Source organism: Bombina bombina, chromosome 10 (genome assembly GCF_027579735.1).
Source record: "Bombina bombina isolate aBomBom1 chromosome 10, aBomBom1.pri, whole genome shotgun sequence".
Lineage (NCBI taxonomy): Eukaryota > Metazoa > Chordata > Amphibia > Anura > Bombinatoridae > Bombina > Bombina bombina.
Window position 1 is genome coordinate 184335045 of NC_069508.1, and position 72089 is coordinate 184407133.

Consider the following 72089-nt stretch of genomic DNA (forward strand, 5'->3'; position numbering starts at 1 on the left):
AGTGCAAGTCATATCTACTAAAACAGTAGTGTACATACATTTTAAAAAAAAAACAACCTTTTTTTTACTGTGAAATAATAGCAGTCAGTTTCCCTCACACGTGTGCGTTCCAGGTCCTGCCAGGGCACAGTGTCACACCAGTGCAAATCATATCTGCTAAAACAGTAGTGTACATTTAAAAAAAAAAAAACCCTTACACTACCTGAACGATACAACATCATACCTGATGTTTTAAAGCACGTTATTCCAAACAATTTAAGAATGTTAGGTGATTTATGCCCTTTATGGATTAAAACCAGACTCTGCATCAACTATGTAATTTTCCATGATAGTTTGCCATGGATCCCCCTCCGGCATACCACAGTCCAGGTGTTAGTCCCCTTGAAACAACTTTTCCATCACTTTTGTGGCCAGAAAGAGTCCCTGTGGGTTTTAAAATTTGCCTGCCTATTAAAGTCTATGGCCGGTTCGCCCGGTTCGCCAGTTCGCGAACTTTTGCGGAAGTTCGCGTTCGCAGTTCGCGAATGCAAAATTTTAGGTTTGCGACATCACTACCCACCACCCACATACCCCTAATCTAACCCAAACCCCCCTTAAAAAACCTAACACTAAGTCCCTGAAGATCTCCCTACCTTATCTTCACCATGCCGGGTATCACCGATCCGTCCAGAAGAGGCTCAGAAGTTTTCATCCTATCCGGGAAGAAGAGGTCTAGAAGAGGCTCCGAAGTCTTCATCCTATCCGGCAAGAAGAGGACATCCGGACCGGCAAACATCTTCATCCAAGCGGCATCTTCTATCTTCATCCATCCGATGAGGAGCGGCTCCATCTTCAAGACTTCCGGCACGTAACATCCTCTTCTCCCGACGACTAGACGATGAATGAAGGTTCCTTTAAGGGACGTCATCCAAGATGGCGTCCCTCGAATTCCGATTGGCTGATAGAATCCTATCAGCCAATCGGAATTCGAGGGATGCCATCTTGGATGACGTCCCTTAAAGGAACCTTCATTCATCGTCTAGTCATCGGGAGAAGAGGATGTTCCGCGCCGGAGGTCTTGAAGATGGAGCCACTCCTCGTCAGATGGATGAAGATAGATGCCGCTTGGATGAAGATGTTTGCCGGTCCGGATGTCCTCTTCTTGCCAGATAGGATGAAGACTTTGGAGCCTCTTCTGGACCTCTTCTTGCCGGATAGGATGAAGACTTTGGAGCCTCTTCTGGACGGATCGGTGATACCCGGCGTGGTGAAGATAAGGTAGGGAGATCTTCAGGGGCTTAGTGTTAGGTTTTTTAAGGGGGGTTTGGGTTAGATTAGGGTTATGTGGGTTGTAATGTTGGGGGGGTATTGTATGTTTTTTTACAGGCAAAAGAGCTGAATTCTTTGGGGCATGCCCCGCAAAAGGCCCTTTTAAGGGATGGTAAGGTAAAAGAGCTGTAAACTTTTTATTTTAGAATAGGGTAGGGCATTTTTTTTATTTTGGAGGGCTTTGTTATTTTTTTAGGGGGCTTAGAGTAGGTGTAATTAGTTTAAAATTCTTGTAATCTTTTTTTATTTTTTGTAATTTAGTGTTTGTTTTTTTGTAATTTAGTTTAGTTGATTTAATTGTAGATAATTGTAGGTAGTTTATTTAATTAATTTATTGATAGTGTAGTGTTAGGTTTAATTGTAACTTAGGTTAGGATTTATTTTACTGGTAATTTTGTAATTATTTTAACTAGGTAGCTATTAAATAGTTATTAACTATTTAATAGCTATTGTAACTGGTTTAAATAAATACAAAGTTGCCTGTAAAATAAATATTAATCCTAAAATAGCTACAATGTAATTATTATTTATATTGTAGCTATATTAGGGTTTATTTTACAGGTAAGTATTTAGCTTTAAATAGGAATAATTTATTTAATAAGATTTATTTTATTTCGTTAGATTTAAATTATATTTAATTTAGGGGGGTGTTAGGGTTAGGGTTAGACTTAGCTTTAGGGGTTAATACATTTATTATAGTAGCGGGGAGGTCCGGTCGGCAGATTAGGGGTTAATACTTGAAGTTAGGTGTCAGCGATGTTAGGGAGGGCAGATTAGGGGTTAATACTATTTATTATAGGGTTTTTGAGGCGGGAGTGAGGCGGTTTAGGGGTTAATACATTTATTATAGTGGCGGTGAGGTCCGGTCGGCAGATAAGGGGTTAATAAGTGTAGGTAGGTAGCGGCGACGTTGGGGGGGGGGCAGATTAGGGGATAATAAATATTATGTAGGTGTCGGCGATGTTAGGGGCAGCAGATTAGGGGTACATAGGGATAATGTAGGTTGTGGCGGTGTGCAGTCGGCAGATTAGGAGTTAAAAAAATGTAATTATAGTGGCGGAGATGTGGGGGACCTCGGTTTAGGGGTATATAGGTAGTTTATGGGTGTTAGTGTACTTTAGAGCACAGTAGTTAAGAGCTTTATGAACCGGCGTTAGCCCATAAAGCTCTTAACTCCTGACTTTTTTCTGCGGCTGGAGTTTTGTCGTTAGAGTTCTAACGCTCACTTCAGCCAAGACTATAAATACCGGCGTTAGAAAGATCCCATTGAAAAGATAGGATACGCAATTGACGTAAGGGGATCTGCGGTATGGAAAAGTCGCGGCTGGAAAGTGAGCGTTAGACCCTTTCCTGACTGACTCTAATTACCAGCGGGTGGCCAAAACCAGCGTTAGGACCCCTAACGCTATTTTGGACGGCTAACGCAGAACTCTAAATCTAGGCGATAGTGATTAAACAATAATATAAAAACTATTGAATTCATTTCTCTTTCCAGTCTTACTAATTCTAATGATTGACCCTCCACCTCATCCTGTTCAATATTGTCACTCGTTTCTGAAGACATAATTATTATTCTACAAAAAAAAATTGATTACCCAATAAACATAAAAAATAGATTCATATAAAATATATTTCAAAAAAATCGACATTTTTAAAAAAAATTGTATTAAAAAATATGCGTATTAATTTTCATGCTCCATATGTAGGTTGATTAGGAGTGTTTATTTTGAGCCTTTAGTCTTTTATGTAAACAGCAGGAAACATATGTTATTAAAGGGCCATGATAGCCAAATATTGAAACACTTGAAAGTGATGCAGCATAGCTGTAAAAAATTGTCTATAAAATATCACATGAACATCTCTATGTAAACCAGAAAGATATTCTTAATAAAAATTCCATCAGTAGCCACATCCCATTGTAAAGGACTTCTAAGCAGCAAATCAGTATGTCTGTCTCGGGACAGCTAAGGGAGTGAGCTTTCGTGCACACTCATCTTATTTCCCTATTCATTTTAAGGAAGTTTACTATGAAATCTCATGGTAGTTATGTGAAATCTCATGAGATCACAGTAAAAGAGTTCATGACCTCAGGACTGTTGAAACCGATTGGCTGCTGTTCATGTCTTAATTTATTTTATTTTTTTATACCCCAAAGGCACTTTTTAGAGCCATTTATTTAATTTAAATATTGTGTTAATTTATTAATTATTTTTTGAAAAATGACAGATAAAAATAAAAAATTGTGTCGTAGAGAACATATAGTGATGATGAGGCATATGCCTTCCTTACACCTCTATGTATGATGCATACCTCAATTTTGATCATGACATATGCTCAGATACATCATTAGATACTGTCTTAACTGATAGTGATGTATCTGTGACTGTTTACCACCCTGCAAGCTACCCTGCCAGAAGGAGACGTGTTGCTCAAGCTGACATTGCTGCTGGAGAGTGGTTAACGCCTCATCACCAAAGTACAGATATCCCACCCTTCACAGCAAATTATGTAATTCATTTCCATGTTGCATGATTTAGCCACAAATAGTTAATTGCAAGTTTTTTTTTACGATTATATATTGTGGAACATTTTTAAAAAAAATAATTTATATGACCATCAGTTCCGTGCTGCAAATTAATTTTTTTTTTAAAAGCAGCAATTATACACAATCATTGTTCATTATTTAAAAAAAGTATGGGCATTGACTATGCTAATGGGCATCATAAATAAAATCTACATCCGCTGCTACTGGAGAAGTAGCACCATTTGCTATACCCCCATTTTCACACAGAGTATGTTGAGGAAGAGTTATGAAATGATTCTGCATTTCATGCACTTCAGCAACAACAGCCTGTGCCCCCCTTTGGAGGATCAACATTGTGACAGTATGTATAAAATACACACAATGATTATCCACTTTACTGCCAGGTTTGCAGAGACTTATACAACTGGAAGGAATATATGCGTGTATGAATCACTGATGAAATGTAAGTGAAGGCTTGGATTCAATCAGTATATTCCTTCAAAGGGCTCCAGGTATGGAGTTTAGGTGTATAAGCTCTGTGAGAGCAAGAGTGGGTATACTCAGGCCTTTCCGGTGTACGAGGGAAAGGATATCCACCTTGACCCTCCAGGCTGCACAGAACATATGGGAACTCCTGTAAATATTGTCTGGGACATGATATTCACCATAATGATCAAAGGGTACCTTTTGTATGTAAACAATTTTTATAAAATATTACTTTTGTTAAAGCTACTCTATTGTTTGATACATTATATATATTTTTTCAATTTGAAAGAACCACACAGGTTCATCAAGACAACTTTCACGCACCCGGCTACGAAAGGGGTAGACCTCATCTATGCGCCAAGAGGAGATTTTGGCAGTTAAGTACAAAGACAAAAAAGATGTACACCTTATTACCACTATCCACACAGAGAGGACTGTGGAGGTCTCTATACATGGCAGAGCCGAGAGCACAATGAAGCCAGTGTGCATAAAGGCCTATTACAGGAATATGGGTGAGGTTGATATAGCAGATTATCTAATGCAGCCCTCCCTACAGGGCCGTCTTTAACACAGGACAAAAGGGGCAGCTGCCCAGGGCCCATTCTCTGTTGAGGGGCCAAAGAGTACTAAAAAAAATATATATATATAATTATTTTTTATTTTTTTATGGTTCATAACAGACTGCTGATGTGACATGGGGAACACACACATTCAATCATAATACTGTCACAGTCAAAAGTACTCTGCTTCTTTTTAAAAAAATAAAAATTGTGCCAGACCGTTCCAGTGTCATGTGACATGCCAAGCTATTGCCATATGCTGTTTTAGATGTGCATTGTGCAGCACTGAATGCAAGGCCCTAACTTGGCATCCAGCCATTCCCACTGCATCAGAAAAGGTCCTACTGAGGTTACCACTGTTACCAGGTAACTGCTCTGGTGGTGGGGATTGTTTCTGGGTAGGGCTGACTGTAGGCGCATGCAGCAGAAAGCTGGAGCGGCAGGCAGATGAGGATTTGAGGATATGTGCAGCTACATACACTGCTCTCTTCAGTCTTGAGGCTGTATGACACATCTCACACTGTATCCATGCAGCCTTGGGCAGACAGCATCCAGTCTTCTAGTCCCCTTAGCCCTGCTCTTTCTGCTGTGGCCCTAGGATCAACAACTAACTGAAGTTTGTTAGGGGAACAGTGCTTTGTAGAAAGGTGTCAGTGGGAATAATAAGTGAGTGCACACATGACCCTCCCCATGCAGCATTGTCTAGTGCAGGGTGAGAGGGAACTTGTTCCTAGCAAAGAAGTGACATGTGCTGCTGTTGCTGATGTATAGTGTCATGCAGATACTTCACACATTAATGTAAGGTTTATTTTTATAGTTATTTTTCTCTTGCAAGGTGTATCCAGTCCACGGATTCATCCTTACTTGTGGGATATTCTCATTCCCTACAGGAAGTGGCAAAGAGAGCACACAGCAGAGCTGTCCATATAGCTCCCCCTCTGGCTCCGCCCCCCAGTCATTCTCTTTGCCGCTCTAACAAGTAGCATCTCCACGGGAGGGTAAAGTGAATGTGGTGTTAGATTTGTAGTTTTTATATCTTCAATCAAAAGTTTGTTATTTTTAAATAGTACCGGTTTGTGCTATTTACTCTCTGGCAGAAATGTGATGAAGAATTCTGCTGAGAGGAAAATGATTTTAGCATGTTGTAACTAAAATCCACTGCTGTTCCCACACAGGACTGAGGAGTACCAGAAAACTTCAGTTGGGGGGAACAGTTTGCAGGCTTAACTGCTTTGAGGTATGTTTCAGTCATCTTTTTTCTAGTCAAGACAAGATAATGCTAGAAGACTGACAAGATTCCCCATGTGGGAAGGGCAAGCCATGTTCTGAAACTTAGTATAGAACTAGAGGCTTATTTAAGTGGGCTCAATAGACTGGTTATCACTTTAGCAGGGCAATCGATTATTTTATTTAGAAAAATACTCTTTATTGACACTTTTAAGCACTTTTGGTGTGTTTATTGGGGTTTTATTCCACATGGCATTATTTTTAGTCACCTAAATGGGGTTCTGAAGGCCCCACAGCTCCGGAGTGGAGTGGGAGGGGCCTAATTTCGCGCCTCAGTTGCGCAGTTTATTCTGACAGATTTCCTTGCATGCTGCTTCACATGGGTCCAGAGACTGCTTGAGGACTTCAGGAGGCTTGATTTTCTCAAATCCAATCCTTAAGGGAAGGTAGGGCCAAAGCAGGCTGCTGTGGCAAGGTGCTGTAGTTTATTAACCGGTTGTTTTCTTTAGGCGGCTCCGGTTTAGGCATTAAAGGGTTAATCAGGCTGAAACTTGCTGTGCAATCATATCGAAGCATTAGGCACATAGTGTAAAAATTTCAAGAGATTTGGTTAATTTTTCACCGTTTTGTAAAATTGTGTGCGCTTTTATTATCTTAAAGGCACAGTACCATTTATTGCAAATTGTATTTTTTATTGGATAAAGTATTTTTTTTCCAAGCCTGCTTGTGTATAATACTAATCTGTTAAACATGTCTGACACTCAGACTTTTCACCCGGGGGAGTGGGAACTCCACCCGGAGGTATTTGCTCAGCTGACTCAGCTATGGGGCATTCCAGAGTTGGATCTGATGGCGTCCCGTCAGAACATCAAACTTCCTCTTTACGGATCCAGGTCCAGGGACCCCAAGGCGGCATTGATAGATGCTCTAGTAGCGCCTTGGTCCTTCAATCTGGCCTATGTCTTTCCACCGTTTCCCCTTCTCCCTTGGCTGGTACCCAGAATCAAACAGGAGAAGGCCTCTGTAATTCTGATAGCGCCTGCGTGGCCACGCAGGACTTGGTATGCAGACCTAGTGGAGATGTCATCTGTCCCACCATGGACACTGCCAATGAGGCAGGATCTTCTAATACAGGGTCCATTCAAGCATCCAAATCTAGTTTATCTGCAGCTGACTGCTTGGAGATTGAACGCTTAATTCTATCCAAGCGTGGGTTCTCTGAATCAGTCATAGATACTCTAATCCAAGCTAGAAAACCTGTCACCAGGAAAATTTACCATAAGATATGGCGGAAATATCTTTGTTAGTGTGAATCCAAGGGTTACTCATGGAGTAAGATTAGGATTCCAAGGATATTGTCTTTTCTCCAAGAAGGATTGGAGAAAGGTTAATCAGCTAGTTCCTTAAAGGGGCAGATATCCGCTCTGTCTATCCTTTTACACAAGCGTCTGGCAGAAGTACCAGATGTTCAAGCGTTTGTACAGGCGTTAGTCAGAACCAAGCCTGTCTATAAACCTGTGGCTCCTCCATGGAGTCTAAATTTAGTTCTTTCAGTTCTTCAAGGGGTTCCGTTTGAACCGTTACATTCCATAGATATTAAGTTATTATCTTGGAAAGTTTTGTTTTTGGTAGCTATATCTTCTGCTCGAAGAGTTTCAGAATTGTCTGCTTTGCAGTGTAATTCACCCTATCTGGTGTTCCGTGCAGATAAGGTAGTTTTGCGTACCAAACCTGGTTTTCTTCCTAAAGTTGTTTCTAATAAGAACATTAACCAGGAAATCATTGTTCCTTCCCTGTGTCCTAATCCAGCTTCTAAGAAGGAACAGCTTTTACACAATCTTGATGTGGTTCGTGCTTTGAAATTCTATTTACAAGCAACTAAGGATTTCAGACAAACATCATCTTTGTTTGTTGTCTATTCTGGTAAGAGGAGAGGTCAGAAAGCGATGGCTACCTCTCTTTCCTTCTGGTTGAAAAGCATCATCCGATTGGCTTATGAGGCTGCTGGGCAGCAGCCTCCTGAACGAATTACAGCTCATTCCACCAGAGCTGTGGCTTCCACTTGGGCCTTCAAGAATGAGGCTTCTGTTGAACAGATTTGTAAGGCAGCGACTTGGTCTTCACTGCATACTTTTGCCAAGTTTTACAAATTCTATACTTTTGCTTCTTCGGAGGCTATTTTTGGGAGAAAGGTTTTGCAAGCAGTAGTACCTTCCGTTTAGGTTACCTGTCTTGTTCCCTCCCTTCATCCGTGTCCTAAAGCTTTGGTATTGGTATCCCACAAGTAAGGATGAATCCGTGGACTGGATACACCTTGCAAGAGAAAACAGAATTTATGCTTACCTGATAAATTACTTTCTCTTGCGGTGTATCCAGTCCACGGCACGCCCTAACAATTAAGTCAGGTTAAAATTTCTTGTTTAAACTACAGTCCCCACTGCACCCTATGGTTTCTCCTTTTTCTCCTATCCGTCGGTCGAATGACTGGGGGGCGGAGCCAGAGGGGGAGCTATATGGACAGCTCTGCTGTGTGCTCTCTTTGCCACTTCCTGTAGGGAATGAGAATATCCCACAAGTAAGGATGAATCCGTGGACTGGATACACCGCAAGAGAAAGTAATTTATCAGGTAAGCATAAATTCTGTTTTTTCTCTCTGTCTCAGATTTTACAGCTTCCCATAGAAGTTCTGCTGTTCCAGTCAGTAAACTGATATTTGTCTGCACCTCCATGCTTCCTCCTCAGTCTTTAACTTGCTTTTCACAAGTTGGCTGCCCTAAATCTCTTTAACCAACTAACCTCACACCAGAATCACATTCAAAATAATATTAAATAAATCCACAGTGTATGAATTTATATATTTATTTACTTATTAATACTGCTTAGGTCCAGTTTCACATATTGCAATTTATTTCTTTCTTTTTTTTTAATGATTAGCCCAGCAGTGGATGATCCACTGCTGGGCTAATAATTTTGAAAACAATTATAAAATAAATTGATTTAGTTGTTTTTTGGGATGTTGAGGTAGTGAGCAAAATTGCATGGGGTGGGGGTGGGGCCCAAGAAATTTTTTGACCAGGTTCCAGTCAATATTAAAGACGGCCCTGCCTACCTAATTATGCAGAAGACAAAGGCATGTTAAAAAAGTGTGCAATTTAATTAATGCAGATTACAACCCACAAGCTTTTTTTTTTTTAACCACAACCATTTTTTTAACACAATGCACCTGCTCCCCAGGAGGTGATGGGAGAGAGCAGAGTTGGTGCTACACATTTTATTTTTTTAAACACCACATACTGTGTTGAAGAAGAATATGCAGAAGAAATGCAGAGTCTGTACCAAGTGGGGTTAGCAAAGGGAAAACACCTTTTACCGTACTGATTGAACTGGGCAACCTGGACTCTGCTTTGGGTGTTGCTTTAAGCGGTATCACACACAATTTTAAATTTAATTTTATTAATTTTAATTTTTTTATTTTTTTTGGTGGGGTATTTGCATTCACAGATGATTTTTTTTTTTTTTTCATTTTACTGTACACGATTTTTAAATTTCACTGTTCTATTTTTTATAATTTATCCAAAAAATTATGTAGTTTAGTTTAAACCACTATCAAACCTGTGCATGGAAAATATGGGTGTACTCACGGGTTCTTGCATAAAACAACCTTTGTGTTTTTTTAACGATTAACTTATTAATTTCTATACTAAATCACACTCCAAAAGCAATGTGTGTGTAAAAATAAAAATGTGAAAATTAAGACCATACACATTCTACAATTTTATTGGCTAAAACGAATGCTTCAATGGCATGAAAACAATAATTATACTACACCTTGGGGTGTCAACATTGCAATAATATAAACTTTCATGTGAATAGCTATAAATGTGGTATTTAATAGGCTCAAAAATAATGATAGGCCTCTCATAAGAAATGTTATCAATTTTAATAAATTAAAATCCAATTTAAAAAATTAAAATGTATCACCATCTATAGAAACCATAATTTCCCTAAACTATAAAGCCCTTAATCTAACTACTCAAACCACCCTCAGCTCATGGAACTGTAAACCTCTCTCCTGGCTAGGGAAAATCAACTCTATCAAAATGATTATTTTACCTAAAATCCTATATTATCTGCAAACTCTCCCAGTCCCTCTCCCAAAACACCTATTATTCTCCCTGCAAAAACAAATAAACTGCTTCATATGGTCGCACAAAAGACCCCGTATTGCCACTTCCACTTTATATCGCCCAAAAGAATTAGGAGGGATCGGTGCCCCAAATCTACTGCGCTATAGACAGGCAGTTTTTCTTACGCGAATTGCCAATTGGTGCAAACACAACATGAAGAATGAATGGATCCAACTAGAGCAATCACTATCTGATAAGCACTACCTGTGCGGGAATTGCTGGATTCCAAATGCCCAACGAAAATTACTACATACAACCCCAAGGCTAGTGTACGAAACCTTTAGACAATGGGACAAAATACTTAAGAAATACCCCACCGTCTCCACCACATACTCCCCCCTGACACCAGTCAGCAAAAATACACCGTTTTCATTTTTGATAAAGACAACTAACACAACCCATTCCACCCCCTCTCTACAAAGCTCAGTCCCACACCACCTTTTATATAAAGATAGAGACATTCAACCACAACAAGCAACTTGTGATATTCTCGGGATGCACTTCCAAAATTGGTACACTTACACACAATTGAAACATTACCTATTGACACATCCTTCCAGGTCTCAATTTAAAAGGCAACTCTCGAATTTTGAAACAATATGCTTTCAGACTCACCCACAGAAAGGAATACTATCCTTAACATACAAATCACTATCACAAGCGTCCCACTCGGCACCCCCTACATACGTAGCTAAATGGGAAACGGACTTAGGAACCACTCTAGACCCACCAGACTGGACTATCATTTTCCACCAGATGACAAAAGCCTCATCATCCATTTCGGTGTTGGAAATTAATATTAAACTGCTAAGTCGGTGGTACTACACACCGGTTCGACTACACCACTTATTTCCCAACACAACCACCATGTGCTGGAGAAATTGTAAAGAGCCAGCCACTTTTGCACATATCTGGTGGACCTGCCCGATAGCAGCATCTTTTTGGCGCTCCCTCAGACCAGAGATTGAAAAAGTCATGGGTACACCACTCCCGTTCACACCCTGGGTTTTCCTCTTCAATAAATTCCCTAAAATCTCATGCAAATTAAAACTAACACTCCTCGCGATCATGATCAATTCAGCAAAAAGACTAATCCCACTCAATTGGAAAAAAACTAACCTGCCATCCCCCGAAGTTTGGAAATCTAAAGTAACGCACTATCTCCAGCTGGAAAATTACCACTACACCAGCACCAAACGAGCAGAAGAATTTCATAACATAACATTCTTATGGGAAGAATATATAAACACTCAATAACAATCTACTCCCTTATACACTTTCATTAATTGACCACAGAACAATAACTTCTCACGCAATTTCTCTACACCTAGAATTTAATCATACTAACAAAGTAGGGTTAACCTATAATAATCAGGAGGAGGTCATTGTTATTTTCACTACTATTTTAACCCATAGATAACTTTCAATTTTGAGTGTCGGCTGATTGGCATGTGTCGCCTAGTCCAACAGTAATAGTTAACCTTGAGTCTTACTGATACGAGTCTAAATGTATAACTGTAACAAACTTTCATTTACTGTAGCAATTGATGTCAATTTGAATGTTTCTTTTTATGTTTCTCTATGTATATCTTGGAAAAATCTCAATAAAGGAATTTAAAAACTAAAAAAAAAAAAAATAAAAAAAAAAATTAAAATGTAATGTTCACAAAATCATGGCAAACCTATGCATGGGGGGCATAGGTGTACTCAGGAGCTCTTTCAGAAAAGATACATTTATTTTGGGCAATCATTTACTATGGTCTTTCATAAATCATAGTCCAAAAGCAATCTGTGTGTGTAAAAATGTAATTTTAATTTATGAAGTATGGTAATAAATTTATATATTATCCATATTAAATTTATTTAATAAAATTTTAATTTTTAATCAATTGGTCATATTGTATATCAAAATAATTACATTATAATGATTAAAATTCAACTTGTACAATAGTGGTTAAATTATTTATAAAATATTAGAAGGAAAAAGTTGTTTTAACCGCTAGGATGGCATATATGTGACAACTTTCTGATTTACTTACATTAAAAAATAATGTGCATTTGTTTTTAGATTTACATTTTTTGGGTTACCAGCCCATACTGAGCATGTGCAAGAATTCACAGACTATAAGTATATGCATTTGTGATTGGCTGATTGCTATCACATGGTACAAGGGGAGTGGAAATATACATAAATTTGAATTTTTATATAAAAGACACTACTACTCATTTGAAGTTCAGAATACTACTCTGCCCTTATTTTCCATAAGCAACACTACTTCTCTACTCTTATCTCTAATCTTTCTTCAAACCCAAAACGTTTGTTCTCCACTTTCAATACTCTTCTCCGCCCTCCCACACCTCCTAATACAACTTCTCTGTCAGCTCAAGACTTTGCCAACCACTTCAATAACAAAATCAACTCCATCATAAATGAAATCATCTCTCAACATAATTACATTCTCTGACCCCCTCAAATGCTCTCTATCAACCAAAACCCACATAACTTTAAACTTAGATCATTCTCCCCTGTTACTGAGGAAGAAGTTTTGGCACTTATACTGCGCTCTCACCTCACTACCTGTCCCCTTGACCCTATCCCCTCACAGCTACTCCCCTCCCTCTCTGCCACCCTTACCCAAATACTCACACACACTTTCAACCTCTCATTCAGCACCGGTATATTTCCCTTATTGATCAAACATGCACTGGTCACACCTATCCTCAAAAAACCTTCCCTTGATCCTACCTCCCCATCCAACTACCGCCTTATTTCCCTCCTCCCTCTTGCATCAAAGCTTCTATAAAAAATAGCTTATGCACGCCTATCCCATTTCCTTACAATAAACTCCCTCCTTGACCCATTGCAATCTGGATTTCGTCACCATCACTCCACAGAAACAGCAATTGTTAAGGTTACCAACGACCTACTTACAGCAAAATCAAAAGGCCACTTCTCTCTGCTTATTCTCATTGATCTGTCCACAGTCTTTGACACTGTTGACCACCCTCTCTTGCTCCAAACCCTCCAATCCTTCTGCATATGTGACACAGCCCTCTCGTGGCTCTATTCCTACCTGTCAAACCGTACCTGTAGTGTAGCCTTCTCTGGGGCTTCCTCTGCCCTGTCACCACTTTCTGTCAGAATATCGCAAGGCTCTGTCCTCGGTCCCCTTCTCTTCTCAATCTACACATCATCACTAGGTTCCCTAATAAAGTCCCACGGTTTACAATATCATTTGTATGGCGATGACACCCAAATCTACTTCTCTGCACCAGACCTTTCACCTTCCTTGCTAACCCGTGTTACTAACTGTCTTTCTCACATCTCCAACTGGATGTCCTCTCACTACCTCAAGCTAAATTTCTCCAAAACTGAGCTCCTTATTTTCCACCCTTCTTCAAAACTCTACACACCCAATCTCTCTCTAACTGTCGACAACTCCATCATTACCCCTACCCCGCATGCCCGATGTCTTGAGGTCACCTTTGACTCCGATCTTTCTTTCACTCCTCACATTCAGTCTTTGGATAAAGCCTGAAGCTTCCACTTTAAAAACATATCTAAAATTAGACACTTCCTTGCACAAGACACAACTAAGATTTTAATCCCCTCTCTCATCCTCTCCTGCCTCGATTACTGCAACTCTGTCCTCTCTGGTCTCCCCACCTACCGCCTAGCCCCTTTACAATCCTTAATGAATGCCTCTGCCAGACTCATCTTCCTTACAAGTCGCTCTTCATCCGCTGCACCTCTCTGCCAATATCTTCACTGGCTTCCTCTTGCCTCTAGGATCAAACACAAAATTCTCACTCTGACATACAAAACCCTCAACTGCACTGCTCCCCCCTATATCTCAGACCTTGTCTCCAGATACTCTCCCTCCCATCCCCTTCGCTCTGCTCACGACCTCCTACTCTCCTCCTCTCTTGTCACCTCATCACACTCCCGTTTACCGGACTTCTCCAGACTTGCTCCCATCTTGTTGAACTCTCTGCCTCGCTCCACAAGACTCTCCTCTACTTTTAAAAGCTTCAAGTGCTCCCTAAAGATTCTACTGTTTAGGGATTCATACAACCTACGCTAACCTTTCTTTATACCAGTTCCTCTACTCCATTGCTATCCCCTGAACCCCCCTAGCATGTAAGCTTAAGAGTCCAGCTGTTTGTTGATCACCTTCTCAAGAGCTGACTACAACAGGGCAACTCTTGGCAGGGCCCTCTACCCATTTGATCCCTATAACTGTTTTTTTTTAATCCACCATTGTTAATAGCGCTGCGGAATCTGTTGGCGCTCTACAAATAACCAATAATAATAATAATTATAATAAGTGCTATTGTATTGTCTTGTTATCTTGCATTTGTTGATTATGCAAATCTACTGTGTTTACTTGTCCTTTAAGGGAATACTGCATTCAAATATTTTTTTTATCCATAGTAATTACACATAAGATATAGTTCTTGACTGTTTGGGTCCGTGAGGGGCATCTATTATTTATAAGTTATTATTCTTCTATATCTTTCACTACATTATGTGGATGCTTCTTATATTTGTATTTGTATATTTGAGGTGAAAGTCCACTTGTTAGATGTATTGAATTACACTGTAATCATTAAAGGGATAGTTTAGTAAAAATTAAACTTTAATGATTCAGATAGAGCTTGCAATTTTAAGCAACTTTCTAATTTACTCCTATTATCAATTTTTCCTCCTTCTTTTGGTATCTTTATTAGAATGTAAGCTTAGGAGCCGGCCCATGTTTGGTTCAGCACCTGGGTAACGCTTGCTGATTAGTGGCTACATTTAGACACCAATAAGAAAGTGCTATCCAGGTTCTGAACCAAAAATAGTCCGGCTCCTAAGCTTACATTCTAATAAAGATACCAAGAGAAGGAAGAAAAAATGATAATAGGAGTAAATTTGAAAGTTGATTAAAAATTCCTGCTCTGTCTGAATCATGAAATTTTAATTTTGAATAAACTATACCTTTAATATGATTGTTGCTAGTTATTTTAAATATGTTTTGCCAGTATTGTTTGTTTAATCACCTCAATAAAAATTATATTAAAAAAGGCATCTTAGAGATTTAAAGGGACATTAAACTACACTTAATTTTTTGTATAACTTGTGCTTTGTGCCACACTCCCTAGAAAGGCGCCAAAAAATTAAAATATTTTATTTTTGCTTAAAAGAAATAGCAAATTTAATACACCAGCAATATAGCAATATACATAATTTAATCTTTAAAATCTCTGTGGAGTGTTGGACACGTACAATGTATTTACAGTGTTTAATGTCCTTTATGTTATTTTTTTTATTTTTGAAGATATTATATTGTGGGTACACATTATAACAAAAAAAGCACTGTCACCCCTACTCTGTTCCTTTGTAACACTTTTAGAGTGACATCCAAACAAGTTAACTAAAAGACAAAGGCATGCACACCACATTAAGTCACAAAACACCATGTAGGTGAAGGTATGAGGCCAAACACTGAATATGAGAAATGTGTGTGGTACAATAATGGTGAAGAAACCATTGCTCTAAAAAATAAGGGCGCCATGTACTAAATGGCGGGCGGACAGCTTCTCAACTCGCGAAGCTGTCCGCCCGCCTTCGCTACACACGGGCAGCGGATCTGTTGATCCCCTTGCCCGTATGTATCATTACACACTGATCGGAGTGTGTAATGCCCGCCCCTTCAATCACGCGACTGAAGGGGCTGTCAATCACCGAGAGCAAGCGTGCTCTCGGTGATTTTGCTTCGCCAGCTAAGAGGTGGCGTAGGGTGTAGGAAGCAGCGGTCTAATGACCGCTGCTTCTTACATTGCAGGAAGCAGGCTTGCATATGCGAACCTGCCCCCACAAGGGCTCCGGAGCAGCTTTCGCTGCTTCGTACATTGCATTCTAATGAAAGAATCTCAACCAAGCTGGGAAGTCAGATAAGGGGAATATCATGGTGTTGGGCTTCAGTTGACAATTTTTTAAATTTTATAATAACAATTAATCCAGCATTGTAATAACTATATTCATCATGAGAATGTCAATGTTTTTTTTCTATCTAAAGCAAGAACTAATTTCCCACTTGTGAAGCAGAAAAAAAAAAATCATAAAGCTGAAACCATATGGTGAAAAAATACATTTATCATGTTTTATGAATGATAACTCTGTCCTTGAACCATTAGAAATTGTGTGTAATAAACTGAATCAGAGACACAAAATAACAAGTACTTAAACATGAGATATGTATTATGTATAAATTAAAAATAAACAGTCAACAACGATATATCTATTTTAAAAAAAGGAAAATAACTTTATTTTGAGAAATGCAGACAAATAATTTTGCAGTACATAAGTGATGTACAACCCTTTGAGTGCTAATGACGACTCTGAGCCGTCACAGAGTTTCCCACTCTGGTGCTAATGACGGCTCAGAGCCGTCACTAGCACTCTCCCAACTTGAGGGAGATCTGGGGGCTCCCACCCACTCCTACCCCAGTGATCGTGCCTGTAGAGTGACAGGCATTGCTGGGGCTTCCCGTTTTGCGTGGTGACGTCACGCGCAATAACGTGATGACGTCACCGCGCAACTTTATTTATACTTAACAATGTTAAGTATAGGAGCAGGGGGCATGCTGCTTAGAAGCCTGTATCTCATGCATCTAAGTAGCTACAGACCCCCAAGACCCACCATTGGAAAGGTAATCGTCTAACCTTTCCAACAGTGTAAGTCTTGGGGGTCTGAAAAAAGAAGAAAAAAAGAAAAAAAAAGGAAAAAAAATTGTTCAAAAAATAAAAAAGCATTGAAAAATCTTAGCACCCAGGTGGGTTAGTGCTTAGCACTCAAAGGGATAAAGATATAGAAATTGTTAAATAATATACAATGCAAGCAATAAAATTTGTACTTCAATACAACTTATGTTAAAATTAAAAACACCAAATGAAGCAGTTAAAATTAAAATCGATATCCGTTTTTTAAAAGTGGTGAATAACATAGCAATCCATTACCTATGTATTAAATTGTTGACCTTGCAAGACACAAGCAAAATTTTTAAGGAAACCAACGGAAGTGAACAATAATTGGACAGCAAACGATGCTTTGTTATGACGTTTTTGAGGAGCAATAAAGATGGCAGCCGATATTAGATAGTTTATTTGCGCATGCGATTGCCCACAAAGAATAATGCGCATGCTGATAGTGACAATGAACACTGATTTAAATATTTAAATAAGCATTTGATTGATGTCGCTCCATTGGATGGAGGACTTAGCTTTGAATAGCGCATAACACTGCCTACATTAGAGGGCGGTCTTTAATGACGTTTTGGAAGAAAGAAAATATATAATATTTATTGGTTTAAAAGCTTCGTTTTATGGTAAGAACAAGATAATTTTATTTTATTAAACATGATTATATCGTTAATGCTCTTTTCATTAACAAAACAAAGCAAAAATTTCTAACCCTTTAAGTCAGCGGTGAGCTGGTTGTATGTGCTCGTGCATGATTTTCCCTAGCCATTAATGGGGAGAGCCGGCTGAAAAAAAGTCTAACACCTGCAAAAAAAGCGGCGTAAAGCTCCGTAACGCAGCCCCATTGATTCCTATGGGGAAAGAAAATTTATGTTTACACCTAACACCGTAACATGAACCCCGAGTCTAAACACCCCTAATCTTACACTTATTAACCCCTAATCTTCCGCCCCCGACATCACCGACACCTACATTATACTTATTAATTTGAAAAACAGAGAAAGAAAGAAGATTACACAAATAGGTGCAACCTCAAAGTCTAGGATACAAAGCACATATAGAAACAGGACCAGTAAATTCAATGCAAAAAAATATATTTAATTATACATAATAAACAGTAAATAAACAATTAAATGCATTCAATAACACATACATACTTCATTAAAAGGGGTACCCCAAATTCACAGCAAAAGATCTTTTGCTGTGAATTTGGGGTACCCCTTTAATGAAGTATGTATGTGTGTGTATGGATGTTATTGAATGCATTTAATTGTTTATTTACTGTTTATTATGTATAATTAAATATATTTTTTTGCATTGAATTTACTGGTCCTGTTTCTATATGTGCTTTGTATCCTAGACTTTGAGGTTGCACCTATTTGTGTAATCTTCTTTCTTTCTCTGTTTTTCAAATATATAGTTTTCTAGGTTGCACTATAGTTTATATTATTAGATTTACTTAGGAGAGCTTTACTTAAATCCCTTTTGTGTAGATTATACTTATTAACCCCTAATCTGACGCCCCAATGTCGCCGCCACTATAATAAACATATTAACCCCTAAACCGCCGCACTCCCGCCTCGCAAACACTAGGGCCTAGATTTAGAGTTTGGCGGTAGCCGTGAAAACCAGCGTTAGAGGCTCCTAACGCTGGTTTTAGGCTACCGCCGGTATTTGGAGTCAGTCAGGAAAGGGTCTAACGCTCACTTTTCAGCCGCGACTTTTCCATACCGCAGATCCCCTTACGTCAATTGCGTATCCTATCTTTTCAATTGGATCTTTCTAACTCCGGTATTTAGAGTCGTGGCTGAAGTGAGCGCTAGAAATCTAACGACAAAACTCCAGCCGCAGAAAAAAGTCAGTAGTTAAGAGCTTTCTGGGCTAACGCAGGTTCATAAAGCTCTTAACTACTGTACTCTAAAGTACACTAACACCCATAAACTACCTATGTACCCCTAAACCGAGGTCCCCCCACATCGCCGCCACTCGATTAAATTTTTTTAACCCCTAATCTGCCGACCGCCACCTAGGTTATACTTATGTACCCCTAATCTCCTGCCCCTAACACCGCCGACCCCTATATTATATTTATTAACCCCTAACCTGCCCCCCACAACGTCGCCGCCAGCTACCTACAATAATTAACCCCTAATCTGCTGACAGCAAAGCGCCGCCACCTACATTATAGCTATGTACCCCTAATCTGCTGCCCCTAACACCGCCGACCCCTATATTATATTTATTAACCCCAATTCTGCCCCCTCAACGTCGCCTCCACCTGCCTCCACTTATTAACCCCTAATCTGCCGAGCGGATCTCACCGCTACTATAATAAAGTTATTAACCCCTAATCCGCCTCACTCCCGCCTCACAAACCCTATAATAAATAGTATTAACCCCTAATCTGCCCTCCCTAACATCGCCGACACCTAACTTCAATTATTAACCCCTAATCTGCCGACCTAATCTCGCCGCTACTGTAATAAATGGATTAACCCCTAAAGCTAAGTCTAACCCTAACACTAACACCCCCCTAAGTTAAATATAATTTAAATCTAACAAAATAAATTAACTCTTATTAAATAAATTATTCCTATTTAAAGCTAAATACTTACTTGTAAAATAAACCCTAATATAGCTACAATATAAATAATAATTATATTATAGCTATTTTAGGATTTGTATTTATTTTACAGGCAACTTTGTATTTATTTTAACCAGGTACAATAGCTATTAAATAGTTAAGAACTATTTAATAGCTAAAATAGTTAAAATAATTACAAAATTACCTGTAAAATAAATCCTAACCTAAGTTACAATTAAACCTAACACTACACTATCAATAAATAAATTAAATAAAATACCTACAATTATCTACAATTAAACCTAACACTACACTATCAATAAATAAATTAAATACAATTCCTACAAATAAATACAATTAAATAAACTAACTAAAGTACAAAAAATAAAAAAGAACTAAGTTACAAAAAATAAAAAAATATTTACAAACATTAGAAAAAAATGACAACAATTTTAAACTAATTACACCTACTCTAAGCCCCCTAATAAAATAACAAAGACCCCCAAAATAAAAAAATGCCCTACGCTATTCTAAATTACAAAAGTTCAAAGCTTTTTACCTTACCAGCCCTGAACAGGGCCCTTTGCGGGGCATGCCCCAAAGAATTCAGATCTTTTGCCTGTAAAAAAAAACATACAATACCCCCCCCAACATTACAACCCACCACCCACATACCCCTAATCTAACCCAAACCCCCCTTAAATAAACCTAACACTAAGCCCCTGAAGATCTTCCTACCTTGTCTTCACCATGCCAGGTATCACCGATCGTTCCAGGCTCCGAAATCTTCATCCAAGCCCAAGCGGGGGCTAGACATCCATCATCCGACGGCTGAAGAAGTCCAGAAGAGGGTCCAAAGTCTTCATCCTATCCGGGAAGAAGAGTAGATCCAGACCGGCAACCATCTTCTTCCAAGCGGCATCTTCTATCTTCATCCGATGAGGACAGGCTCCATCTTGAAGACCTCCATCGCGGATCCATCCTTCTTCTCCGACGACTTCCCGACGAATGACGGTTCCTTTAAGGGACGTCATCCAAGATGGCGTCCCTCGAATTCCGATTGGCTGATAGGATTCTATCAGCCAATCGGAATTAAGGTAGGAAAATTCTGATTGGCTGATGGAATCAGCCAATCAGAATCAAGTTAAATCCGATTGGCTGATTCAATCAGCCAATCAGATTGAGCTTGCATTCTATTGGCTGATCGGAACAGCCAATAGAATGCGAGCTCAATCTGGTTGGCTGATCGGATCAGCCAATCGGATTGAACTTGATTCTGATTGGCTGATTCCATCAGCCAATCAGAATTTTCCTACCTTAATTCCGATTGGCTGATAGAATCCTATCAGCCAATCGGAATTCGAGGGACGCCATCTTGGATGATGTCCCTTAAGGAACCGTCATTCGTCGGGAAGTCGTCGGAGAAGGATGGATCCGCGATGGAGGTCTTCAAGATGGAGCCGGTCCTCATCGGATGAAGATAGAAGATGCCGCTTGGAAGAAGATGGTTGCCGGTCCGGATCTACTCTTCTTCCCGGATAGGATGAAGACTTTGGACCCTCTTCTGGACTTCTTCAGCCGTCGGATGATGGATGTCTAGCCCCCGCTTGGGCTTGGATGAAGATTTCGGAGCCTGGAACGATCGGTGATACCTGGCATGGTGAAGACAAGGTAGGATGATCTTCAGGGGCTTAGTGTTAGGTTTATTTAAGGGGGGTTTGGGTTAGATTAGGGGTATGTGGGTGGTGGGTTGTAATGTTGGGGGGGGTGTATTGTATGTTTTTTTTTACAGGCAAAAGAGCTGAATTCTTTGGGGCATGCCCCGCAAAGGGCCCTGTTGAGGGCTGGTAAGGTAAAAGAGCTTTGAACTTTTGTAATTTAGAATAGGGGAGGGCATTTTTTTATTTTGGGGGTCTTTGTTATTTTATTAGCGGGCTTAGAGTAGGTGTAATTAGTTTAAAATTGTTGTAATTTTTTTCTAATGTTTGTAAATATTTTTTTATTTTTTGTAACTTAGTTCTTTTTTATTTTTTGTACTTTAGCTAGTTTATTTAATTGTATTTATTTGTAGGAATTTTATTTAATTTATTTATTGATAGTGTAGTGTTATGTTTAATTGTAACTTAGGTTAGGATTTATTTTACAGGCAATTTTGTAATTATTTTAACTATTTTAGCTATTAAATAGTTCTTAACTATTTAATAGCTATTGTACCTGGTTAAAATAAATACAAAGTTACCTGTAAAATAAATATTAATCCTAAAATAGCTATAATATAATTATTATTTATATTGTAGCTATATTAGGGTTTATTTTACAGGTAAGTATTTATCTTTAAATAGGATTAATTTATTTAATAAGAGTTAATTTATTTTGTTAGATTTAAATTATATTTAACTTAGGGGGGTGTTAGTGTTAGGGTTAGACTTAGCTTTAGGGGTTAATACATTTATTAGAATAGCGGTGAGCTCCAGTCGGCAGATTAGGGGTTAATGTTTGAAGTTAGGTGTCGGCGATATTAGGGAGGGCAGATTAGGGGTTAATACTATTTATTATAGGGTTATTGAGGCGGGAGTGAGGGGGATTAGGGGTTAATACATTTATTATAGTAGCGCTCAGGTCCGGTCGGTAGATTAGGGGTTAATAAGTGTAGTTAGGTGGAGGCGACGTTGTGGGCAGCAGATTAGGGGTTAATAAATATAATATAGGGGTCGGCGATGTTAGGGCAGCAGATTAGGGGTACATAGGGATAATGTAGGTGGCGGGGGTGTACGGAGCGGCAGATTAGGGGTTAAAAATAATATGCAGGGGTCAGCGATAGCGGGGGCAGCAGATTAGGGGTTAATAAATGTAAGGTTAGGGGTGTTTAGACTCGGGGTACATGTTAGAGTGTTAGGTGCAGACGTAGGAAGTGTTTCCCCATAGGAAACAATGGGGCTGCGTTAGGAGCTGAACGCTGCTTTTTTGCAGGTGTTAGGTTTTTTTTCAGCTCAAACAGCCCCATTGTTTCCTATGGGGATATCGTGCACGAGCACGTTTTTTAAGCTGGCCGCGTCCGTAAGCAACTCTGGTATCGAGAGTTGCAGTGGCGTTAAATATGCCTGTACGCTCCCTTTTTGGAGCCTAACGCAGCCATTCTGTGAACTCTCAATACCAGAGTTATTTAAAAGGTGCGGCCAGAAAAAAGCCAGCGTTAGCTACGTGGGTCGTTACCGACAAAACTCTAAATCTAGCCGTAGTTAAATATTATTAACCCCTAATCTGCCGTCCCCAACGTCGCCACCACTATATTAAATTTATTAACTCCTAAACCTAACTCTAACACCCCCTAACTTAAATATAATTCAAATAAATCTAAATAAAACCTACTATTTATAACTAACACCTAGATTACGAGTTTTGCATTAACAGGGGTGCGGTGCTAACAAGCAGTTTTCCCTCATTGCTCACCTACAAACAACGCTGGTATTAAGGGTTTTTACAAACCCGGCGTTAGCCGCAGAAAAGTGAGCGGAGAGCAAAATTTAGCTCCACATCTCACTGTAATACCAGTGCTGCTTACGTTAGCGGTGAGCTGGCTAAACGTGCTTGTGCACGATTTCCCCATAGGAATCAATGGTGTAGAGCTGGCTGAAAAAAAACCTAACACCTGCAAAAAAGCAGCGTAAAGCTCCTAAAGCAGCCCCATTGATTCCTATGGGGAAATAAAAGTTATGTCTACACCTAACACCCTAACATGAACCCTGAGTCTAAACTCCCCTAATCTTACACTTATTAACCCCTAATCTGCCGCCCCCGACATCGCCGAAACCTACATTATATTAGTAACCCCTAATCTGCCGCTCCGGACACCGCCGCCACCTACATTATAGTTATGAACCCCTAATCTGCTGCCCCCAACATTGCCGAACCCTACATTATATTTATTAACCCCTACTCTGCTGTCCCCAATGTCGCCACCACCTACCTACACTAATTAACCCCTAATCTGCCGCCCCCAACGTCGCCGCCACCATATTAAAGTTCTTAACCCCTAACCCTAACCGCGCCTAACTTAAATATAATTTAATTAAATCTAAATAAAATTACTACAATTAACAAAATTATTCCTATTTAAAACTAAATACTTGCCTATAAAATAAACCCTAAGATAGGTACAATATAACAAATAGTTACATTGTAGCTAGTTTAGGATTTATTTTTATTTTACAGGCAACTTTGTATTTATTTTAACTAGGTAGAATAGTTATTAAATAGTTATTAACTATTTAATAGCTACCTAGTTAAAATAAAGACAAATTTACCTGTAAAATAAAACCTAACCTAAGTTACAATAACACCTAACACTACACTACAATTAAATTAATTCCTTAAATTAACTACAATTAAATACAATTAAATAAAATATCTAAAGTATGAAAACAAACACTAAATTACAGAAAAAAATAAAATAATTACAAGTTTTTTAAACTAATTACACCTAATCTAATCCCCCTAATAAAATAAAAAGCCCTACCCTATACTAAATTACAAATAGCCCTTAAAAGGGCCTATTGCGGGGCATTGCCCCAAAGTAATCAGCTTTTTTACCTGTAAAAAAAAGTACAATACCCCCCCAACATTAAAACCCACCACCCACACACCCAACCCTACTCTAAAATCCACCCAATCCCCCCTTAATGAAACCTAACACTAACCCCTTGAAGATCACCCTACCTTGAGAATTCTTCACCCAAACAGGCCGAAGTCCTCAACGAAGCTGGGCAAAGTGGTCCTCCAGACAGGCAGAAGTCTTCATCCAAGCCGGGAAGAAGAGGTCCTCCAGACGGGCAGAAGTCTTCATCCAGATGGCATCTTCTATCTTCATCCATCCGGGTGGTGCGGGTCCATCTTCAAAACATATGACGCGGAGCATCCTTCCTGGCCGACGACTACCCGACGAATGAAGGTTCCTTTAAGTGATGTCATCCAAGATGGCATCCCTTCAATTCCGATTGGCTGATAGAATTCTATCAGCCAATCGGAATTAAGGTAGGAAAAATCCTATTGGCTGATGCAATCAGCCAATAGGATTGAAGTTCAATCCTATTGGCTGATCCAATCAGCCAATAGGATTGAGCTTGCATTCTATTGGCTGATTGGATCAGCCAATAGGATTGAACTTCAATCCTATTGGCTGATTGCATCAGCCAATAGGATTTTTCCTACCTTAATTCCGATTGGCTGGTAGAATTCTATCAGCCAATCAGAATTGAAGGGACGCCATCTTGGATGACGTCACTTAAAGGAACCTTCATTCGTCTTTAGTCGTCGGAAGAAGAGGATGCTCCGCGTCGGATGTCTTGAAGATGGAGCCGCTCCGCATCGGATGGATGAAGATAGAAGATGCCGTCCGGATGAAGACTTCTGCCCGTCTGGAGGACCTCTTCTGCCCAGCTTGGATGAAGACTTCTGACGTCTGGAGGACCACTTCGACCAGCTTCGTTGAGGACTTCGGCCCAGTTGGGTGAAGTTTTCTCAAGGTGGGGTGATCTTCAAGGGGTTAGTGTTAGGTTTTATTAAGGGGGGATTGGGTGGGTTTTAGAGTAGGGTTGGGTGTGGGGGTGGTGGATTTTAATGTTGGGGGGGTATTGTTGTTGTTTTTTTACAGGTAAAAGAGCTGATTACTTTGGGGCAATGCCCCGTAAAAGGCCCTTTTAAGGGCTATTTGTAATTTAGTATAGGTTAGGGCAGGGGTGTCCAAACTTTGCTCTCCAGAGGTTTTAGAACTACATTTCCCATGATGCTCAGCTAGATAAAATGCTGGCTGAGCATCATCGGAAATGTAGTTCAAAAACCTCTGGAGGGCAAAGTTTGGACACCCCTGGGTTAGGGCTTTTTGTTATTTTGGGGGGCTTTTTTTATTTTATTAGGGGCATTAGATTAGGTGTAATTAGTTTAAAAAACTTGTAATTATTTTATTATTTTCTGTAATTTAGTGTTTGTTTTATTTCGTACTTTAGATAATTTTATTTAATTGTATTTAATTGTAGTTAATTTAGGGAATTAATTTAATTGTAGTGTAATGTTAGGTGTTATTGTAACTTAGGTTAGGTTTTATTTTACAGGTAAATTTGTCTTTATTTTAACTAGGTATCTATTAAATAGTTAATAACTATTTAATAACTATTTTATTTAGTTAAAATAAATACAAAGTTGTCTGTAAAATAAAAGTAAATTCTAAGCTAGCTACAATGTAACTATTAGTTATATTGTAGCTATCTTAGGGTTTATTTTATAGGTAAGTATTTCCTTTAAATAGGAATAATTTAGTTAATTGTAGTAATTTTATTTAGAGTTATTTAAATTATATTTAAGTTAGGGGGGTTAGGGATAGACTTAGATTTAGGGGTTAAGAACTTTAATATAGTGGCGGCGACGTTGGGGGCGGCAGATTAGGGGTCCATCTTCAAAACATCCGACGCGAAGCATCCTCTTCTTTCCAACGACGAATGAAGGTTCCTTTAAATGATGTCATCCAAGATGGCGTCCCTTAGATTCCGATTGGCTGATAGAATTCTGTCAGCCAATCGGAATTAAGGTTGAAAAAATCCTATTGGCTGACGCAATCAGACAATAGGATTGAACTTCAATCCTATTGGCTGATCCAATCAGCCAATAGGATTTAGCTCGCATTCTATTGGCTGATTGGAACAGCCAATAGAATCTAGCCGAAAGAAATTACTTGAGCCCTAAATAACATTTCTTTAAAGGGATATTCTAGTACAAAAATGTAATGATCTGTTTTATTAGAGTATTTCATTGTGAAACAATTTCCTTTCTTTTTCTCTTTGTTTAACCCAGGGATATAACTAGACAACGCTGGGCTCCATGTCAAAGGTTGTGACAGGGCCCCCCAATTAAATACAACCCTTTCTAGTTGCTTGTAATCAGCAGAAACTGAGCCAGCAGACACATAGGTGAAAGATGAGTTGCATTTCTATGAATATTAAAGTCTGTGCCAGATGATATGTGCAGCCTAACGGTAGAAATATGGTGGCCATCTTCGAAACCTTATCACCATATTGTAAAGGGAAATCCATGTACATTCCTTAAACTGTGAGCCGGGTTTACAGGGGGCACACAGAGGGGCCAGACGATGCAAGGGTGGGGTGATGCCACTACTGATTGCAGGGTCCAGGTGGACCTCCGAGAGCATAGTTGCCAACATTTGAAAACAATTTCCAGGGATACTTTGCAGCAAAGCCATGTGCATGTATAGTTGGCATAGCTCCGCCCACTCAAATCCATCCCAAAATAAGCACATATATATAAGTATAATTTAGCCATACTGATTGCTTAAAGGGATAGGAATGTTTAGATTAAACTGCCATGATTCAGATATAGCATTTTTTAATTCACTTCTTTGTTCTCTTGGGTGCCTTTGTTAAAAAGAATATGTACATGTCCTCAGTAGCAATGCACTACTGGGAGCTAGCTGTTCATTAGTGGCTACAAACATTTGTCATTGGCTCACTAGATGTGTTCAGCTAGTTCCCAGTGGTGCATTGCTGCTCTGTAACGGACTTTAATTATGTCTTTTATCACTTTGTAGGGGTTAAATGCAGGGTTATATGAAAGCAATAGAGCAATCATAAATTTGCTCTAACATATTATAGCATTTTCTTTATGCACTGTTATAGCCCTTTAATGCTGGTTAAAGCATCAAGCTCCTCATCACCTCCCTTACTCTTCTAAAGCACATAACTGACATAGTAAGAATAACTTTACAGCAAGTACCAAAATAAGCAGGTGAAATTTACTGAAAAAAAGATGTATATGTATTTATATGTACTTATATGTATGTATATGTATTTATATGTATGTATATGTATGTATATGTATTTATATGTATGTATATGTATGCATTTGTATTTATATGTATGTATATGTATTTATATGTATGTATATGTATTTATATGTATTTATATATATTTGTATGTATTTATATGTATGTATATGTATTTATATGTATGTATATGTATGTATATGTATTTATATGTACTTATATGTGTGTATATGTATTTATATGTATGTATATGGATTTATATGTATGTATATATATGTATGTATATGTATTTATATGTATGTATATGAATTTATATGTATTTATATGTATATGTATTTATATGTATGTATATGTATTTATATGTATTTATATATATGTATATTTATTTATGTGTATGTATATGTATTTATATGTATGTATATGTATTTATATGTATTTATGTGTATTTATATGTATGTATATGTATTGTTATGTATGTATATGTATTTATATGTATATATATATATATATTACAAAGTCCTTTAACCTCTGATGAAGAAGACTCTGTCTTCGAAGCGCGTCAGGTTTTTCGGCGGGACTCTGGGCATTATCTTTATCACTTTGGTGAACTTCATATGTGTTGCATAATGACCACTTATCCCGGTATCAGAGAAGTGTTCAGATCTGAAGTCTGCATGTTGGGTCAGACTTCTTGGTACTCACATCTATGAGATATCCTATGTATATACTGACACTTAGGCAAATCTGATACCTCAAAGGATTTGTGATTTCATCTGCTATTTTACTATCTTGATACTTCTTAATAATTGAGGTTGTTACATGTGAGTGTGTTTTTAGAGACACCTGTTTTATTTTGCACTTTTCTTTTAATAAACAGTATTATACTATTGCTGCTTTTCTCTTTGGCTGTTTACTCTCTGGGAACCTCGGAGAGTTCGGAAGTCATCTGACCTCTGGATAAGATCGGAGGAGCTTGAATGGGTGGATATTGATTTCTCTCCTGCAAGTGGCTCACCGCTTATGTTTGAGGGCACTGCTAGATCGGAAGCTACCTGACCTGTGGATAAGATCAGAGGAGCTCTAATGTGTGGATATCTATCCCTCTCCCACTAATGGCTGATCACTTACCTCATATATATATGTGTGTGTGTGTGTATCAATATTGCCTCTAATTTTTTTTCCTCGTGGGCAATTATTTTTCTTTTGTGTGCAGGCTCGATACCGCTTGTGTGGCACTTATACATATGCATGTGTGTATATATATATATATATATACATACATACATACTTGGAAATTAACAACAAAATATAAGCAATTTCTATATCTTGGCCCATACCCTGGGTAATACTTACCAGTGAGACCCCCTCTCCTGAGGGGCGTGGACAGAGCTATCCACTCCCCTCATTTGCATAAAAGTCTAATGGAGACACTGCCTCATCCTCCTCCTAGAGATGTCCAGCCAGAAACAGGTGAACAAACCAGGAAAGGGAGCCTGGTAAGTATTACCCAGGGTATGGGCCAAGATATAGAAATTGCTTCTATTTTGTTGTTAATTTCCAATTATCTTGGCCCCCCTGGTAATACTTACCAGTGAGAGAATACAGAGCAAACTTAAAAAAATGGGTGGGAAATAAACACAGATTACACAAAAATACTGCAGCAGCTGATTGACGAACATCTAGCTTATAATGTGAAATAAAAGTATTGTATGATTTCCACACTGCTGCTTGACAGATTTCTTTTGGAGAAGCGTTAGCTTGAAGTGCCCAAGAAGTTGATATAGCCCTTGTGGAATGAGCCTTAAGCCCTTCAGGTACCTGTTCCCCTTTTTCTTTATAGGCTCTTGAAATGGCCTGTACAATTCACCGAGAAATAGTTGTTCTTGATGGAGCCTGACCTTGACAAGGACCTCTAGGTACGATGAATAACCTTTCAGTCTTACGAATATCCTGGGTCCTTGAGATGTAGAGATGAAGACATCTGACAACATCCAAACAATACAAAAGTTTAGTTTGAGATTCTGAGTTTTTAGGGCAAACAGAAGGAAGAATGATATCTTGATGTTGATGAAAGTCAGATACTACTTTTGGGAGAAATTCAGGAACAGAGCGTAGCACTACTTTATCTTGATGAAATATAATGTTAGAATCCTTAATTGACAGAGCTTGAAGTTCAGATACTCGGTGAGCCAATGTTATGGCAACTAAGAATATAGTTTTCAATGTTAAAAACCATAAGGAAACTTCTCTTAAAGGTTCAAAGAGAGATTCTAGAAGAGAGTCAAGAACCAAAGGCAGATCCCAGTATGGAATTCGTTTTTTGATAGATGGACAGATATGGGCCAAAGCTTGAAAGAATTGAATAATTAAAGGATTCTGAGCCCACCTAGTACCAGATATTGCAGAAATTTGAACTTTAAGAGTTCTAGCACTAAGGCCTTTAAGAAAACCATCATGAAAAAAATCTAATAGAGGAAATATCTTGATTGTTGCTGTAGAAATATCATGTGAAATCATCCAAGATGAAAAGATATACCAAACATGGTAATATGTTCTGGATGTATTTCCCTTTCAAGCTTAAAGAATCGTCTTAATGACAGGAGCTGAAATACTCAAGTGCTGTAATCTTGAGACCTCAGCAACCAAGCTGTTAATTTGAATTGGTGTGGATTCGGATGGATTACTGGTCCCTGATTCAGCATGTCCCAAGATAATGGAAGATGTCATGGATTGAATTGCTAGTTTGAATGCCAGAGGAAACCAAGGCCTTTGAGGCCAAAATGGAAGGATAACAATGAAGGTAGCCTGTTCTAGCAGAATTATCTTTAATAACCTGGGAATCAGAGGAATTGGAGGAAAGACATAAAGAATGTTGTATGGCCAATCGAGGAGAAAGGCATCCACTCCTAATGCATGAGGTGTCGGGTAACAGCTGAAGAACTGTGGAACCTGATGGTTTAATGCAGAGGCCATTAGATCGACCTCTGGAAGTCCCCAGAGACTGGTTATCTTCCGGAACAACCATTTGTTCAGTTTGAATCCTGCTCAAATAGTCTGCCTTGATATTCTCTCTTCCCGGAACATGGATTGCAGAGACAAACTGAATGTGGTGTTGTGCCCATTTGAAGATTGGAGATACTTCCTTTAATGCATTTAGACTTCTTGTACCTCCCTGGAATTGGAGATAAGCTACCGCTGTCCTGTTTTCGGTTAAGATCTTTAATGCTTTTCCTTCCAATAATTGCTGGAATGCTAGGAGAGCTAATAATACTGCTCTGATCTCCAAAAGATTTGATGGAAGAGACGGATGTCTTCTTTCCCATGTACCTTGGGCATACCTGTCCAAACAATGGGCCCCCAACTGGTCTTGCAGGCATCTATTTGAACAACAATCCAATTTGGTTCCTGAAGAGGAAGACCCCGGATAGATTCTTTGATTGGGACCACCAAAGAAGAGAGATGTTCAGATTCATGGGTACTGTGATTTGCTGAGACAAACCCTTGCTTCTGTTGAATGCTTGGAGGAAATAGATTTGGAACGGACGTATTCTCCATCTGGCCCATCTCACCATATGGATCACTGAGGACATGTGACCTAAGACCTTCATCCATTGGCGGGTCGTAAGATAGTTCACATGGCAGAACGGTTGGAAGTAATTTAGAAGAAACTTGACTTGAATCTCTGGAAGAGACACAATCTCCTTTTGTGTGTCGAAGTGTGCTCCTAGAAAAACAATCTGTTGGCAAGGTAAAAGTTGACTGTTTTGGAAATTGATATTCCAGCTATGGTCCTGGAGAATTTCTAGAAGGATAGACCTGTGTGCCGGTCAGCTGGGAACAATTGATTAAAGATCATCACCATGGATTTAGAATCTCTATTTTATATAAGCAAATACAGTGTCTATTAAGAAGTTTTATGTATTGGGTACATCTTGGTATATGCTGAATAGTAATCCTATAAGGAAATAGTAGTGACAGATAGTGATGTCGCGAATTGTTCGCCGGCGAATAGTTCCTGGCGAACATAGCTTGTTTGCGTTCGCAACGGCGGGCAAACATATGCGATGTTCGATCCGCCCCCTATTCGTCATCATTGAGTAAACTTTGACCCTGTATCTCACAGTCTGCAGACACATTCCAGCCAATCAGCAGCAGACCCTCCCTCCCAGACCCTCCCAGCTCCTGGACAGCAGCCATTTTAGATTCATTCAGAAGCTGCATTCTTAGTGAGAGGAGGGACAGTGTAGCTGCTGCTGATTTAATAGGGAAATTGATAGCTAGGCTAGTGTATTCAGTGTCCACTACAGTCCTGAAGGACTCATCTGATCTCTGCTGTAAGAACAGCACCCCAAAAAGCCCTTTTTAGGGCTAGAACATCAGTCTGTTTTTTTTTTCCTGTGTAATCTAATTGCAGTTGTCTGCCTGCCAAGCCACTTGCCCTGTGCCACCACTCATATCTGGTGTAACAGTAGTGTAAATTTAAAAAAAAAAAACTTTTTTGACTGTGAAACATCAGTCTGCTTGTGTAATCTAATTGCAGCTGCCTGCCTGCAAGCGTGTGTGCCAGGCCCACTTGCCCAGTGCCACCACTCATATCTGGTGTAACAGTAGTGTAAATTTAAAAAAAAAAAAACTTTTTTGACTGTGAAACATCAGTCTGCTAGTGTAATCTAATTGCAGTTGCCTGCCTGCCAGCGTGTGTGCCAGGCTTACAGCATATACTGTGCCCATGTGCCCAGTGCCACCACTCATATCTGGTGTAACAGTAGTGTAAATTAAAAAAAAAAAACTTTTTTGACTGTGAAACATCAGTCTGCTTGTGTAATCTAATTGCAGTTGCCTGCCTGCCAGCATGTGTGCCAGGCCCACTTGCCCAGTGCCACCACTCATATCTGGTGTAACAGTAGTGTAAGTTTAAAAAAAAAACTTTTTTGACTGTGAAACATCAGTCTGCTAGTGTAATCTAATTGCAGTTGCCTGCCTGCCAGCGTGTGTGCCAGGCCCACTTGCCCAGTGCCACCACTCATATCTGGTGTAACAGTAGTGTAAATTTAAAAAAAAAAACTTTTTTGACTGTGAAACATCAGTCTGCTTGTGTAATCTAATTGCAGTTGCCTGCCTGCCAGCATGTGTGCCAGGCCCACTTGCCCAGTGCCACCACTCATATCTGATGTAACAGTAGTGTAAATTAAAAAAAAAAAACTTTTTTGACTGTGAAACATCAGTCTGCTAGTGTAATCTAATTGCAGTTGCCTGCCGGCCAGCGTGTATGCCAGGCCCACTTGCCCAGTGCCACCACTCATATCTGGTGTAACAGTAGTGTAAATTTAAAAAAAAAAAAACTTTTTTGACTGTGAAACATCAGTCTGCTTGTGTAATCTAATTGCAGTTGCCTGCCTGCCAGCGTGTGTGCCAGGCCCACTTGCCCAGTGCCACCACTCATATCTGGTGTAACAGTAGTGTAAATTAAAAAAAACAAAAACTTTTTTGACTGTGAAACATCAGTCTGCTTGTGTAATCTAATTGCAGTTGCCTGCCTGCCAGCATGTGTGCCAGGCCCACTTGCCCAGTGCCACCACTCATATCTGGTGTAACAGTAGTGTAAGTTTAAAAAAAAAAACTTTTTTGACTGTGAAACATCAGTCTGCTAGTGTAATCTAATTGCAGTTGCCTGCCTGCCAGCGTGTGTGCCAGGCCCACTTGCCCAGTGCCACCACTCATATCTGGTGTAACAGTAGTGTAAATTTAAAAAAAAAAAACTTTTTTGACTGTGAAACATCAGTCTGCTTGTGTAATCTAATTGCAGTTGCCTGCCTGCCAGCATGTGTGCCAGGCCCACTTGCCCAGTGCCACCACTCATATCTGATGTAACAGTAGTGTAAATTAAAAAAAACAAACTTTTTTGACTGTGAAACATCAGTCTGCTTGTGTAATCTAATTGCAGTTGCCTGCCTGCCAGCGTGTGTGCCAGGCCCACTTGCCCAGTGCCACCACTCATATCTGGTGTAACAGTAGTGTAAATTAAAAAAAACAAAAACTTTTTTGACTGTGAAACATCAGTCTGCTAGTGTAATCTAATTGCAGTTGCCTGCCGGCCAGCGTGTATGCCAGGCCCACTTGCCCAGTGCCACCACTCATATCTGGTGTAACAGTAGTGTAAATTTAAAAAAAAAAAACTTTTTTGACTGTGAAACATCAGTCTGCTTGTGTAATCTAATTGCAGTTGCCTGCCTGCCAGCGTGTGTGCCAGGCCCACTTGCCCAGTGCCACCACTCATATCTGGTGTAACAGTAGTGTAAATTAAAAAAAACAAAAACTTTTTTGACTGTGAAACATCAGTCTGCTTGTGTAATCTAATTGCAGTTGCCTGCCTGCCAGCTTGTGTGCCAGGCCCACTTGCCCAGTGCCACCACTCATATCTGGTGTAACAGTAGTGTAAGTTTAAAAAAAAAAACTTTTTTGACTGTGAAACATCAGTCTGCTAGTGTAATCTAATTGCAGTTGCCTGCCTGCCAGCGTGTGTGCCAGGCCCACTTGCCCAGTGCCACCACTCATATCTGGTGTAACAGTAGTGTAAATTTAAAAAAAAAAACTTTTTTGACTGTGAAACATCAGTCTGCTTGTGTAATCTAATTGCAGTTGCCTGCCTGCCAGCATGTGTGCCAGGCCCACTTGCCCAGTGCCACCACTCATATCTGATGTAACAGTAGTGTAAATTAAAAAAAAAAAACTTTTTTGACTGTGAAACATCAGTCTGCTTGTGTAATCTAATTGCAGTTGCCTGCCTGCCAGCGTGTGTGCCAGGCCCACTTGCCCAGTGCCACCACTCATATCTGGTGTAACAGTAGTGTAAATTAAAAAAAACAAAAACTTTTTTGACTGTGAAACATCAGTCTGCTAGTGTAATCTAATTGCAGTTGCCTGCCTTTTAATAATGCCCTTTATGGATTAAAACCAGACTCTGCATCAACTATGTAATTTTCTGGGAATTTTGCCATGGATCCCCCTCCGGCATGCCACAGTCCAGGTGTTAGTACCCTTGAAACAACTTTTCCATCACTATTGTGGCCAGAAAGAGTCCCTGTGGGTTTTAAAATTCCCCTGCCTATTGAAGTCAATGGCGGTTTGCCCGTTCGCGAACATTTGCGGAAGTTTGCCTTTCTCGAACGGAAAATTTTAAGTTCGCGACATCACTAGTGACAGACTTAAAAGTCTTAAATACAGCGCAAATAGAGTTTTAGAGTAAAAATTGTATCCTGGTTGTGTAACATATTTAGTGTCTGCAGAATTCTGTGTAAATCTTCGGTTAAACCCTGAATGGGGCATATTATGATGCAATCTGTGAAGAATTAAGTTGTGAGCAAAGTCAAAAATTGCAAAAGTCATAATGGTTGAATGAAAAATGTCACGTTGCATGTTGGTTTATCTTTCTAAATAGTTACTACTGTTCGTATAGAACTACAGATATGACAACTTGAGCTGTATAGAAATTTGAAACTCTGTGGGTTAAGGTAATTATATGACTATCTGCACATTTTCTTAAGAAGAACCATGTCAATTGCATAGGGGTCTTGGTTCCATATATTGTATAGGAATTAACCCTAAGATTTATTGAAATTATATATGTAATTCTTATAACAGTCTGAAGGTAGTGGATCCCAGGGGATTATTCAGGTCTTTTTGCTGACTTTGCCCTTTAAAGGGCCAGTAACTAAGTAAATATTAGGAGAGGAAGGTTATTAATTTATAAGGGTTAATTCCTAGGTTGCAAATCTATCTAGGGCTCTTAAAGCACTAAATCACTACTACACTACTACACCTTTTTTTTTTCTCCCACTTTTATTTTTTTGATTTGTACACAATTTTGTGTGGTCACGGCTGATTAAGCCTCTAATTTATTTTATTTAGTGGATTTATCACTTGTTAAACTTTAAAAAATGTAACTAGTAGCTGATACTCAGAAGCTACCACACATGTATAAGCGTATGGATACATTTATATCACAGGTGAAAACACATTCACCCGTAATACTGGCTAAAGGTAAGGATAGGAAACCCAAGAGTGCCGATCTTAGTATTGAATCCTCCTCTGAAATACAGCCTCAGATCACTGATTCCTCCCACCTTATGTTTCAGATCTCTGCTTTTTTCACTCCCCAATTGGATGCAATTAAGAAAGAGCTGGGTTCTATCACCTCTGAAGTATCCATATTATCCAACGAAATTAGGCAATTTGCGATAAGGGTGACAGAAGCAGAGAGCAGAATTTCAGAACTGGAGGATCAGGTTAATACCTAGAATAATTTAATCCAGGAACAGGGAAGGTATATTCAGTCGATCAAAAGTAGACTCAAAGACCTTGAGGATAGGTCTCGACGTAACAATGTACGTATTGTAGGCCTTCCAGAAAAATATGAATTACTCAGACTTAATCAAATTTACCTCACTAATACAACCACAAGCTCTTGGTATACCTGAGGAAAATCTTCCGTTAAAAATAGAGAGAGCTCATAGGGTGGGTACAATTAGATCTAAACCGGAGGATACAGGGTTTAACAGAACACTCATATTTAGAGTCCTGAACTATCAAGACAAGATAGAAATGTTTAAACGCTATAGGGAACTTGGTACATTAACTATAAATAATTATAAAATACTGATGTTCCAAGATTTCTCTAACGAAACTCGAAAAAAAAGAAAAAGTATGTCCCCCTATTTTTCTCAATTTACCAAAAAAGGCTGTAAAGTTAGAATGTTATATCCAGCCAAACTATGGGTGAAGTTAAGGGAAAAATTAACATATTAAATAATGTCCAAGAAGCGCAGGAATTGCTGGCCACTATTTAAATCATTTTTTTAAGGATGGTTCCTTAAAAAAATGATTTAAATAGCGGCCAGCAATTCCTGCGCTTCTTGGACATTATTTCACTATTTTCTTGGACATTAGGTTCACCCTTATGGAAAATAGGGTTAATAACATTTGTACTTTTTTGTTACCTGAGTGACCAAAGGTCAGCCAACATAGGATATTCGTTCGGTAGGGGTATGTTAGGAGTTCTTGTTTTATGTTATGTGGGGTGGGTTTTTTCTTTTTTCTTTCTATTGCTCCATCTCTCTATGTGTCATTTAAGTATACAGAGTATCTTTAAATGCGTACACAGTTGAATATCCTGTCATGGAATGTTGGGGGAATTTCTTCCCCACTAAATGCAAGCAAATAATAGCACAGTTGGGTAGACACGCCCCCGACATTGCCATGATTGAGGAAACGCATCTTAAGGAGAGTGAGTTAAGCAAGTTAAAGACTTGATGGGTTGGGGAAGTATTGGCCACACCTTCCACTAAAAGGAGCTGTGGTGTTGCACTTTTAATACACAAAAAATTAAAATATCAAGTATTAAAAGTGGAGCGTGATCCGAATAGTAGGTATATATTTGTTCACTTAAAGGGACATAATACTCATATGCTAAATCACTTGAAACTGATGCAGTATAACTGTAAAAAGCTGACAGGAAAATATCACCTGAGCATCTCTTTGTAAAAAAGGAAGATATTTTACCTCACAATCTCCTCAGCTCAGCAGAGTAAGTTCTGTATAAAAAGTTATGCTCAGCTGCTCCCAGCTGCAGGTAAAACAAAAATAAAAAATGAAGAAATGAACAGCAGCCAATCAGCATCAGCAGTGCCGAGGTCATGAACTCTTTTACTGTGATCTCATGAGATTTGACTTAACTCTCATGAGATTTCATAGTAAGCTTCCTTTAACCTGAATAGGGAAATAATATGAGAGTGCACGAGGCTCATCCCCTAAGCTGTCCCAGGACAGACATAATAATATGCTGCTTTGAAATCCTTTACAATGGGATGTGGCTACTGAGGAACTTTTGAGGTAAAATATCTTTCTTTTTTACATAGAGATGCTCAGGTGATATTTTCTAGTCAGCTTTTTACAGCTATGCTGCATCACTTTCAAGTGTTTAAACATTTGGGTATTATGGCCCTTTAACAATTGAGATACAGAATATATGATAGGTAATATATATGGGCCAAATGTGTTTACTCCACAGTTCTGGGACAAAATTAAAAGTTAATTATACTTGGAGCAAGCTAGGCATCTGAGCAGTCACCCATTGAGAGAGCTCTGCTCACATATTATCTTTAATTGTTAACTAGACTGCTCAATGTTGCCCGAGAATTCCTTAAACTACTCATTAATGCTTTGGAGACCAGCACTACAAGATCCGGTGGAGTTGAGGGGATCTAAACTCACCTACACTGAGCTTTCCTCTAGCGCCCATAACTTACACACAACCCAGCTAAGGGGCGGCCATCTGGCAGACCGCTTGGTGCTCAGTACCTTAAGAGAACAGATCGTAGCTGAATGTTGCAATAAACTAATTCTACCTACTCCCCGATCTTCAAGTATACCGTGAGACACATACTGTTTGTGCAGCTGTACGCCCAAGTTTTACAGAGGAGCAACGCACTTAAGTCACAACCAGGGTACCCAGTGATACCGCATGATGGCTGTCACAGTAGTAGACTTGCTACGACTACTGACTGACAAGATGGAGAGACAGTTTGACTCTCTTGCGGCAACCCTCAACGACAAGCGGAGCGCTGCAGCCACAGGAGACATGGAATATCTGCTAACACAAGCTTCCTCCAGGCTGCGTGATGCATTAGAAAGAGACAAGCCACAAGTGAGCATAATGGAGGAGCTAACTCCCAAAGATAAACAGGTTAGCCCTATCTTGCAGGACCGAGAGAGGATGAGTACAAGTCGCAAATCAGAGGCCAGTGCTGATAGCAGCTTTTCGATGGCCTCACTGAAACCTTCATCTAGCCCTCCGGTGCTACGGCCGATTGTTGGGAGTCGTCAGATTCAGTCCACACCTGAGCTGAATGCCGGAGCTAACATACCCCCAGCTATAGCACATATGCTCTTTACCTCCTACTCAGATGCTTGGGACGGTCGAGACAACAGATGGAGCGTCGCCGCGGAGTCCAGCTCAGTGCTTTGCAGGTTCTCAGCCTTACCCCCTGCAGACTCCATTATACTTACCCTGTTCCCATGCGAGGGCTGCTTAATGTTGATCCAGCAGCGCTGTTTCCTGAGCCTCCTACTTAACGTCCATCCACAAGTGCAAGTGATAAGAGATATTCCTATGACCACTACAAAAATAGGCGTTGGGTAATCATACTCTTCTTCCATTACAGGAATTCCCAGCGCTTAGACTTAGCCATGGCAGTCTGGACTAACCTTGCAGGATCTAAAGACTAAGGCACCTTAATGACAACGCTTATGTTCGATAATGGTGTATATCTCACTATACTTGTTATTTGTCTGTTATATATCTGTTTAATTTAGTGTAAGTTGCGCTCTCCACTGATGTTAGTTACCTCTAATACAGCTAAAGTAATGGTTCTTTTATTTTTCAGTAACTGCTTTGCTTACGTGCCCTCTCTGTTCTTCAGAATCTTATGTAATTGCCACTTCTGCTGCAGAGTCTGAGGTTCTATAGAGGTTATGCAGGCTAGTCTCACATCCCATAATTATTTAGAGACTGAGTTGGTCTTATATAAGGTTTGTTTTTATGGAGTTATAATGTCTATCACGTGCTTATTAATCTCCCTTGTCCTTTATTTTTATATTTAACCAATTTGTCATATGAACGGAGTTTAATTCACCTATAAACAGAATGCTTTCTCTTTGAGAGGGGCTTATACCTTCTTCCTTAATTACACAGTTCACAACTGTTCTAATAGAGCTCTCTTTTACTTTAGGCAGCTCTTTAGAGGATGAGTGAGTTCATAGACTTATCTAATGCTATTATGTCTTGTTTGTTGTACCTCACATTAGCCAATTGTTATTTGCTATTGTGACATATTTAAATATGTTTTATTGCTCTCCCTACCTGAGTACAGCAGTGAATATATTAAGCGGTGAAATCATAAGCCTCCACACATGGGACTGTATGAACATCATTTAATACTTTCAGTTTTCCTAATGCATATACTCTGATAATCAGGGTCCAGTGTTTATTATAGTTTAACTACCTTATATTTCTGGTTTTACTAAGGGTTGTCAACATATAAAATGATTGAGTTCATGTCTAACATGCTTGCATTCTGATGTATGTCTTATATCTCTGTAGCTGTTCATTAACGATTTCTATAGAGGCATCTGTTACATTACCTTACTACGTGAGTACATACCTTATAGATATTATTTTAATAGTCTGATGGTTGGATCAATATCACAGTCCATACTTTATAGACACTCACTATAAACAATCAGGGATGAGTCAGTTGTTAATTGCTAGTCATGTCTCATCAGGTCACCCTTAATGGGTATGGATAGACTTTAGGACCCATAACTGCAGTCACCCTATAACCCCCAAACTCCTTAGACCCATTATTAGATAATCTCAGAAGATATATAGGAACTTGGAGCAGCTGCTGTATAACTCCTTAAGGAGCTGTTAACTCTGTAGCTTACTACCCTGATATATCCCACTCTATACTGTTCGTTTGGAGTCTACTGGATAGTGTAATTCTTAACACCCACTGATATCTTAGATATCCCACCTCCATTCTAAACTAACTAAACTTCCCTACCACATGACTCCAATTATTACTTACCTATTCCATACGCTTTTATTACAGTATTCATTGTACATCCCACTAATGTTATTTTTATTCGGTGAAGTTGACCCACTTTTAGCCAGGGTATTTAAGATAATGGCTCTTTATCTATATTCATACAGCTAGCTGAATGATAGAGCCTTATATTATTATTGACAACGCCCCTCATTGCATACATTCAGGTTGGTTTTAGGCAACGCTATTATATGTACAACCCCTTGACTTGAACTGACATTGAGTCTAGTGTAGGCTTTACATGTCTCTGTTGATATTTTTGGTAACTCTTAAGTTAAGGCCTGTAAAATGATATTTGTCCTCGCATGTTCCATATGCTATTCTTAGACAGGTTACATTTGAAAGTATATACTCTCAAAAATACTTATGCATGCCTAGAAAGTTTACAGATAGCAAACATAACTTAGGTTTACTCATTCACGACTTGTCTTGATGCTGTAGACGATTTTTCTATAAATTCTGCACCTGACTTCTATAGCGATATACTAGTGGGTCAATGACCATGTCCTTAGAGTATAATTTTCTATTTCACTCCCCCCACTTTACTAGTCCGGTAATTTATAAGGCTCCGCCCCTCATTTCATCCCCCCTCCCCACTCCATTTCGAGCGGCTCTTGCCCTCTGAACTCCCTTTCCCCCCCTTGTTAACTTGGTCCAAAAGTGGCCAAACCAAAGCCAACCCCCAATTGCCCCAACCATTTTCTCTTCTTCAGCTTAAATAACCATACGAACAGCAATCTGGGGACCATGCCTATCATATATAAAAATGAGGTTCCATTTCCTTTTATTAATATACAGGTCACACATGTCTTATAAGTGCATCCTCGCTTGCAGGATATAGGTTGTAAACTTCATTGCTTATAACGTTTGTAATGTGAAAACCTGATACTGTTCTGTATTATATAATTATAGATATGATATTCATCCAGGGGTTTACAAATTCCATCCCCAGAAAGGTTTTGTATTTATTTCATTGCTATGTTTTTGGATATATATTTTATTTCTTACTGTTACATTGCCATCGTCACTGGATGAATATTTCCTGTAATATTTTGTTCAACCTCAATAAAAATATATTTAAAAAAAAAAAAGTAAGTTATACTTAATTGCAAGTGAAATATTAATTCTTGCTGGTGATTTCAACATGATATTATGTCCTAAGTTAGACAGATACTCAACTAAAGAGAAGGTTAAGAATGAAAAAAATGCTCAGTATTTTAATTTTTTTTGTACGGCTTTAAAACTTAACGATATATGGAGAATTAAAAACCCAGAAAGCTATGAATAAACATGTGTGTCCAAGACCCATCATTCATTCTCCAGAATTGATTATATTCTTGTTTCAGAGCAGCTCATTTTATTAGATTCAGAACCCAAAATTCATGATATATTGGTCTCGGATCATGCAATAATTTCCATCAAATTTCAATTGATAAAAGCTGAAAAGCACGTAAATCATTTTTTCACATTTCCACGTTTTATGGTAGAGAATACTAAATTTAATACTTGGTTGTCCGGTCAATGGAAAGATTTCCACCATAATAACAGAGGGTATTATGATAAAATTTAAGTATATTGGGAAAAGGCAAAAGTGGTTTTGAGGGGAAAGATAAAAGCATATATGTGTAACTGGAAAAGAAAACGGCAAGCTAGGGAACTACAGCTATCCAATCAGCTCAGGAATGCATTTTTATGATATAGATTGGAAAACTCTAAGTTTAACTGGGATAAATACTTCCACGCTAGAATCAAAAGGGAGCTATTTTTAAAGCAAAAGTGTTTAGACGAAGATAATAAAATCAACAATCGATATAAGGGGTATATTGGTTGTTCAGCTAAATATCTATCAAAAATAACTAAGAATAGGAAGAGTAAAAACTATATAGCAGCAATTAAGGAAGGGGGTTATAGACATACTGATAATGAAAATATCAGGGAGGCATTTTTTAAATATTATCAAAATTTATATAAAAAAAGTTGATGAAGATCTATCTAATAGAACAAACTTTTGGTCCAAAATTTCACCTCCCAAGGTTTCAGAAAATGATCTTGAACTGATCAATAAACCATTCTCAGTAGATGAGATATGTGAGGCTATCGGTGAATCTAAACTGAATAAGGCGGCGGGCCCAGATTGGCTCCTGGAAGAGTTTTAAAAGTTTTAGTAGAAGATATTAAGTATAGACTTACTAAACTCTTTAATTCGTATTATATTACTAATATGCCAATATCAAGCTACGTTTCCGCAGCTAATATTACTCTTATTCATAAAAAAGGCAAGGATGCCAAAGAGCCAGCTTCTTATAGGCCAATCTCTGTTTTAAACGCTGATTATAAAATCCTCACTGCTATTTTAGTGAACAGGTTAAACAAATTTCTGTATAAAATAATACATCCTGATCAAACAAGTTTCATACAGGGAAGGAATATGTCTTTAAACTTGTGTAAAGTGGAAGTCATTTTGGATTATTTTTGGAATAACATCCCTCAACAAGTACCTAAAAAATCTAATAAAAAGATGTTTGACACAGATCTGGCTCTGCTGTCATTAGACGCAGAGAAAGCTTTTGACTCCATTTCTTGGAATCACCTGCTAGATTCTTTATCCCAGTTTGGATTCATTGGTAATTAGGAAACTATAAACAAATACCTATTCCTATCTATTGATTAATGGTAACCCTTCAGCTAGAATTTTATTAGGTTGTGGGACTCGTCAAGGATGTCCCCTTTCCCTGATTGTTCAGTATATCTATAGAATGCCTCGCTATATGGCTTCGGTCTGAATTGATAGGGCTTAAATTTGGTACTAAGAAGATTAAAATATTATTGTATGCTGACAAATTACTGTTTTTCTTGGAAAACACAAAAAAATCTATACCTTTATTATTAGACATGCTCGCTATCTTCAGCTCGATTTCAGGGTATAAGATCAATCTGGGAAAAAGCAAATTGATGAGGATCATTTTCCTGCAGTAGACTATTAATATTAGACACAGTTTTATGTTAATGTAAAAACTTACAATTCCCATTGGTTGGAAAGAATCACACGTCAAACTGATTCATAATGTCTATTTCTCTCCCTCTAAATTGGCAAAATTCTTTCCAAATAATGATTTTTACTGCCCTAAATGCCATCTAGATAAAGCAGATATTCTACATATATTCTGGAAATGTCCAAAGATATCACAATTATGGTCCAAATTAAATTTTTGGTACAACAAACTTTTTTCGGATCATTTCAAGATTAATGGTAGATATATTTTTTTTTTCTGATGGATTCAGCAATTATTAGACCGAACTACTACCATACCTATTGTACAATGATAATGATAATGCGATACATGATATTGAAGTAGTGGAAGGATACTTCTCCACCTAGTTTTATTAATTTTATAAGTACCCTTCTACAACATATTACGTTTGAGATTCAGAATATTAATTTATTAAATGATAATAAGACTCAGGAATTTCTGGATAAATGGTTACCATTGATCAGAGCTCAAATATTGGTGATTCAAAAACAGTTATTATCTCCATTATTCAACACCAAACCATTTATATCAGCTGCTAAAACTGGGCTGTTTTCTTTTTCCTGGATACCAGCTACGTCAGTAACATAATAATTTGAAGACTGTGTTAAAGTGAGTAATGTTATAGAGGGATGGAGTGATTTATTTATTATTTATGGTTATGTTGGTTTTTTTTGTTTGTTTGTTTGTTTGTTTGTCTATTTTATGTTTTTGGGGGGATAAAAGAAAAATTTGTATGGTTTACAGGCATGATAGTACCAAAAGATATTGGGATAATATATACAGGAATTGTACTTGTACTTGTGTTGGAAACTTTGAAATCAGGGTAACCTTTCAAATTGAGATTAATTCTTGGAAGACGTGGTTTACTCTTATTTTTCGGTGGTTTATGTATTTACTTAACCCCTTAGTGACCAGAGCACTTTTCCATTTTCTGTCCGTTTGGGACCAAGGCTATTTTTACATTTTTGCGGTGTTTGTGTTTAGCTGTAATTTTCTTCTTACTCATTTACTGTACCCACACATATTATATACCGTTTTTCTCGCCATTAAATGGACTTTCTAAAGATACCATTATTTTCATCATATCTTATAATTTACTATAAAAAAAATGATAAAATATGAGGAAAAATGGAAAAAAACACACTTTTTCTAACTTTGACCCCCAAAATCTGTTACATATCTAAAACCACCAAAAAACACCCATGCTAAATAGTTTCTAAATTTTGTCCTGAGTTTAGAAATACCCAATGTTTACATGTTCTTTGCTTTTTTTGCAAGTTATAGGGCCATAAATATAAGTAGCACTTTGCTATTTCCAAACCATTTTTTTCCAAAATTAGCGCTAGTTACATTAGAACACTGATATCTTTCAGGAATCCCTGAATATCCCTTGACATGTATATATTTTTTTTTTGTAGACATCCCAAAGTATTGATCTAGGCCAATTTTGGTATATTTCATACCACCATTTCACCGCCAAATGCGATCAAATACAAAAAATTGTTCACTTTTTCACAAATTTTTTCACAAACTTTAGGTTTCTCACTGAAATCATTTACAAACAGCTTGTGCAATTATGGCATAAATGGTTGTAAATTCTTCTCTGGGATCCCCTTTGTTCAGAAATAGCACACATATATGGCTTTGGCGTTGCTTTTTGGTAATTAGAAGGCCGCTAAATGCCACTGCGCACCACAAGTGTATCATGCCCAGCAGTTAAGGGGTTAATTAGGGAGCTTTTAGGGAGCTTGTAGGGTTAATTTTAGCTTTAGTGTAGTGTAGTAGACAACCCCAAGTATTGATCTAGGCACATTTTGGTATATTTCATGCCACCATTTCACCGCCAAATGCGATCAAATTAAAAAAAACGTAAAATTTTTCACAATTTTAGGTTTCTCACTGAAATCATTTACAAACAGCTTGTGCAATTATGGCACAAATGGTTGTAAATGCTTGTCTGGGATCCCCTTTGTTCAGAAATAGCAGACATATATGACTTTGGCGTTGCTTTCTGGTAATTAGAAGGCCACTAAATCCTGTTGCGCCTCACACGTGTATTATGGCTAGCAGTGAAAGGGTTAATTAGGGAGTTTGTAGTGAGCTTGCAGGGTTAATTTTAGCTTTAGTGTAGAGATCAGCCTCCCATCTGACACATCCCACCCCCTGATCCCTCCCAAACAGCTCCCTTCCCTCCCCCACCCCACAATTGTCCCCGCCATCTTAAGTACTGGCAGAAAGTCTGCCAGTACTAAAATAAAAGGGTTTTTAAAAAAAAATGAATTTTTTTTTTAGCATATTTACATATGCTACTGTGTAGGATCCTCCCCTTAGCCCCCAACCTCCCTGATCCCCCCCAAAACCGCTCTCTAACCCTCCCCTCTGCCTTATTGGGGGCCATCTTGGGTACTGGCAGCTGTCTGCCAGTACCCAGTTTACAATAAAAAAATGCTTTTTTTTTGTTTTTTTTCTTTTTTTTCTGTAGTGTAGCTTCCCCCCCCCCCCCCCCACCCCCCACAGACTAACCCCCACCACCTTGCTTATTGTTTGACATTTTTGTTTGACCTTTTTGATATATTTTTTATTTCCCATTTTCTGTAGTGTAGCGGTTCCCACCCGCTCCCTCCCCGTGCACGCGCCCCGCCCCCACCCTCCCGTGCACGCGCGCGCGCCCGTGCGCGCCCCCAGCCACCCCCGCCCACGATCCCGCCCCCCTTCACATCCACATGGCCATCGATGGCCGCCACCCGCCTCCCGGTCCGGCTCCCACCCACCAACGCAGGTAGCCACCGATCTCCGGTGCAGAGAGGGCCTCCATATCGAGGCATCACTGCAATAACCGGAAAGCAGCTGGAAGCGAGCAGGATCGCTTCCAGCTGCTTTCCACACTGAGGACGTGCAGGGTACGTTCTCAGGCATTAACTGCCTTTTTTCTGAGGACGTACCCTGCACGTCCTCAGTCGTTAAGGGGTTATTGTTTCTGTATTAACATATCATAATTTGTCATCTGTTTTTTGGACATGAAATGTATGTAATTTTCTCTCTTATGTCCTGTGAACTGATTTAATAAAAGAATTAAAAAAAAAAAAAAAGGAATAAAACTGTGATAGCTTTCATTAGAAACATTTTTGCCAATAAATGTATAATGCAAATATGTTTCTATTAAAATATGTAATTCATCTATGTTCATTTAAATTTTGACCCTTTAAATTGAAACACCTATTACTTAACAATTTCAAGGAACAAAAAAAAAACAATGTCATCATGTTTAAGTGTTCTTTTATAGAAATGTTTTGAGCAAACCTTTATATTTCAGCATTCACTGCTTTTTCCCCCTCACCTACTAGTACTAGGCAATACAATTTTTTTTGCCCTATGTTTAGCTAATTGTTTTTGGTGTTAAGAGATAAGGAAATGCACATATTTTTCAACACAGAACTCCAGAAATACTCAAACAAATTACGTTGAATTGTCAGCATTACCAGTAACTGATGGTCCCCACAAAATTATGAAGTTTTAAGGAAATATGTTCCAGTACTCAAAAGTTACAAGAACCTGAAAAATAGGCTTCAACATTAAAGAGCCGAAAGTAAACTATAGCACCACAGTATGATGATATTGTGAATACATAGGGCTGGGAAGTCACTCATATGTTTGATATGTTAAAGGGATAGTAAACACAATTTTTTTTTATTGTTTAACCCCTTAGTGACCAGACCATTTTTCAATTTTCTTACCCTTAAAGGGACATGAAACCCAAAATTAATCTTTCATGATTCAGATAGAGAATACAATTTTAAACAACTTTCCAATTTACTTATATTGTTTAATTTGCTTCCTTCTCTTGTTATCCTTTGCTGAAAGGTTTATCTAGGCAAGCTCAGGAGCAGCAGAGAACCTGGGTTCTAGCTGTTAATTGGTGGCTGCATATAATATACTGATTGTGATTGGCTCTCCCATGAGTTCAGTTAGAAACCATTACTGCATTGCTGCTCCTTCAACAAATGATACCAAGAGAATGAAAACAATTATATAATAGAAGTAAATTAGAAAGTTGTTTAAAATAGTATTCTCTATCTGAATCATGAAATAAAAAAATTGGGTTTCATGTCCCTTTAAGGACCAGGGCTATTTTTACATTTTTGCTGTGTTTGTGTTTAGCTGTAACTTTCCTCTTACTCATTTACTGTACCCACATATATTATATATAGTTTTTTCTTGCCATTAAATTGACTTTTTAAAGATACCATTATTTTCATCATATCATATAATTTACTATAAATTGTTTTTTATAAAACATGATGAAAAATTGAAAAAAACACACTTTTTCTAACTTTGACCCCCAAAGTTTGTTACACATCTACAGCCACCAAAAAACACCCATGCGAAATAGTTTCTACATTTTGTCCCGAGTTTAGAAATACTCAATTTTTACATGTTCTTTGCAAGTTATAGGGCAATAAGTACAAGTAGCACTTTGCTATTTCCAAACCATTCCAACTAGCAATAGTTACATTGTAACACTGATATCTGTCAGGGATCCCTGAATAACCCTTCACAACCCAAAGTATTGATCTAGGCCCATTTTGGTATATTTCATGCCATCATTTCACCGCCAAATGGGATCAAATTAAAAAAAAAATTAAAACTTTTTTTTTTTTTTTTTTCAAATAGTTTTTATTTGATTTTTAACAATATATAACAATAAATGGGGACTCGCAGGACCCCTGCAAATTTCAGTGCAAAACATGTAGAAAAGTGTTAAGGAAAAATTACCACTGAGGTATTCAAGACACAGAGCTGGAGCCAGTACATTTTCCAAACAGCTGTAAAAGAAGGAAAAAAGGGTGGGGGGGGGGGGGTGGGGGAAGGGTTCATCTGAGAGGATGGGAGGGAGAGGTGGGGAGGGGCGGGGGGGGATACTACAGGGGATCGCTAGAGGCGCCTAGTGCAAGGAATCTTAATCTCTAACCTGGGGAAGCCATGAGGTGTTATGTATATCTGTCCAGTCCGCCCAAACCAATTCAAAAAGGTCACTTTTATCCAGACTGTAAAATATGTCCTTTTCCATGGCGTGTAAGTAAGCCATTGTTTTGAGGGTATCAGGCCAGCGGGGGGGGGGGATTTTTTTCCCAGTGCCTGGCGATATTAGTTTTGACCGACGACAGGAGATAAACGCAGAGAATCTGCTGGTGTTTAGGAAGGGCCTGTAAGTTTAGGTGCAGAAGTGCAGTGGCAGGGGTTTTTGGCAGCTGAATCCCTAGAGAAGACAGAGTACTGAAGCAGATATTCCACAGGGGGGTCAACTTAGGGCATTCCCACCATATATGAAGCATATTTCCGTGGGAGCCACATTCTCTCCAGCATTGCGGAGAAGATGTCGAAAACATCTTAGATAACCGAGCAGGGATCAAATACCATTGGGAGATAACTTTATAATATGTTTCAAACATTGTCACACAATGTAATGATTTTTTAGTTAAGGTGAGGGACCTCTGCCAGGCATCTGCCGGGATTCGGGAGTGAAGAATAGTGTCCCACTTACGTAAATGTGGGGCTAAGTCTGGGGGCACAGTACCGTCTAGCAAGCAATAGTGTCTTGAAAGAGGTTTGTGGAGTCTACGTCCACCTTTCCAAGCAGTCTCCCATGGGGTAAGCTGACACGGAGCAGAGGGAAAGAAACCCCAGCTAGAGAGGAAACTCTTGATCCTTGTAAACTCAAATAAGAGGTAGGGTGGGATGTCTTCGCCTGGTCTGTCTTTAGACAGTGATAGATATCCGTCCTCGTTAGTTTCTGACCAAAAGTCTGAAACAAGTTTTACGCCCAGCCTAGCCCACGTATTGGGGTGTGTTTCTGTTAGACCTGTAAAGAGGCCTGGAATGGAAGTAATCGGGGAGGGGTGCGGCGCGATTAGTTTACGGTGCCGGATCTTATCCCATACTGCCAGGCATTCCAAAACTACAAAGTTATGTATCTGTAGGGTTCTGCGGCTATGGACCGGAGTCCAGATAAGGTCTTTTAGGTGGATATCGAATGGTAATGAGGCTTGCTCAATGTCTCTCCACCTGTCTTGTGAGTGAAGCACTCCCCACTGGGAGATGTGCGTGAGCATAGCACCCTCATAGTACTTTACTATGGATGGGGAAGCCAGACCACCGAGTTGGACAGGGAACTGCAAAGTTCCGTGGGCTATTCTAGGTGTTTTATTTTGCCAAATAAATTTTGTGCACTCACTTTGAAACTGCAACAAAAGATGAGTGGGAATTCTGATTGGGAGGCATCTGAAAATGTAGGTGAGCCGAGGGAGGAATGACATCTTAAGGGACGCTATGCGGCCCATCCAAGAGATATTCTTATGATCCCAAACATGTTTTAGCCCTCTCAAGTCCGCCAAGAGGGGTAAATAGTTATCCTTAACCATCTGCTTCAAGTCGTTAGAGATTCGGACTCCAAGGTGGGTAATCCCTTTGCTAGACCATTTAAAGTCAAACTGACTCTGGAGGGCTGAAACATATGGTTGGGGGAAGCCCCATAAGTAAATTTCCGTTTTGGGGGTGTTCAGCTTATAAAAGGAAAGGGAGCCGAAGACCTCAAGAATCTTCAGAAGTCTAGGTATAGTGCGGAGCGGATCTGCAGAGAATACAGTCACATCATCCGCAAACAGGGCGATGTTATGTCTGGAGCCAGAGAGTGTGATTCCTACTATGTCTCTATCCGTACGTATTGTTTCCGCTAGCGGCTCGATTGCCAATGCAAACAAGAGCGGAGAGAGTGGGCAGCCTTGCCTCGTGCCATTAAAAATGGGGAATGAGGACGAGTGGAACCCTACCCCCCTGACCGTTGCCGTGGGGTTAGAGTATAAAGCTCGGATCGCGAGGCAAATGTCAGATGGGAATTTAAAGGCGACAAGAGTTTCCCACAGGTAACTCCATCTAACTCTATCAAAAGCCTTCTCGGCATCCAGAGAGATAACCGAGAAGGGCTTGTTCATTCTTGTCGATTCGCAGGTAATATTGATAAGGCGCCTAGTATTATCCGGGCCTTCACGATGAAGTACAAATCCCACCTGGTCTGGGTTGACTAGGGTGGGCAGAAGTTTGCATATTCGATTAGCGAGAAGTTTGGAATACATTTTTATATCAACATTTATAAGCGAGATGGGCCTATAATTGGGGCAGAAGGAGGGGTCCCTATTTGGCTTGGGAATCATGATGATTTCAGCCTCCAAGAATTCTCGATTGAAACTACCCTCTTGCCTGGCAGTATTAAAAAATCTAAGAAGGAGCGGGATTAGTTCTTGACTATAAGTTTTGTAGAACTGTGCGGGGAACCCGTCTGGGCCAGGGGCCTTAAGAGGTTTAAGGCGCTGGATGACCTGCTTGATTTCCAGCTGGGTAAATGGGTTGGACAGTGACTCTTGTTGTTCCGTGGTTAAGGACGGCAACTTTAGGGACTCTAGAAATGTTTTAATCTGTTGTGTGGAGGCAGGGGCTTTAATTTCATTGCCCTCAAGATTGTAGAGGTTAGAATAATAGTCTGAGAAACATTCCCCTATCTGTGAGGGTAGTTTATGAGTCTTGTTGTTGTGAATGATTTGGTGTATGCGGGAAGAGCTATTCCGCTGACGCAATTTGTGTGCTAACAGAGTGTCGGCCCTATTGCCCTTGTAATAAAATAATTGCTTAAGTTTTGTAAGTTTCTCTTGGGTGCGCCTCAACTCTAGGTGGTTAATATGTGCACGTACGGCTGAGATCTAAGAGGTCAGATCTTCAGAGACTTTAGCTCTATTGGAGGATTCAAGTAGCCGAAGCTTGCAGTGGGCTTGGGCTAAGGAGAGTCCAGCAAGTTTCCTAAGGCGAGCTTGCTTGCGGATAATATAACCTCTGGAGACCGCCTTGATGGCGCCCCAGAGGGTATCATCAGATGTCTGACCATTGTCATTAAGTCGAATAAGTTCTATAAGGTCTCTGCGTAGTTCTTCCCTGAAGGGGATGTCTGCTAGGATGTTATGTGGAAGAGACCACCTACTTTTATGAAGACAGGGGTCACTAGTGTGAAGATCTACAAGCACCGGGTCATGATCTGACCAAGAGCAGAGGGGAATACTAGATTGGAGTACTGAGTCCAGGGTCTTTGCCGAACAGAAAATATGGTCTAACCTAGAATAGGTTTTGTGTACCTGGGAGAAGTGGGTGAAGTCCCTGTCTGTGGTGTGTAATGATCGCCAGATGTCAAAATAACCAAATTCAGACATGATGGATTTAAAGCGTGTGGAGAGGAGAGTTAGTTGGGGGGTGATCTTGGTTGGGGATAACGTCTTGCGGTCTAGTTTAGTGTCCCATATCATGTTGTAGTCTCCCGCTATTATAACTCTGCCCTGTTTGTGGTGGTCAATTAATCTCAGGATTTTTCTAAGGCAAGCAGGCTGTTGGGTATTGGGAAGGTATATTGAAACTAGGGTATGCGTGACGTGATCAAGCTTGCAGATTACTATGGTGTATCTAGCCTGGGGGTCCCTTATTACCTCAATTTCCTCATACGCTACCCTTCTGTGAATCAGGACCACAGTCCCTCGAGCCTTTTTTGTAAATGAAGAGCATTCTATGGTCGTGTATGAACGAGAATGAAATCTATGGGGAGCATCTAACAGCCAGTGCGTTTCTTGTAGAAACACAATATCGGGGTTGTGGTGATTGAGCATGCGAGTGAGTAGGCTCCTTTTGAAGGGAGAGTTTAAGCCCCTAGAATTATGTGTGCAAACTCGTAGTCGGGACATAGTTCACTTCTAGCCCAGGGGGGTGGGTGGGCAGTGTGAATATCCGGAAGGTTTAGGTTAAAGGCTTGGACCGAGGTATATAGGGGGAATGGGAGGGGGGGAGGGTTATTCAGAATGTGGGGTGGAAATGTACTGACAACACAGGTGGAAATAGTCCACCTAGGCGGAACCCTGGTGTGGGTTAACCTATGGGGGGGGAGCTAAGAGCAAATGTGTGAGAGGAGCTGGAAGGTCCAGCCCCACTCCGCCAGCTAAGTAACTAGATAGTGGAGAATGAAACAAAGTGCAATAAAATGTAAACCTGTGGGCCCCAAAGAGGGCGTGACAAAAGCGTAATTATCTAAGATGAATACAGGAACCTGATAGGAATCATTGGATACAATAAGCTATCAACATGTACATGCCAACACAAAGCAAAAGAATCTGGTTTCATATAATTAAAGATTGCATAATGTGGATAATGCGGACCCCATTCAAAGGCACAACATAATAACAACAAAGGGTGAGAAGTTTGGGGTGAGGGCATTTTGTCGAGTCGTACCTGAAAAAATATATAGCATGGTGAGCTCAGAAGGCTGACATGAAACGACAGAATGTGACGAGCGCTGTGGAACTCGTATTTGCAGTTAATGCAGACCTCACTCAGTAACACGTCTGCGTGTCAGCATAAGATAGAATGAGCAGAGGTCAGGACATTATATCGTGTCATGTCAGTATTATGTAAGACTAGGTGGGCTGAAAGATCTAGCCTGAAACATCAGGAGGCAATGGACAGTGAAAACACATAAGTCAAACATGAAACAATAGCAAGTGGGCATATATGAGTGAGAAGTCACAATTTTCAGACACTATGGCTCCTACTCCGTTACTTGTTAACACATCAATATAAGGCAATGAGAGTAGGGGAAGCATATTATATCCTATCAGACCTGCAAAAAATAACAGAAGTTGTCTCATGTTCAGGAGGGTGGAGACTCTAGTCGGATTTCATCAGTAGATTGCTGTGTTCTCATCCTCTTAGGCCTTTGTTCCTTAACCGACCATTCGGGGGCTGTGACTCTCAGCTTAGATTGTACAGCTGGAGGACCCCGTGGGTCTATTGCCATGAGGCCCCATTGGCCAAGGAGAGAAGTCCCTTGAGAAAGAGAGGTCACGGTGATAGATTTGTTGTCTTTTGTGATTATTAGTTTAGTAGGGTAACCCCATCTGTACTTGATGTTTTCCCTGCGAAGAATCTGTGTGACTGGCTGGAAGTATCTCCGGTGTTGGAGAGTGTGTGCGGATAGATCGGGCAGCAGTTGTATGTCTTTGAATCTATCTGATGTTTGCGGCTTCCGAAAGGCCGCCTGCATGAGTCTGTCCTTAAAGATAAAACTGTGGAAACAGACTATGACATCTCTCGGCTTCTCCTGAGAGACAGTTCTAGGACGTAGGGCTCTATGGGCCCTTTCCATGGTGTCTGTCAGTCCCTCTGTTGGTCCCAGCAGTTCTTTAAAAAGATCTTTCAGGAAACTTTGTATCTCTGCCGGTTGGATATCCTCAGGTATTCCTCTAAACCTTATGTTGTTTCTGCGTGCCCTATCTTCCACATCGGCCAGTTTGAACTCCAGCTGGCTGATTTGATCCGCAAGAGATTCTGAGTAGGACAATAAATTTGTATGGTCAGTGGCAAGATCGTCCTGTTTTCTTTCCAGGGAGTCTACTCTGTCACCTATCTCAGAGATATCTTTACGGAGTTCAGCATGATTGCGTTGGATTTCTTTGGTTTTGGAGATAGTTTGGTTTGCAAGGATTTTTTTAAGTGTTGCTTCCATTATTAGGTGTTGTGATTTCACTTGAGGCGTGAGGTCAGGTTGGGAACCATCTCCCAGGGACTCAGACTCACTCAGACCTTCATTAGAGTCCTCATTCTGGTCTTTGGGGTGTTGCGTGAAATGATCCAGGACTGTTTTTTTCACAGAACCTGGCGGCTTCGAGTGCCTCCTGGCGTTGTGTGGCATTTTCATCAGAGGAGAGAGAGCCTCTGGCTGAACCAGTGAGCCCGAATTGGAGATAAATGAGAGGGCTATTGAACCCCACAGGCTAATAAAAATAAAGAGAGGATAATACACATGCACAATAGTGTTACATAACGGAGTAGGGCCAGCCGTCCACCCGTAATCTCTATCTCCCCATAGCGGCGTTTATGGGCCACATACAGCCCCACAAGACTTTGTATGTATCAAAAAAAAGAATGCCAGCTAAGGTGGAGAGAGAGGCCAGGCAGGCGTCTTATTAATATTACCCTTATACTTGTAGAGAGATGCTTCTGAAATTCTGAAGAGGGGGGTAAGCCCCCCGGACTCGGGGAAGGGGGAATACGACCCGGAGGAAGGGGGAAAGAGTGGTGAAGCAGGCCGGAAAGGATGAGTCCGTGAGGAGGGGGTCAGTGGTAGAAATTAAAAACAACACACATATGGGCGACTAAGCCCAGAGTACCTGAAACAGTTGCCTCTGTCAGTCAGCGCACAAGGTGAGAAGCAAAATATGCTCTCACTACTAGTCAAAGAGTTACATAAGTGCGGCAAACGGGCAGGAGCAACTGGATCCCAACAAGTTAAATATCAACCGACCTGTGAAAGGAAAAGAGTAAGTTAAGCAAGGTCACCACACTGAATAGTACACAACAAGACACTCCACTCTGAGCTGGGCTGCAGAGAAACAAAAGCTGACGCAGCAGCACAATAAGACACAATTCAACAGCAGTGGTCTCAGTTCATGAGAACAGCATTAATTAAGACCAAGGTTTGTCACCTAGTAGGTACTGTGCTTTAAGGGACTTGAAAAGAGTCCTGGGGTGTAGCCTTGCAGTTGTAATCTTGGGTCCTAGTTCTGAACCAGTGAGAAGGTTTGGTTTTTATTAATAAGGAGAATTAGATAATCTGCAGAGAACCTGTTGTTGTTGTGATGCAGCCAGGTGGACTGAAACATAAATTTTGCTTGCCAGTGAAATTCCTTCTCCAAAGGAAAAAGAGAAAGAAATAATAATGCTTAACAGTAGGTCAGAGCTTCACTTTAATTTTAAACGACAGTCTCCAATGTTTCCCTGTTGCAAAAGGAGGGGACACAAATGTGGCAGAAGCACTCCCCACAGACTAGTAAAAATAATAAAGTCAGCTATGAGGGGATATTGTGAGATCCTTTATGGGTTTATACAGGAGATGAGAGGATTCCCCTTCCAAGCATGTGTCCCTATGGTAATGTACGTTAGGAGGCTGGATGGGACCTGGTCTGGCTAGTGGCGCACAGTGGCGTGGATCACATTTGAAGGAGAGGTGTTGTGTGGTGTCTTACCAGCTGCTTTCTCTTACCTCTCTGTAGCGGCAACTTTCAGCAAGGGCCCGGACATATAGGGTTCGTTAGCTGGTGGGCCGCGCTGCAGGGATGTTGTGTAGGCACAGGCCCCAAGATGGCGGATGTTCGCGCCAAGTGATCCCGGCCCGTCTCCGCCAGGCGCACCTCCGCAGGCCGCAAACCTCTCAGTCCCAGGCCGGCCACCGCCGGATCAGTCTCGACCGCCGCACACCACCGGACTCACTTGGTAAGGCCTTCTGTCATGGGTAGTTGGTTCACCGGGGGTGTCGGCAGGTCCTCTGTCTCTGAAAATCGCAGGTGGTATCACCCCTGTCGCACCGGAGCGGAGCCCCGACCCTCCGTGCAGCAGGGGCAAGCGGTCAGAAAGGTGCTCGATACTAGTCTAAGACCATGTAGGTGCGGGAGTGTAAGGTGGCCGGGTGGGTCCTCCGGCAGATGTAAGGTTTCTTCCTAGGCGGTAACGTAGAGGGAGCAGGTATTGGCTCAGCCACGCTCAGTGAAAAGCTGGAAAAGCTTCAAATCCCCACAGACAGTCACAGTAATCAATCTGGGGTAAAGTCAGGTATAAAATATTATAATTTTAGCAGTTTGGGCGTTTAAACCTAACTTTGAAACACTTCGTAAGGGAGAGCTCTTTCAAAGCACGTCTCTCTAGTTAGGCAGCCAGCTCCGCCCCCCAAATTAAAACTTTTTACTAACTTTAGGTTTCTCACTGAAATTATTTACACACATTTTGTGCAATTATTGGCATTACTTTTTAGTAATTAGTAGGCCGCTAAATGCTGCAGCGCACCACACTTGTATTATGCCCAGCAGTAAAGGGGTTAATTAGGTAGCTTGTAGGGCACTTGTCGGGTTAATTTTAGCTTTAATGTAGTGTAGTAAACAACCCAAAGTATTGATCTAGGCCATTTTGGTATATTTCATGCAACCATTTCACCGCCAAATGCGCTAAAAAAATCGTTAACTTTTTTTGCAAACTTTAGGTTTCTCACTGAAATTATTTACAAACAGCTTGTGCAATTATGGCACAAATGGTTGTAAATGCTTCTCTGGGATCCCCTTTGTTCAGAAATAGCAGACATATATGGCTTTGGCCTTGCTTTTTGGTACACCACACTCGTATTATGCCCAGCAGTTAAGGCGTTAATAAGGTAGCTTGTAGGGTTAATTTTAGCTTTAGTGTAGGGATCAGCCTTCCACCTGACACATCCCACCCCCCCCTCCCTGACCCCCCCTCATACAGCTCTCTTCCATCTCCCTCCTCCCAATTGTCACCGCCATCTTAAGTACTGGCAGAAAGTCTGCCAGTACTAAAATAAAAGGCACTTTTTTATATTGATTCTGCAGTGTTGGATACCCATTTAGCCCCCAACCTCCCTGATCCCCCCATACTGCTCTCTAACCCTCCCCCCTCTACCTAGTTGCCACCATCTTGGGTACTGGCAGCTGTCTGGCAGTACCCATTTTGCCCCCAAAAATATGTTTTTTTATTTTTTTCTAATGAATAAACAAATTTTTTGTAGTGTAGCTGCCCCCCCTCAATATCCTCCCCCCCCAGATTGTTTGCCCAACATTTATTCCCCCCTCCCTCTCCCTCCTTCCCATACATTTTGTGAGGCATTATTGTGAATGTTGTGCGCATGCTCCCGCCCCCCTCCGTGGCGCGCTTTAGTAAGAGAGGAAACGTTCTTAACCAATGATGGACCGCCCACCCGCCTCCCTGCTATGGCTCCCACCCACCAACGATCGGCACCATCGATGGCCGATGTACAGAGGGCCACAGAGTGTCTCTCTCTGCATCGATGGGTAAATAAATGGTATTGAAGGATGCCTCAATATCGAGGCATCACTGCAATACCATGAAAGCTTGAAACCCCTGAGAATGTACAGGGTACATCCTTGGTCATTAAGTGACAGTTTTTATAGGACACACCCAGTACGTCCTTGGTCGTTAAGGGGTTAAAAAAACAGATAATCCCTTTAATTACCATTCCCCAGTTTTGCATAACCAACACTGTTATAGAAATATACCTTTTACCTCTGTAATTACCTTGTAGCTAAGTATCTTCTGATTGCCCCCTTATCTGAGATCTTTTAACAGACTTGCATTTCAGGCAATTAGTGCTGACTCTTAAATATCTCCACGTGCATAAGCACAATGTTATTTATATAGGATTTATAGGATATATACATTTTTAACCACTTGGTCCCATATTAATGTTTTATGTGTTTTTACGTATTCCTAATAGTAGTACCTAGAGTATTATAGCTTTACCAATAACCTAGTGTCGTGATTTATTAATCACGTAAATACGTATTAATATCAACGTCATTTTTAACCCATGATTATAAACATCAATAAATAATATATATTTTATTTCTCTATATCTGTGTATCTGCTATTATTTCCTCTGTGTGAATAATATTCTCTATATCAGTCTATTTTTACAAGACACTAGATTCACTATTACTTTAGAGCAACTAATCTATGTTGCAGGGATAACACTATAAATATTAATTTTGTTTCACTGTATTTCATATTCCATAGTGGGTCCCCAAGTGGGTCCATTCAATATTCAATAGCTTATTAGCGCTATCCCTTTAACTTGATGAATACCCATTACGAATCTTTGTAACCAAGCAATACAAGCCTATACCATTATTGACATAGGAGTTGTGTCCAAAAGAAAGGCAAGCTGACACCCAGTCACAAGGAGAGGTATCTCTGTATGGTATATATCGGAACCGCTAGATGTGGAGCCTGCTTGTAAAATACTGACGGCAGGTGAACCGGTACTGTTTATGCGAGCATTTCAGCTTTACTGCCATATGCTAATACTGCTATATTAACTGTTGATGTCAGACATTGCTTATATCTTGCCTGCTAAGACGCAACTATATTACTAACACAAACAGCTTTGGCTCCATATAATACGCCTTTTTTGCCTCAATGCTTCAATATTGACATATACTGGTAACTTGACTGAACGAAGATGTGTACGCAGTTCTGTATCTTCAACGTTTTTGGATTACAATAATATAAGGGAGATGCAGTCTCTGGACACTTTGTTACATTTACGTACTTGCCATCATAAGAAATAACATGCATAGATCCCCACGTACTCCTGGCCAGACGTGACCTATTATAAATAGGGTTTGGTCCAGCAGGGTGTTGCATGTCTTAGTCTCCTATCAGAGTGGTTTATTTTGTTTTGTATTTATATGTTTCTTTATTTATGTTATTTGACACTAATGATTATTTTTCACTTTCAGGTTATTAGATGTGTATGTATCTGCTGTTGCGACAGGGTGTCCCTTCAGTTTTTCTATTATTTATATTACAAATAAAATTGAATATTTAAAGAATGCTGAATTCCTATTCTTTTACACATAGGGGGGTAGTTATCAAGCCGTCTACTTTTGTGGCTTCGCCGGCCCAATACGCCCGCCTAAGCTCGCCTACCTTCGCCGCCGTGGACCTGAAAAAATACGCCTAAGTTATCAAATAAAGCTGTCAAAAAGCCGCGGGGCGATGAGCAGCGGACTGTGACAGTTATCACTCATCCGATCTCGCTGCTCTTCGGCTTTTTCCCAGCTTTATTGCTAGCCTGTCACTAAGCACTCACACTAAACTACACTGTTCTACCCCCTATACCGGCGCCCCCGGAGCCCCCCGCAACTAAATAAAGTAACTAACCCCTAAACCGCCGCTCCTAGACCCTGCCGCAACTCTTATAAATGTATTAACCCCTAAACCGCCGCTCCCGGACACTGCTGCCACCTACATTATACCTAGTAACCCCTATCCTGCCCCCCCTACACCGTCGCCACCTATAATAAATTTATTAACCCCTATCCTGCCCCCCACTACGCCGCCGCCACTGTAATAAAATTATTAACCCCTAAACCTAAGTCTAACCCTAACCCTAACGCACCCCTAACTTAAATATTAATTAAATAAATCTAAATAAATTTACTCTTATTAACTAAATGAATCCTATTTAAAACTAAATACTTACCTTTAAAATAAACCCTAATATAGCTACAATATAAATAATAATTATATTCTAGCTATCTTAGGATTTATTTTTATTTTACAGGTACCTTTCAATTTATTTTAACTAGGTACAATAGCTATTAAATAGTTATTAACTATTTAATAGCTTACCTAGCTAAAATAAAGAGAAATGTACCTGTGAAATAAATCCTAACCTAAGTTACAATTACACCTAACACTACACTATACTTTAATAAATTATTCCTATTTAAAAATAAATACTTACCTGTAAAATAAACCCTAAGATAGCTACAATATAATTAATAATTATATTATAGCTATCTTAGGATTTATATTTATTTTACAGGTAACTTTGTATTTATTTTAGCTAGTTAGAATAGTTATTAAATAGTTATTAACTATTTAATAACTACCTAGCTAAAAGAAATAAAAAATTACCTGTAAAATAAATCCTAACTTAAGTTACAATTAAACCTAATACTACACTATCATTAAATTAATTAAATAAACTACCTACAAATAGCTACAATTAAATACAATTACATAAACTAACTAAAGTACAAAAAACAAAAAAAGCTAAGTTACAAAAAATAAAAAAATAAGTTACAAACATGTTAAAAATATTACAACAATTTTAAGCTACTTACACCTAATCTAAGCCCCCAAATAAAATAACAAACCCCCCCAAAATAAAAAAATGCCCTACCCTATTCTAAATTAAATAAATTTCAAAGCTCTTTTACCTTACCAGCCCTTAAAAGGGCCATTTGTGGGGGCATGCCCCAAAGAAAACAGCTCTTTTGCCTGTAAAAGAAAAATACAACCCCCCCCAACATTAAAACCCACCACCCACATACCCCTAATCTAACCCAAACCCCCCTTACAAAAACCTAACACTAATCCCCTGAAGATCATCCTACCTTGAGTCGTCTTCACTCAGCCGAGCCACCGATGGAACTGAAGAAGCTAATCCTCCAAGCGGCGCTGAAGAAATCTTCCATCCGATGAAGTCATCATCCAGGCGGCGCTGAAGAAAAGTCTTCGATCCGGCCGATGTCATCTTCAAAGAGGCGCTGAAGAGGTCTTCTATCCGGGCGAAGTCATCTTCCAAGCCGGGTCTTGAATCTTCCTTCCGCCAACGCGGAACCACCTTCTTCACCGACGGACTACGACGAATGACGGCTCCTTTAAGGGACGTCATCCAAGATGGCGTCCCCTCAATTCCGATTGGCTGATAGGATTCTATCAGCCAATCGGAATTAAGGTAGGAAAATCTGATTGGCTGATGGAATCAGCCAATCAGATTCAAGTTCAATCCGATTGGCTGATCCAATCAGCCAATCAGATTGAGCTCGCATTCTATTGGCTGATCGGAACAGCCAATAGAATGCGAGCTCAATCTGATTGGCTGATTCCATCAGCCAATCAGATTTTTCCTACCTTAATTCCGATTGGCTTATTATTTATATTGTAGCTATATTAGGGTTTATTTTAAAGGTAAGTATTTAGTTTTAAATAGGATTCATTTAGTTAATAAGAGTAAATTTATTTAGATTTATTTAATTAATATTTAAGTTAGGGGGGCGTTAGGGTTAGTGTTAGACTTAGGTTTAGGGGTTAATAATTTTATTACAGTGGCGGCGGCGTAGTGGGGGGCAGGATAGGGGTTAATAAATTTATTATAGGTGGCGACGGTGTAGGGGGGGCAGATTAGGGGTTAATAAATTTATTATAGGTGGCGACGGTGTAGGGGGGGCAGGATAGGGGTTAATACATTTAATATAGGTTGCGGCGGGTTCAGGGAGCGGCGGTTTAGGGGTTAATACATTTATTATAGTTGCGGTGGGCTCTGGGAGCGGCGGTTTAGGGGGTAATAAATTTATTTAGTTGCGGCGGTGTGGGGGGGTCAGATTAGTGGTGTTTAGACTTGGGGTACATGTTAGGGTGTTAGGTGCAGACAGCTCCCATAGAAATCAATGGGATGTCTGTCAGCAGCGAACTTGTACTTTCGCTATGGTCAGACTCCCATTGATTCCTATGGGATCCGCCGCCTCCAGGGGTGGCGGATTGAAAACCAGGTACGCTGGGCCGTAAAAGTGCCGAGCGTACCTGCTAGTTTTTTGATAGCTAGCAAAAGCAGTGAGAATGTGCCGCACTTGTGTGCGGAACATCTGCAGTGACGTAAGAATCGATCTGTGTCGGACTGAGTCCGGCGGATCGAAGTTTACGTCACAAAATTCTACTTTTGCCGGTCTCGAGCCTTTGATAACTAAGGCGAATCAGCCTCGCCACAAATACGCTGCGGAATTCCAGCGTATTTGAGGTTGACGGCTTGATAACTAGGCCCCATAGACTCTTATATCTATTGTGTCTCTCTCTTCCTTAAATTAAGAAATATATACAAATTGGGTCTGCACATAAATAATGCTTAACAATTAAGGTATTTACTTTTTGTAAATGAGCTAGCTCACTATATATATATATATATATATATATATATATATATATATATATATATATATATATATATAAATATATATATATATATCCCTTTAACTGTTTATTCTATTGTCTACTTTCAATTGAGAATACCAAGAGAACAAAACAAATTTGATGATGAAAGTAAATTAGAAAGTTGTTTAAAATGACATACCTTATCTGAATCATGAAAGTTTAATTTGGACTTTACTATCCCTTTAAGGAAAGTGCTGATGTCATTGTATCAGCTGCTGAAACATTCCGCTGATTAAAATTATAGAGTGAGCTTATTAAACAATATCAATTAAGGATAGATGGCACTGGGGAGGGCAAGAGGAATCTGACTTTCTGCTGTAAAAATAAGCTGCGTGGCTAATGATCTTCATGAACAGAAATTATACATCAAAAAGGTTTGAAGGTGGGTATTTTTAATTATATAAACATTGAAATAATTGCAATGGAAAGGTGTAGTGTAGTTACAAACATTTGAAAAAATATTTCAGATACGCTTTGCAGACTAACATAAAATTAAAGGGACACTGAACCCAATTTTTTTCTTTCATGATTCAGATAGACCATGCAATTTTAACTTTCTAATTTACTTCTATTATAACATTTTCTTCATTCTCTTGGTATCTTTATTTGAAATGCAAGAATGTAAGTTTAGTTGCCGGGCCATTTTTTGTGAACAACCTGGGTTGTTCTTGCTAATTGGTGGATAAATTCATCCACCAATAAAAAAAGTGCTGTCCGGAGTTCCAAAATAAAAAACACGCTTAGATGCCTTCTTTTTAAATAAAGATAGCAAGAGAACAAAGAAAAATTGATAATAGGAGTAAATTACAAAGTTGCTTAACATTGTATGCTCTATCTTAATCACAAAAGAAAAAAATTGGGTTCAGTGTCCCTTTAAGTATTACACGCGGGTGTTTTTTAAAATATTTTAACAAAAGCATCTTAATGGGCCCAACACTTTTTAAATGCGCGCTATACTTTTAAAAGATAGCATAGATCTGTGATGGCGAACCTTGGGACTCCAGATGTTTCAGAACTACATTTCCCATGATGCTCGACTGGACTTCAGAGTGCATAAGCATCATGGGAAATGTAGTTTTGCAACATCTGGAGTGCCAAGGTTCACCATCACTGGCATAGATAGTGCTATTAGCCCGCTCATTGTTCTTGTTAAGTGTTGAGTTGAGCAAAAACCAAAATGCTCCAGTCAAATTTAAAAACATTTTAGTTTGCATAAAAAAACACATGAAAATGCTAATTAAAGGAATTAAGTTATATCTATAATTAATAAAGAAAAATGTATCAATGAAAAAAAGGTTTTGTGAATTATTATTATTATTTTCGGTTATTTGTAGAGCGCCAACAGATTCCGCAACGCTATTAACAAAAGCGGAGTACAACAAAATAGTTATAGGGATCAAATGGGTAGAGGGGCCTGCCAAGAGTTGCACTGTTGTAGTCAGCTCTTGAGAAGGTGATCAACAAACAGCTGGACTCTTAGGCTTACATGCTAATGGGGTTCAGGGGATAGCAATGGAGGAGATGAACTGGTATAAAGAAAGGTTAGTGTAGGTTGTATGCATCCCTGAACAGTAAAGTCTTTAGGGAGCACTTGAAGCTTTTAAAACTAGAAGAGAGTCTTGTGGAGCGAGCCAGAGAGTTCCACAAGATGGGAGCCAGTCTGGAGAAGGCCTGTAAACGGGAGTGTGATGAGGTGACAAGAGAGGAGGAGAGTAGGAGGTCGTGAGCAGAGCGAAGGGGACAGGAGGGAGAATATCTGGAGACAAGATCTGAGATATAGGGGGAGCAGTGCAGTTGAGGGCTTTGTATGTCTGAATGAGAATTTTGTGTTTGATCCTAGAGGCAAGAGGAAGCCAGTGAAGAGATTGGCAGAGAGGTGCAGCAGATGAAGAGTGACTTGTAAGGAAGATGAGTCTGGCAGAGGCATTCATTATGGATTGTAAAGGAGCTAGGCGGCAGGTGGGGAGACCAGAGAGGACAGAGTTGCAGTAATCGAGGCGGGAGAGTATGAGAGAGTGGATTCAAATCTTAGTTGTGTCTTGTGTAAGGAAGTGTCTAATTTTAGAGATGTTTTTAAGGTGGAAGCGGCAGGCTTTAGCCAAAGACTGAATGTGAGGAGTGAAAGAAAGATCTGAGTAAAATGTGACCCCGAGACATCGGGCATGCGGGGTAGGGGTAATGATGGAGTTGTCGACAGTTATAGAGAGATTGGGGGTGGAGAGTTTAGAAGAAGGGGGGAAAATAAGGAGCTCAGTTTTGGAGAGATTTAGCTTGAGGTAGTGAGAGGACATCCAGTTGGAGATGTGAGAAAGACAGTTAGTAAATGATCAATGTGAAATAAGGAGCACCGGCAGCGAGATATGGATAAAATATATACTGTCTTTATTAACACCTTAGTGTCATTAAAAATTCCATATGCTAGGCACAAAGATAGGAACAATTCAGAGTGATGGTCAGATAACAGCAACTGACATGTTTCGTCTCTAAAGCCATCCTCATAAGCTGCTGTTAGTCTTACTAAAATTTGCATATTTAAAAGCAGCAGACCATTTCTCATTGGTTACAGCTTGATTACATGATCATTAACACTTGTGGTACTGTTGTATATGTTACAGAAAATGTAACCCCTACTTATCCTATACTCTATGTGCAACAATTAAAAGCTGATCAACAGCATAATGCTATGATTATTTCTGAAAAACTTTTTTCTTTCAAAAAAGAGGGAGGTGAGGTTTTAGGTCCGTACTGTTACCACTCACTATTAATTTTTTTTCCCCATATTCATTATATTTAAGGGGGGGGGACATACTGTTCCAATAACTCTTTAGATACTTTCAAGAGTGCATAATATGTCCTGACATATTTCCAAATTAGTATATGATTGCTTATATAATGCTAACAATGTCCCCTCCTATACATCCCTAAGTTGTTCAAAACATGTGCTGTATAAAGTTACCTTAGCATGTACATTTAAAAAGTAATAATAATCTTCAGATTGTTTGGATCCTCAGTTGTCTAGAAACATGCATAGTATATATAATGGCTACAGTGGGAACAAACATAAACATAATGAAAACATAAGTCCTAAATTATGTATTGACCAGGTAACTGACCTTTTTGTTGCCAAAAGTTCATTAGGTCAAAATCGGAATTAAAACCATTTGGGATTCTAGTCTTTAATTTAAAAATCCAAAATACTTCTTGTCTACCTAGGATTTTTTCTCTGTCACCCCCATTTCTGGTTGGCAATACTCTTTCTATAGCAGAAAAGCTATTTGAACTTTTATTATAGACCATGGCAAAATGTTGTACTAAGGGTGTGCTAGCAACCCCCATTTTTATTGATGACAGATGTTCCCTTATTCTAGATCTAACTTCTCTTACTGTGAGACCTACATACTGTTTCTGACAGTCTCTGCAGGTAATCAAATAAATCACATACGTGGACCTGCAGTTCATACACATACATTTCTGGTACTCCTGCCCTGTGTGTGTTGAAATGAAGCAATCCCCTGTGTCCACTTTACTACAGGCTACACAATTCATGTAGTGACACTTATACATGCCTCTGGATGTCAACCATGATGAGTCCTGTGTGGGTTCCCTACTTGGTAGTTTTGTTGGTGAAACCATGTTGCCTATACTCATATTCCTTTTATATGCAAATCTGAAATCCCTTACATTTAAATCTGCTAGGCCATCATCTGCTCTCAATAATGGAATGTGTTTTTTTATTATATCGCAAACCTTTGGTGTATTCACTTCTGCATGTTGTTATAAATAGTATATCTCTGGACGAATCATTTTTTACTTTGTTCCTTTTCTCTTTTTGTAGCAGATCTCTGCGGTTCAATTTCATTACTGAAACTTTGGCTGATTCTATCAGTTGTTTTTGATATCCCCTGTGCTCTAGTCTTTCTGTTAATAAATTTGCCTGTTCTAGATAGCTATTGTCATCAGAACAATTTCGTTTTAGTTGTGTATATTGACCTTTAGCTATCCCTTTAAATGTACTTTTGGGATGGCAGCTTGATGCATGTAGCAAAGTATTGCCTGATATGGGCTTTCGGTATACTGTGGACTTAACACTTTCCCCATTTAGTCCACAAGATAGTTGATGTTCTTCCTGTGATGTTCTGAGGTGAATCTTAACCCCACATTATTACAATTTAAACCTAGCACAAACCTTTCCATTGTCTCATGGTCACCTTGCCAAATGAAAAGCAAGTCATCTATAAAGCGTTTGTATACAACTATATTCTCCCTGTAGGGGTTTTCATCTCCAAATATGTGGCACCACTCCCACCAACCTAAAAACAGATTGGCATATGAGGGCGCAAAGCGCGCCCCCATAGCGGTGCCACACACCTGGAGATAGAAAACCCCCTCAAACGAAAAATAGTTGTGCTTTAGAAGAAAGTCTGTAACCCTTACTACAAATTTACAATATTCAGGGTCATTTCCATGATACTTATTCATGAAATAAGCTATTGCTTGTAAGCCACTTTCGTGCGGTATTGAAGAGTAGAGTGATTGGACGTCTACAGTTAGCCAAGTGAACTTATCACTCCATTCTATATCAGATACTATCTGCAAGATGTGTTTTGTATCCATCACATGGCTCCAGAGATCCAATACCATTGGCTGCAAGATCATATCTAGCCACTCTGACAGATGTTCTGAGAATGACGCTATTCCACTAACTATCGGCCTTCCTGCCACATTCTCTGTGCTCTTATGTACTTTGGGCAGGTGATTAAATAATGGAATCTTGGGATTAGTGACCATTAGGTATTCACTTGTATCTGTTTCAATGAAGCCTAGTTCCATGCCATCATCAACTAAATCTCGTAACTTTTTATTGAAAATATTGGTAGGGTCAGTGCTCAACGTTCTGTAATTCTGTGTATTTGTTAGCTGTCTAAGGGCTTCATTAACGAAATCCCCTCTATTCTGAACCACTACTGAACCCCCCTTGTCTGCGGCACGTATTACCAGATCTTTATTATGTGACAATTTTTTTTAGTGTTTCCTTTTCATTATAAGTCAAATTATATTTGATGTTTGTCTGTTTGTAGTACAGGTTAGTGAGATCTTTTTCAACCCTGCTCTGGAACTTTTCTATTATATTCCCTCGACTCTGTATCGGGTAAAATGTTGAGGTGTTTTTAAGTCTTGGGGTATATATACCTTGTTCAGAGTGAATCCCTTCCACAATATTTTCATCCGCTAGCGATTCCAATGTATTCAAGTCACACAGATGTTGAAAATCAAATGCATCTTTGCCTGTCGATGAGCTAGGCCGAACAGCCATGCTCTCTTGTGACTGGACCACATTGGAACTGTAGTTATTCAATTAAAAATGTTTTTTTAGCGTTAATTTTCTAATCAACTTGTTGACATCCAGTAATGTATTGAATAAATTAAATGTATTAGTGGGTACAAAACCTAATCCTAATCCCAACAACTTAAGTTCTACATCATTTAAGGGATAATCGGACAGGTTAATGACATTATTAACTGATGAAGTATTGGTGACATTAGTTACTGGTAATGTGTTTGTCTCTGTTGTGTTCTGAGAGGATATCTCCCTCTTGCTGTTCCTGCGGTATCTTGCCCCCCCCCCCCCGTCTGGTTTTGGTTGGGCTATGCAAAAAACCTGATTCATTTCAATTCTTTCAATGTTATTCGGATTATTTACAAGATTATTTCCACTGTGCGTTTGCCCCACAGGATTATTTCCACTGTGTGTATATTCTAAGGTTAGGGTACTGTATTTTGATTTAGAACCTTTCTGACGGCTAGATTTGGAGTTTGGCGGTAAAAGGGCTGTTAACGCTCCGCGGGTTTTTTTCTGGCCGCACCATAAATTTAACTCTGGTATCGAGAGTTCAAACAAATGCTGCGTTAGGCTCCAAAAAAGGAGCGTAGAGCATTTTTACCGCAAATGCAACTCTCGATACCAGAGTTGCTTACGGACGCGGCCGGCCTCAAAAACGTGCTCGTGCACGATTCTCCCATAGGAAACAATGGGGCTGTTTGAGCTGAAAAAAAAACTAACACCTGCAAAAAAGCAGCGTTCAGCTCCTAACGCAGCCCCATTGTTTCCTATGGGGAAACACTTCCTACGTCTGCACCTAACACTCTAACATGTACCCCGAGTCTAAACACCCCTAACCTTACACTTATTAACCCCTAATCTGCCGCCCCCGCTATCGCTGACCCCTGTATTACACTTTTAACCCCTAATCTGCCGCTCCGTAAACCGCCGCCACCTACGTTATCCCTATGTACCCCTAATCTGCTGCCCTAACATCGCCGACCCCTATGTTATATTTATTAACCCCTAATCTGCCCCCCACAACGTCGCCGACACCTACCTACACTTATTAACCCCTAATCTGCCGACCGGACCTGAGCGCTACTATAATAAAGTTATTAACCCCTAATCCGCCTCACTAACCCTATCATAAATAGTATTAACCCCTAATCTGCCCTCCCTAACATCGCCGACACCTACCTTCAATTATTAACCCCTAATCTGCCGACCGGAGCTCACCGCTATTCTAATAAATGGATTAACCCCTAAAGCTAAGTCTAACCCTAACACTAACACCCCCCTAAGTTAAATATAATTTTTATCTAACGAAATAAATTAACTCTTATTAAATAAATGATTCCTATTTAAAGCTAAATACTTACCTGTAAAATAAATCATAATATAGCTACAATATAAATTACATTTATATTATAGCTATTTTAGGATTAATATTTATTTTACAGGTAACTTTGTAATTATTTTAACCAGGTACAATAGCTATTAAATAGTTAAGAACTATTTAATAGTTACCTAGTTAAAATAATTACAAATTTACCTGTAAAATAAATCCTAACCTAAGATATAATTAAACCTAACACTACCCTATCAATAAAATAATTAAATAAACTACCTACAATTACCTACAATTAACCTAACACTACACTATCAATAAATTAATTAAACACAATTGCTACAAATAAATACAATTAAATAAACTATCTAAAGTACAAAAAATAAAAAAGAACTAAGTTACAGAAAATAAAAAAATATTTACAAACATAAGAAAAATATTACAACAATTTTAAACTAATTACACCTACTCTAAGCCCCCTAATAAAATAACAAAGACCCCCAAAATAAAAAATTCCCTACCCTATTCTAAATTTAAAAAGTTACAAGCTCTTTTACCTTACCAGCCCTGAACAGGGCCCTTTGCGGGGCATGCCCCAAGAAGTTCAGCTCTTTTGCCTGTAAAAGAAAACATACAATACCCCCCCCCCCAACATTACAACCCACCACCCACATACCCCTAATCTAACCCAAACCCCCCTTAAATAAACCTAACACTAAGCCCCTGATGATCTTCCTACCTTGTCTTCACCATGCCAGGTTCACCGATCCGTCCTGGCTCCAAGATCTTCATCCAACCCAAGCGGGGGCTAGACATCCACTGAAGAAGTCCAGAAGAGGGTCCAAAGTCTTCCTCCTATCCGGCAAGAAGAGGACATCCGGACCGGCAAACATCTTCTCCAAGCGGCATCTTCTATGTTCTTCCATCCGATGACGACCGGCTCCATCTTGAAGACCTCCAGCGCGGATCCATCCTCTTCTTCCGACGACTAGACGACGAATGACGGTTCCTTTAAGGGACGTCATCCAAGATGGCGTCCCTCGAATTCCGATTGGCTGATAGGATTCTATCAGCCAATCGGAATTAAGGTAGGAATTTTCTGATTGGCTGATGGAATCAGCCAATCAGAATCAAGTTCAATCCGATTGGCTGATCCAATCAGCCAATCAGATTGAGCTCGCATTCTATTGGCTGATCGGAACAGCTTAGCACCCAGGTGGGAAATTGCTTAGCACTCATGGGGACATATTTAACAATGTGCGAGCGGACATGATACGAAGTAGTGTATCATGTCCGCTGCACATCGCTGCACATCATTGCACTAGCAGTTCTTGTGAACTGCTGGTGCAATGCCGCCCCCTGCAGATTCGCAGCCAATTGGCCGCTAGCAGGGGGTGTCAATCAACCTGATAGAATTTGAAAGGATTGATTTCCGTCCGCCGCCTCAGAGCAGGCGGACAAATTATGGAGTCTTTAGACCGTTCCTTCAGGCTCGCTGGAAACAAGGGGCCTCAAGCTATATACGGAGCTTGATAAATATGCCCCAAAAGGTAAAACTCCTTTTTTATGTGAGACAGGTTTTTAAGTTGTTGTCATTTGTATTTTAAACTAAATAAAATATTTTGTTTATTATTACATTATTACATTAAGGGCCCGATTACAAGTGGAGCGCTAATTAACGCTCCCAATCAAGGCTAACAGTGTTAGAAGTTCAGCTTTTTGCGCTCGTCAGGTTGTGCTTATATTATGATTTGAAAGTTAACTGTTTTCGCTCATGCACTAACCCGGCAAAAAGCCAAAGTTACAATTGTGTGTGTGTTCACGTATTCCCCCATAGAATTCAATGGAGCATTAAAAGTGGAAAAAACACCCTACTAATTTTGAGTAGCGCTTCTGATCAAATATTTCCAGGGTCAGAACTAAACAAAATGAGGGAAAAGAGGATACTTTGTTTATTTGTAAGTTGAATATCAAAGTATGAATTTTTGTTCTTCTAACAAAATGACATATTTAACTCTAAGGACGACCATTAATATTTTGAAACGTTTATTCACAGGGACATCAGTACGCTAAAAGCTTCTGTGAAGGCTACTTTGTGCATAACCTTCTCATCACTGGAGTTGTAGAAACTCATTGTCATCCAGTTAGTAATTTAAATTGATTTCTTTTTTTTAGGAAATGTCAGAATTTGATTCAAGCTCATGGTTAGAATCTTCAATCTTCGAAATGTGAGGTAAATGCATTTTTAACATTCAGTAATGAGTTTTGGTGCTTCCTAAGATGAACTCCAGGCAAATGCTAAATACATTTTTAGAGAGCTTTGTGTTATATAAAGGGACATTACTAAAAAATGTTCTATCGTCATATTAAATTCAAGCATTTAAATATGATGACATCTTTTTTGTCTGACTAAATATGAGGTAAAAGTTGTTTAAGTTTAAACTAATATTCCAATATCATTTGTGCACTTCCTGCTAATACTTATGGGTTGATACATATGTATACTAATACTCAATGATCATTAGCAGGATGTACCTATCAGACAATTAATATTAGCAGGAAGTACCTACCAGACAATGAGCATTAGCAAGAAGTACCTACCAGACAATGAGCATTAGTAGGAAGTACCTACCAGACAATAAGCATTAGCAAGAAGTACCTACCAGACAATGAGCATTAGCAGGAAGTACCTACCAGACAATAAGCATTAGCAAGAAGTACCTACCAGATAATGAGTATTAGCAGGAAGTACCTACCAGATAATGAGTTTTAGCAGGCAGTACCTACCAGACAATGAGTATTAGCAAGAAGTATCTACCAGACAATGAGCATTAGCAGGAAGTACCTACCAGCCAATGAGCATTAGCAGGAAGTACCTACCAGACAATGAACATTAGCAGGAAGTACCTACCAGACAATGAGCATTAGCAGGAAGTACCTACCAGACAATGAGCATTAGCAGGAAGTACCTACCAGCCAATGAGCATTAGCAAGAAGTAGCTACCAGACAATGAGCATTAGCAGGAAGTACCTACCAGACAATAAGCATTAGCAAGAAGTACCTACCAGATAATGAGTATTAGCAGGAAGTACCTACCAGACAATGAGTATTAGCAAGAAGTATCTACCAGACAATGAGCATTAGCAGGAAGTACCTACCAGACAATGAGCATTAGAAGGAAGTACCTACCAGACAATGAACATTAGCAGGAAGTACCTACCAGACAATGCGCATTAGCAGGAAGTACCTACCAGAAAATGAGCATTAGCAAGAAGTACCTACCAGACAATGAGCATTAGCAAGAAGTACCTACCAGACAATGAGTATTAGCAGGAAGTACCTACCAGATAATGAGTATAAGCAGGAAGTACCTACCAGACAATGAGTATTAGCAAGAAGTATCTACCAGACAATGAGCAATAGCAGGAAGTACCTACCAGACAATGAGCATTAGCAGGAAGTACCTACCAGACAATGAGCATTAGCAGGAAGTACCTATCAGATAATTAGTTTGAGCAGGAAGTACCTACCAGACAATGAGCATTAGCAAGAAATAGCTACCAGACAATGAGCATTAGCAGGAAGTACCTATCAGATAAATAGTTTTA